The sequence below is a fragment of the Leopardus geoffroyi genome, chromosome X (genome assembly GCF_018350155.1).
Source record: "Leopardus geoffroyi isolate Oge1 chromosome X, O.geoffroyi_Oge1_pat1.0, whole genome shotgun sequence".
Taxonomy (NCBI): domain Eukaryota; kingdom Metazoa; phylum Chordata; class Mammalia; order Carnivora; family Felidae; genus Leopardus; species Leopardus geoffroyi.
In genome coordinates, this window is record NC_059343.1 from 39210147 (window position 1) to 39282235 (window position 72089).

Consider the following 72089-nt stretch of genomic DNA (forward strand, 5'->3'; position numbering starts at 1 on the left):
TCCCTTTTCATGATTCTGAATCCCTCCCTGTCTTATTTACTGAGTACTTATTTGGGGGCTCTCAATCTCACAGTCTAGAGAGTGAGTTTAAACCCCTCCTCCTGGCCTTGGTTTTTAAATGTTCCATGTGTATCATCTCTGTAATGACAACACACAGCAAAAGGACACGGACATGGATTTTTACAGCTAATTCAGCTTTTTTAAACTCACATTTAGAGACACATTTATGAAATTTCCAAATTCTGAGGCAAAAGAAAAAAAAAACCTACAAAGCTTTCAAAGAAAAGAAAAAGAAAAGGTGACTCAGAAAGGTTCCAAAGCCGACTAACATCATGCAACATCACATAGAATACAATGGAGCAGTGTCTTCAAAATTCTAAAAGTATTGTCAATCTTAAATTATATGAGAACAAAAGATATTTTAAGCGTACAAGAGCTCGGAAAGTTTGCCTCCCACACCTGTAGGAATTACTCAAGAGAATAGTTCAGCCAAAAATATAAGTAATCCAGGAAAGAATGCAGGAGATATAAGAAACAGTAGGGGGGCGCCTGGGTGGCGCAGTCGGTTAGGCGTCCGACTTCAGCCAGGTCACGATCTCGCGGTCCATGAGTTCGAGCCCCGCATCAGGCTCTGGGCTGATGGCTCAGAGCCTGGAGCCTGTTTCCGATTCTGTGTCTCCCTCTCTCTCTGCCCCTCCCCCGTTCATGCTCTGTCTCTCTCTGTCCCCAAAATGAATGAACGTTGAAAAAAAAAATTAAAAAAAAAAAAAAAAAAAAAAAAAAAAAAGAAACAGTAGGTGCTGGGGCACCTGGATGGCTCAGTCGGTTGAGCGTGTGACTTTGGCTCAGGTCATGATCTTACGGTTCATGAGTTCGAGCCCCACGTCGGGCTCTGTGCGGACAGCTCAGAGCCTGGAGCCTGCTTTGGATTCTGTGCCTCCCTCTCTCTCTCTCCCAAAAATAAACGTTAAAAATTTTTTTTTTAAAAAAGAAACACCAGATGCTGAGTCTCAGATTGGGGTGGGGGTGGGAGGATTTGAAGGAAAATGAAAAGGGGATTTATTACATCTTGAGGCTTGGAGACTTCTCTACTGAACGGTGACATTTTAGAAACATTTCTTTCCTTTTCGGTGGCTCTAATCCCTCTGCTTGAATCTACGTGGCATGATATTTCTATAAAATCGCATTGTGAATTCTGTTCATTTTTCCTTTTGAAGTGTGATTACTGATATATTCGGGTTGACTTTTACCATCTTGTTTTATGCTTCCTGTTTACTTTGTTTCTTCTGGGCTTCTTTCTTCTTCCTCTCCTGCCTTCGGACTGCATTGCTGATTGGTGTGCTTGAAATGCGATTTGTTCACGACTCACAGCCATGCGTTTAGGGATTGCTCTTAAAATTTCAATATGCCTGCCCACTCAACATGTGAGGTCCATCAATAGGTTCTGGAGCAAGACAAGAACTTGACATTATTGCCTGTCCACCCCCAAGCAGACATTGACTGTTGTTTTACACGTGCAATGCTTGCTTAGATTTACCTACTGTAGTGAAGATTGTCAGTGTCTCGCCTAGACCCCTTTTCAAAAAAAAATTCTTTTGATGTTTATTTATTTTTGAGAGAGAGAGAGAGAGAGAGAGAGAGAGAGAGTGGGAGAGGGGCAGAGAGAGAGGGAGACACCGAATCCGAAGCAGGCTCCAGGCTCTGAGCCGTCAGCACAGGGCCCGACGCGGGGCTCAAACCCACCAACCGCGAGATCGTGACCTGAGCAGAAGTCGGACGCTCAACCGACTGAGCCGCCCAGGCGCCCCTCACCTAGACCCCTTTAATTGAGGCAGTATACGTATTGCCCAGCTGGCGTATTAACTGCTGATGGCTGCACCATTCTTGGGAGGATTGTTCTGAGGAAGACAGTGCATCCCAGGCTGGGGGGTTACCATCCCAACCCCTAAGGACAGGCTGTAACCAGTACCTGGCCTATATGGGGATACAAAAAGGTGCTCTTGGAGCACCTGGGAGGCTCAGTCGGTTAAACATCCGACTCTCGATTTCGGCTCAGGTCAGGATCTCACGGTGCATGAGATCGAGCCCCACATCGGGCTCCGCACAGACAGCACAGGGCCTGCTTGGGATTCTCTCTCTCTCCCTCTCCCTCTGCCCTTCCCCTGCATTGTAAATAGATAAACAGAAAATAACCAAAAATTAAAAAAAAAAAAAAAAAAAAAGCCAGCTCCCTTGCCACAACAGAGGACAAGTCTGTGGTACCCGTATTAGTTTTCTATTGCTGCTATAACAAACGATCACACACATAGTGTCTGGAGCAACACAAATTTATTCCCTTACAGGTGTGAAAGTAAAAAGTCTAACATGGGTCTCACTGAACTAAAATCAAGGTGTCAGCAGGGCCGTGTATTCCTTGTTAGAGGCAGTAGGGGAGAATGTGTGTTCTTGCCTTGTCCAGCTTCAAGAGGCCGCCAGTATTCTTTGGCTCATGGCCCCCTTCCTCCCTCTTCAAAACCACAGCACAGCGCCAGTCTGATCATTCGTTCACAGTCACATCTCTTTCTCTCTTTCTTTGCCTCCCTCCTCCTATCTTAAGGACTCTTGTGATTACATTGGGCCCAGGATACACCAGAATAATCTCTTTGAGACTGGTTGATTAGCAACTCTGATCACATCTGCAACCTTCATTCCCCTTTGCCACATAACCCAATGTACTCACAGGTTCAGAGGATTAGGACGCGAACGTCTTTGGGAGGCCATTATTCTGCCAGCCACAGCATCCTTCGAGCTCCAGAGCTATTCGCAGGTCCAGGCTAAGGCTAGATTCCAGCTGGAGCCATACAAAGGGACTTATAGGAGGCTGTGTCCTTATTCAACAGTCAACACTATTTGTCGTAACAACATAGAAAACTTTATAGAAATCTGACAAGTCGCTACCACAAGGATGTAAAAAGGAAGGTGTTACAGAACTAAATCCACATCTACCATTCTAGGAAGTTCAAGTCAAGTCATTCATCATAATACAAAGTCTAAGAAATGTGGTTGTAGTAAAAACCAAGATGAACAACCAATAGAGTGGACACCTTCTCTGCGGAAAGAAGCACCAAATTGGAAAAAGGTAGATCAGAGAAGTGCTCCTTGTTTTAGAAGGCTGACTTGTAGACAAACACTGTCTGACTCTTAAACTATGCAATGTTTTGACGAAACAACTTAAAAAATTAACTCAGTAAGTGAGGCAAAGAAGTTCAAGAGAGTTCCTTAAACTAGCAAGAACCTAAAAAAAAAAAAAAAAAAAGAGGAAAGAGAAAGAAAAGAAGTAACCTATTACATTCCTATTCCTAGTTCTAAAAAAACCTTTTGCTAACTATAAATTAACACGTACTCACCGTAAGGACTTAAGGTGACGTAGAAATGTTGAAAATACAACGTGAAAATCCTATACATACACCACCACTCTCAGAGATCGCCTCTATGAACATCCATGTGCATATTTATGCTCCCAGGTAGTTTTTTTTGTTTTGTTTTGTTTTTTTAATTTTTTTTTTTCCCCAATGTTTATTTATTTTTGGGACAGAGAGAGACAGAGCATGAACGGGGGAGGGGCAGAGAGAGAGGGAGACACAGAATCGGAAACAGGCTCCAGGCTCTGAGCCATCAGCCCAGAGCCCGACGCGGGGCTCGAACTCACGGACTGCGAGATCGTGACCTGGCTGAAGTCGGACGCTCAACCGATTGCGCCACCCAGGCGCCCCTCCCAGGTAGTTTTTCAAAAAAGTTGGGATCACACTGTTTGTGACCTGATTATATCACTAACATACGGATCTTGCCAGGTCAATTGATACAGCTCTACATTCCTCTTAGTAATTGCACAGAATTCTGTCATTTGAATGTACCATTAAAAGTAATGACAATTTAACAAAACTCAGGAGGCCAGACAGTAGGAGGGAAGAGATAAGTTCATTTTCCTCATCTTTAGTGACAAGGAGTTAGCTAATATTATTCAAGTTGGTAAATAAGGGTAGAAAAAGTATGATATTTAAAGTAATAAAGGCATCTACTGGAAGGACAAAATATATTAGCCATCAAAAAAACCAAAGTGCATATACACAAAATTCCTTAAGTTTCAGAGTGGGCATTCAATATATACTAGCCAAACTTGGACAATAAAAATAAGTATAAATATAGTAAAAAGTATATCAAAAGGACTTTTAATAACGGTTGTCTCATAAAAGGGGATGAGGTTGGGCACTTATATCTGTCACCATAAATGTACCCGCTGTTTTAAAAAGATATTCATGATATGGAACGGAAAATAGCTATTTATAAAACAGTACATAAACTACACTCAACATTTATACAAAATACATACAATGTGTTCATGCACAGGTAGAAAAGACTCCAAAGGCCATGTACCAGAATATGGACAATAGTTATGTCTAAGTACATGATATTATAAACATTCTATATATATATATATATATGCACATGTATATATGTGCATGTATATATACATATACATATGTGTGTGCGTGTATATATATATACACACATACATATATATATACATGTGTATATATATATAATATATATATAATATATATATATATTATATATATATAATATATATATATATATTTTTAAGTAGGCTTCATGCCCAGTGCAGAGCCCAATGCTGGGCTTGAACTCACAACCTGAGCTGAGATCAAGAGTCGGACACTTAACTGACTGAGCCACCCAGGTGCCCCTCTATATATTCTTTATGCTGATGTAATTTTCTCTCATGAGCATATTTCATTTATATTGTATTTGAAATAAGAAAACACATTCAAAGTCGTCTTTTTGTGTGTGACGGGGGTGGGGAGCACTGGAAGAACATAAACTAAAAACCAGTCGAAATGTCCTTAAATATCTTCCAAAGCCTAGGCCACAAAATACCTATATCCCACACGGAGTTTAAACAAATTTTGCAAATAGTCTTTATGCCCTCAAACATTAAAAAAAAAAAATCCCCATTTTACACAAAGGCAGGCTATAGGCTTTTCATTCTAGCTAAGCCCCACCAAGTCATTTGTGATGGAGCCTCTGATTTACTGGACTGCCACCCAGAAAAAGGTTCCTATGGGTTAACGCCAACCCTCTGGGACAGTAACGGGCTTTCCACACACTAAGTCGCCCATTCCCAACATTAAATGAATACCTCCCTTGAGCAAAGCATTACACAGCGCGCGTCAACAAGTTAGAGATGAACACAGAGGCCTGCCTCAAGTAGCCTACAGCCTTATGGGGAGACGGTGCAGATATGAGGCAGAGAGTAAGGGGCACTAACACAGAAAAGACAGTATGGAGAGCCCAGATGGGATTTCACTTTGGTCTGTAAATATTTTCAAACACATCAACAGATACTTGGAAAGGTAGGGGAGAAAATGAAGGGCCATCTTTTTTCAGGTTTCATTCATGGTTGGACTCTGAAAGTAGTTATCCCTACCTATCCCTAAGTAGATAGCCCTATCCTTATTGGCCACTAATCTTATGCCACGTTCTCCAATATTATTATAGAACTTCTATAGGGGAATATCTCAGTCTCTATTTGAAGGCAGACATTTTTGTGCCCCCACTTTCCTAGTGTAGCATGCACAGAGCAGACACGGCAAATTTTCCAAAATGAACAAACTGAGCCAACTCTCAGAGCTCCCCACAGTAGGCTGCCCCATTGCATCAGATGAAAACATCACACGGATATGGCACACAGAAGTATAGCCAATATTCTACCTGATGTAGCAGATTTTCCCCTTGAATTCCACAGCAGTGGAAGGCTTGGCAAGGCCAAAAGAGAGAAAAGCTCAAGGACAAAACAGGTATTTATAAGCGAAATCACTTCATATTAAGAAAGGCTGGGGTGCCCGGGTGGTGCAGTTAAGCATCAGGCTTTAAAAAAAATTTTTTTTAATGTTTGAGAGAGAGAGAGAGAGAGAGAGAGAGAACATAAGCAGGGGGAGGGGCAGAGAGAGAGGGAGACACAGAAGCCAAAGCAGGTTCCAGGCTCTGAGCTGTCAGGACAGAGCCCCACGACGTGAGGCTCGAACTCACGAACAAACGTTGGACTCTTGATCTCGGCTCAGGTCACAGGATCTCACGGTTCGTGAGATCGAGCCCGGCTACGGGCCCTGTGCTGACAGCATGGAGCCTGCTTGGGATTCTCTCCCTCCCTCTCTCTCTCTGACTCTCCCCTACCTGTGCGTGCGTGTGCGTGTGCACGCACGTTATCTCTCTTGAAAGAAATACATAAACTTTCCAATCTGAAGCCCCCAATGCAGGCGGCTCTGCTGTTTTTCCAATTCCAACATAGGGTTCTATGAACAAAAGAATTAATACAGAAAGCTGTTCTGGGCAAAGGAGCCTCTGACGGAGTGTGATCGGGCTCGGAGAAACAAGTCAACTCGTCTAGTGCTCAACACGATGCTACCAAAACCTGAAAGTCTTAGCACTCACGTCTCAGATTAGATCAGAGAGAAACTTCTCTTTAAGTTCCGATTTCATAGTGACGCAGAAAATCAATGTTCTTCAAATAGTAAATTTACTTATTTAAAATAAGTAATTTAAAGTGATTTGTACCTCTTGGTGGAAGAAGGGGCCAAAATAATAATTAGGATTTTTAGAAATGAGAAAGGAGGTTCACTCAAGGTTAATAAAATGAATCAGGGACCCAACTACAGGCTCCCTCAAAATAATTAGCTCTGCCTGGGCCACCAGGATAAATAAATTAATTGAAAAAGCTTATATACAAGACATTTTTATAACTACAGACATCAAAAAAAAAAAAAAAAGGAGAAAGAGCTTCAGACATGACTATTTCCTTAGAAGAGCCTTCCTTGAAACTGTTTATTATAACTACTATAGAAGCAAAGTAAGAATCGCAGAAAACCACCACCTAAAAATTGGTATTAAATCTGTTTAATATCTTTAATAATTCTATCACTTCTACATCCTTCCACGAAAGGGCTTTACAGTTTTTTCCGTTTACTGCAAACGTACCTTTAAAAAGAAAAAAGCCAAGCTTGATGTTGAGGCTACGATACACAGGTTTAATTACTGGCAACTACACCACAAAGCAAAACGAGTACCATCTTACTGAAACGAAATGAGGATGGTGTTGTTTTTTCTCGAGCGGTCCGCATCCAAAGCCGGTATTTTATAGGCTAATTTAAAAACAAATGCAAATTTTCAAAAAATAAACGAAAGCCATGTTTTGCTCAGGAATACTACCGTACACATGCCATAGGGGTTGTTTTCACAGCCGATGCTGGTCTGCCAAACATCAATGGCCAAACACTAAGTCTTGAGTCTGGCAGTATGCACCCAGTTGTTTCTTGCTGCCCTGGACAATCTGCTGGGGTCTCGTGCTGACAGACCACCTTGTGGCCACCGTTCTCTTCTTAAAGGTGACTCCGCTGTGCTAGAACATTCATCTCCTTAGGATGCAAGGCCTAGCAAAAAGCCTCCCACAAATCCGCTGGATATCACAATGTTCTGTTTGATAAATTCTGTTGCCTGAAACAGAAGTTTAAACAAAAAAAGACTCTTAATTGTGCTACGACGTGGACGAACCTTGAAAACGCTACGCTAAGTGCAACAGACGGAAAAGGCAAAACGTTGCGTGATTCCGCTTAACGTGAATACTGAAACTCATCATGACAGGAAGTAGGACAGAGGCTACCAAGGGCTGGGGAGAGGGGTTCATTGTGGCAATTATTGCTTGATGCTTAGAGTTTCTGTTTGGGACGATGAAAAAGTTCTACACGTGGATTGTGGTAATATTTGCACAGAAGTGTGAATGTACTTAATGCTACTAGAATACATATACGTATATATATATTTCTTTAAGTAGGCTCCGTGCCGAGCGTGGAAACCAAAGCGGGACTTGAACTCGTGGCCTATATATATATAGGTATATTAAAACGGTCAATTTTATATTACGTATCTTTTGCCACGATAAGAAAAAGAAAAAAACATGACGCAAATTAAAAATTTAAAAAGCCACTCTTAACCACTGAATTTGGTGCCAAGTAACGTTTTCACGGCTGTTTTCCCCAATCCAATAAATATTTGGCAAAAACGCTTCTACACCTACTGCTGCGGGTGCCAACCACCACACAAGATGCCAGGACTGTCCATTACAATCTGAAGGAGCACAGAGTCCTGGCCAGACACAGTAAGCTTCTTGGCTACTGAGATAATAGGTGTATCAGCAGCAAAAATCTCACAGGGAACATGAAGCTATAGGGCAGACATAAATGAATGCAAGTTATTAGCACAGATTTAATAAATGCCCACAGCAGGCACAAAGATTTTTATTAACAGTCCACTTAGCCAGCAAGGAAAAAGGTACAAGGATCAAAAAAATATCACCCTGATAAAATGTTTAACCCAAATAAAACCAGGAAAGAGCAAAATAGACAAAGCCAGACTGTGGGATATTCTGCCTAGATGCTTCAAAAATGTCAGTGTCATGAAGGACGGGGGAGGGGGGGAACCCCCACAGATAAGGGGACCGTTGAAGACCAAAGGAGACTTCAGAGACACGACAACCAAACGCAATATGCAATTCTTGACTGGCGGAAAAATGTATAAAAGAGATTTTTGTGGAAAAATTTTAACACGGACTGCATACTAGGAAATATTACTTCATCCTGTTAAATAGGGTAATTGTAGAAGAGAACATCTATCTCTTAGAAGATATATGCTGAAGATTTGAGTGAAAAGTAATCATGTAGTAAATGATTATGCAAAAAAAAAAAAGTGTAAATCACACATACACACTCAGAGCTAAAGCAAATGTCGTAAAACGATTTGGTAAATAGGTGAAGGGTATGTGTCCTTCAACAAGGGGTATTTGAAAAGTCCTTCAACTCTTCAACTGGTCTGAAAGTTTTCAAAATAAAAAGTTGGAGGTATTAAGAGACCAGAACAAAAACGAAGGCAAGGAGTATTCAATTCAATTCTAAACAGACTAGAAGACGACAAAATACACATAAAAACATTAATAAAACTATTACTAAAATACACACACTTTCAAAACATCCCACCTCCTGAAAAAAAAACCAGGTAGTTTTAGTGGTACCACACCTTGCCTACACATGTACACATTTGTAAAACCGGAGGAAAACTTCTGGAAGAGTCATGTTATCAGTTTTTATATGCAGATCAAAGTAGGTAGGAGATGGGCAGGAAAAACTATGTTAACTACTACAAAAACAAAAACAAAAAAAGACTGATTTTTTTTTTTTTTTTTTTTTCCAGTCACCTCTACATCCAACGTGGGGCTGGAACTCATAACCCGGACGATCAAGAGTCACGTGCTCCTCCAACTGAACCAGCCAGGCGCCCTAATGATGACTGACTGAAATGGTGGCTTGATCCCAACAGTTTTACTTAACACTCCAGACATGACCAAAAACACCAACTTTTTAAAAGGCAATCACCAGTCGCATTTTCTGCTAAGCGAAACCCATGAAGAAAAAAAAAAAAAGGAGCCAAAAATGTATATCGTCTTACTTCCTCGATTATATTGTTGATTTCAGGTGCTGCCTTATTTGCTCGTTTCTTAATCTGTCTTTTCGCTTTGTTTACATCTTTTTCAACTCTCTTCCAGTCAATCTGCACATAGCCACTGTGACTGGCAATCTGCAAAAATATAATCAAAATGGTTAATTGTAAACCAACCAGGCTGTTGACAAATCTCTTACCCAGGAATATATGGACATTTAGATTTCAAGAAATCTATGAGGCTTAGAGGTAAGATATCACAATTTATTCATTTAATAAACACTGAGTGCCTACCCTGTGCCAAGCATTGTAACTATAGCCAAGAAGAAGAGAGACATAAATAAGTCCCCACGCTCAAAGAGCTCTGGGTCCACAAGGGAAAAAAGATATTGAGCATAATTAATTATTTAGATGTGATGAACACTACGTTAAGAAACATATACCACATGATGGGAAAAGATTCCACAATCTTTTTATTGTGGAATAAACTATATTATAACTGTACTATAATTCTATCATAACTTTTAGAATTTGAGAATTAGCTAAAAAGACACAGAAACTATCTAAATTATACAGCTAATAAAACAGTACCTTTTAATTAAATAGATGTTTAGTTACAAGGGATCAGAAGCCAATCAGTTATTAGGTCACTAAAGAAATCTAAAGTAGCTTGATAAAGGGTCTTTACTAACTCTGACTAAGAATACTTTCTGGTAATTGCTTTTGAAAGCGGAATACAAAAGAAATATGCTCTATACAGGTTTCATGCCATAATTCCTTTTAATAAAACCATAGCTAAATGCATATTAACTATAAGAAAACCCCGAATGTGGTACTACGGAGACACTACAAATAATCTGAACCATAACATAGTGTGTAAGCCAGTACCAGAAATTAGTCTCTTCAAATAATAAAATCAAGATATAAAGAATCACAAGAGCAGTAAACAATTAAGCCAGGTATACCATTATAAATCACTTCTATCAAGCTTATGCTTTCTTTGTAATCTTGTAAGGCATCACTTGACTTTGAACCATAAATAAAATATTTCAAATAACAAAAGTATGTGATTTTATATAAGTAGATCGCATGGGAATCTTAAGTTCCATTTTCACTGTGAATGACTCCATAGAAGAATTTCTTCATCTGCATTTCTTCCTGTATCGATTCACCTATTATCACTTCAAACTCCAGCCTCAGCAAAAGAGTGGTGATCAAATCAAATGGCAAGTGCGAGCTTTTCCTGGCAGCACCTGACACAGCAATTTGGGTCACAGGCGAGGAGGTGATGGTGAGCCTTAGGGACCCTCCCGTACATAGCAACTATAAACCCTGGTTAAAATACAAGCGCTCCAGAATTAGCAAAAGCAAGCAGACCTCAAAGGGAGTTGAAACTTGCAGGAAAGCAACAACGTAAGGTCAGTTGCCCATTTTTCGGGTTTTATCCTGAGGGCAGGTTGCACGTGCAGGGTGGCTAAACCTTTAACAGAAAACATGCCACCTTTCTGGCCCAAAGAACCAGATGACAGAGTCTACGACAATAACAACTGCCAGAAACGAGAGCGCTAGATAAGGGGAGTCCCAAATTTGACGTGTACACTCTACCCAAGTCCCGAACCACACATTCATAAGGCAGAGCCGTGCAATCTGGCCAAGGCTAACAGGACTGAATGGAGATTTGAGCTGCTACCCACCTCAGGTGAAACAGTCTGCCATTTGAGTCCAACCAAGTCAACTTTCTGCCAAAAGTGAAATATCAATACTCTTCGGAGGAATAAAACAGAATCCAGAGTTTCCAGAGCATAACATTCCCAATACCCAGGATAAACTCCAAACTTTCTTGATATAGGATAAAATAAGAAAATATGGCCTAGTCTCAAAAGAAAATTAACAGATGCCAACCTTAAGATGAACCAGATACTTGAGTTATCAGGACTTTAAACCAGCTATTAGAACAATGCTCAATGAGGTAAAGGAAACTGTGCTTGTAATCAATGAAAAGATAAGGAATCTCACCAGAGATACAGAAAATCTAAAAAGAGCCAAATGGAAATTCTAGAATTGGAAAATACAATATCTGAACTAAATTTATTGGCGAGGCTTGATGGCGGAAAAGTAGATGACAAAACAAAGAGTCAGTGTACGTGAAGCTAGATCACTAGAAATTCCACAATTTGAAAGACTGAATAAGGAAATGAACAAACCCTAGGACATTATCAAAAAGCCTAATATGCACATAATCACGGTCATAATCTCTCCCTATCTCTCTCTGCCCCTCCCTGCTCTACTCTCTCTCCCTCCCCCCTCTCAAAAGTAAATAAACATTTAAAAAATAAAGAAAAGAAGAGAAAAGAAAAGAAAAGAAAAGAAAAGAAAAGAAAAGAAAAGGTTAAAACCTTCCCAAACATGGTTAAACACATAAATTTACAGATTCAGGCTCAGTGACCTCCAGGTAATGATCTAACACAATTATGAAATAACAATACTCAGATGATGCATGGGTTGGAGGGGGGGCACAGAGGAACATAAAGCAGGCAAGTGTGTGAGACTGGGGGGAGGGGAACGGTGGGCAAGGAAAGTTCAATAAATGATAAATTCTCGTATTCCATAACAGGAAGCCACTAGTCAATACCTCAAACTGAAAGATCAAGAAATATTCAATTAACTTGTTTAGGAAAGAGGAAATAAGTACCTTGAGCATCGGCTAAGAGTTCAAGGAGTTGCCTCAAGGGAGGGAAAAATGGGGAGGGTAGGTAGTGAGGGAGATAGGGAATTACTCTAACCTATAACGAGTCTTGTACGTGTATTTGACCCTTTCAATTAGGGGCACACAAACAACTACAAAAAAATAAAAACTAAGTTTAAAAGATCTGCATACCACTGTCTATTTTAAGATGGCACTGTGATAAATAACTGGAGAACACTGAACACTGAGTTACTAGAAAAGCTTTAAGTTCTAACTTAACAAATTTCTTTTTCTTAAGGTTTCTTTCTTTTTGAGAGAGCGCTTGTGTGTGCACGAGGGAGGGGTGGGGTGGGGTGGGGTGCCGAGGAGCTAAAGTGTGCTCCATGCTGAGAGCAGCCAGCCCGACGTGGGGCTCGAACTCATGAACCATGAGATCATGACCTGAGCCCAAGTCGGACGCTCAACTGACTGAGCCACTCAGGTGCCCCTAAATATAAGTAAAGGTAATGAAAATATGGAAGCAGGCCTGAAGAACAATGGGCAATTAGGCTAAAAGTCATGTGTTACTCTGATTTCCTCTTTCAGTTTCTTCCTACTGAGCTTTCAAGGTGAGTCATATTTGTGGGAAAAGCTGGTTTGATGCAGACAGGTCCCACAGTCTTCTGCTTAGTGACTTCAAAGACTATGTAGATTAGGCACAGAGCCGGAGAAGGCAGCAATGGCAACATGTGAGCCTGAAGGGAGTCTATTGAGGGGACTGAAACAGACTTCTGAAAAACTGCCAGAGTGGACTGACATGTATTAATTCTCTTTATTCTGTGAACATTTTAGGAAAACTCTGCTTCAATTCGGTACCCTTTTCCCTTACACAGAAAAGACAACTGAGTTTTCAAAATAGCTGTCGAGTTAAATGTGTCTTGATTCTATATAAACACAAGTCAAAATCAGCTTAAGTACAATTGTCTTCTGTACCAAGGCTGGCATATTCATCCAAAGGCCTAAGTTTCGATATTAACCATATTCCTTTTTACCTCTTACCACAATAGGCAATTACTCCTAATAATGCCACTGATAGAAAGAAAATATATTTTTTTAAAGCTGTTTAGAAAAATAACATACACACACACACACATACATAGCTGTTTAGTAAACAACTCAAAATCTATGCTTAACACATACGAATTCAGTCCCTTTGCACTTCAGGCAATGACACTGGTTATTACATGATCAATGGCTTTGGTACTGAAGTCAGATGTTGGTTGCCATGAACATCTATCATTTTAAAAATCTGGTACGACGGTCCTCTATATCTTTAAAATTATTGCTAACATTCATTCCCAGAGATTTTCAGTTTTGGGATTTACTATATTTGATCTTCAGGGAATGGTATTTTTGGAAAAATATATGCCAAACAGACATGAATGCCAGACAATATCCTGATAAACATCCTCTAACTGCAAAGCATTTTTAAACCTTATGCTTAGAGGAACATGAACAAAAACTAAAATTTCAAATCCCCCTGCCTCAGAAATAGGATTACAGATGATTTTTTAAACCCTATTTTCCACTTTCTAGATTATTATGGTTTCCCAGTTTTAAAAAACAAGATAGAAATTGCTAACAGCAATTTCCTCTGGGAAGGAAAATTGCATGGCTAGAAAATGGGGAAAAGAAAGAGACCTTCTGAATTTTATCTGTCTGATTTTTAAATATACGTTTAAAACGGTCAAGATGAGGTTATATTATGGATGAAATGTTTATTTTGCTTCAAGGGAAATCTGGGTACGTCATAAAAAAAAATGAGGCACCTCAAACTTTGATAGTTGTCTTTTTAACTGGGATCTCTTTAGCTGGGATCAAACCATGGTTACGGAATGCAGACGTATTTAAACTGGTGTTTTTCATGACAGATGTCGGCTTTCAAAACTCATTTTAGTTCTTCCATAAACTGGTACCTAAAAGAAAAACCCCTCCACCCTCTATTAAAATGGACAGGAATGAAATGGCTGACCTTGACTTTCGCAGTCCCCGAGGGCTACATATGTAAGCAGAGGCAAAGACTGAGGCTTAGACATACCTGAAGAAGAAGAAAGCCACCGCCTACAGCGGTGGCTGCAAGCTTTCCGACCTTCTGGAACAAAAATCCCGCACACCTTGAATGAAAGAAATGACAAAAGATGAGACCAACCAGTGAGGTACTAAACTCTCTCCCTCTTCTCTTTTTCATTGCTTTCCTAATAAAATCTTAATGTCTTTCCATTTCTTTTGATCATATCCCTTACCGGCTCAGAACGCCTCAGTGTTTCCCTCGTTATATAGGCAAGTCAATAGTGCACAATCTAGCACGCCTGGCTGGCTCAGACGGTAGAGCACGCGACCCCTTATCTCAGGGTCGTGAGTTCGAGCCCCACGTTGGGCCTAGAGCTTACTTAAAAAGAAAAAAGTGTACGATCTAAATTGTGATAGGCTTCAAAATCAGGGATGGAGAGAAGAGGAGGGGAATTTAGAGGAAAAAAGATCGGCTACTGAAACAATGTTGAGTGCCCAAGGGCCTCATTGTGCTCTCCCTTCTATATTTGTAGAATTTGAAATTCCCCGTAAGAAAAGTGATTTTGTTTGTTTGTTTGTTACAATGCAGTCAAGACGTTCCATACACTTGGCCAACCCCCACTCTACCCAACCCTTCTGCGCCAATACCATTAGTTTCCAAACAGGTTATCACCAGTGCTCAAGCTATTCATCTCCCTGCTTCTAGGGGTTTCTGCCTAGCTCTGCTCATCTAAAGCTTTTCCACCCTTTAAGGTCCCACTTAAGTTCCACCTTCAGGACTACAGTTAAGCCCATATTTCTCACAGCTGCTTAACTTTTTTTTAAAATGCTTACTTATTTTTTAGAGAGAGAGAGAGAGAAAGAGAGACAGAGGGCGAGAAGGGGAGGAGCAGAGAGGGAGACACAGAATCCAAAGCAGGCGCCAGGCTCTGAGCTGCCAGCACAGAGCCCCATGTGGGGCGTGAACTCACAAACCATGAGATCATGACCTGAGCCGAAGTCGGACGCTTAACCGACTGAGCCACCCAGGCGCCCCTCTCATGGCTTCTTTACCTCCATCTATACCGATGTCTATCCATCTCTAGATTAAACCTATTTTGTCCCATCTATCCTGTAAGAATGTCAGTCCATACTTCTTTTCTGATTAATTCTCCCCTGTGGTGAGCATATTCATATTCCCTCAGTATTCCAGATCCATACTGTTGTAAAAGAAGCCCAGATTTCTAACTCTAGCCTTCTGAACTGGGTTGAAGAGTGCCCCTCTCCCCCCAAGCCTGAATTCACGTCCTTCCCAGAATCTCAGAACGTGACCTTTGGATTAAGGGTCACTGAGGATGTAATTCGTTAGGACGGGGCCGCGCTGCAATACAGTGGGTCCAAAATCCAGTATGACTTGATCCAACATGTCACAGAGACACGCAGAGGGAACACAGCCATGTGATGGTGCAGCCAGAGATCGGAGTGCTATGTCTACAAGCCCAGGAATGCCGGGGCGGCTGGCAACCAGCAACAGCTAGGAGAGAAGCTAGGAGATTTTTCCCTCTGAGCCTCCAAGAAGGAACCGACTCAGCTCACACCTTTCAGACTTCCAGCCTCCAGACCTGTGAAAGAATACATTTCTTGGATTTCTAAGCCACCTAGTCGCGGTACTTTGATACAATAGCTCTAGGAAACTAACATGCCGTCATAAATGGGCATTTTACATTTCCGGGGGCTTCTCTAGCACACAGAACCACATATTCGAACGTCCCAAGGCAAAAATCCTCTCTCCAACCAAATCCACTGTTGCTAAGGTCCCCCATCGGTAAGCGACAGCGCCGTTCTCTAGGATTCCCCCCTCGTGGTCATCTCAGACTCTGGCTTCTTCATCACCTTCGGGGGGGCCAGCTGATTGCCATTTCTATATACTCTATCTCCAGATCATTTGACTGTCTTCTTTCCATTCTCAAGGACATCACTGCCTTGCTTCCAGACCACACTAAGGGCGGGCCCTCTGGCTAGTTTTCACACCTCCCATCTCTCCTGGCAGACACCCACCCTGGTATTTCTTCTCATCATCCAAAACCTCTACCTGCCTACACCTGCATGTAATCTCCTTAGCCTCCCAGGCCACGTCCTGAACTGGTCTGAAACGTGAACTGCTTAGATTAATGCTTATTAACCATTCCTCCTTCATGCATGCCACAATAGTACGGCAGTTCTACACCTTAAGAAGAACTGCCAAAATGTACTATGCTGGATCCAAAGTCATTGCAACAAACCACCTGTGTAACATTAGAGTCCTACGAAACAGCTCCTGGGCCAACACTGCCTATAATCCAGACATATGTATTACTACGAAGACCGTGTCCCTCAGTAGGGGAGTTAGCAACACAGGCTCTGATAAAGGAGCAGAGGAGGCAAGCAGCAGCCAAGTCACAACTGCGTCCCAGGGACCGTGTCCCACAAGCACGTCTACCCTTTGCTAGATGGCATGAGCCGCTAAAATAAAGCTACTAACTCCCCCTGCTCTGTCTCTAGGATATCCAAGCAAACTTCTGCCAATTATGGGGCTTCTCACCGAGTCTGGCCTACGAGGAGAAAGCACACAATGATGTGATAATTCTATCGCTCCATTATTTTTTAGTCTCCTTTAAGACGGGGCTTTAGGCCCATACTCACATGAACCAATCACCCAAGGGCACCACACGGTGAGCTTAGCTGAGCAGAGGACCAGACTCTCCATTATCAGGGGTCGAGGTCCAAACCATCTGCGGAGAATCAACTGAATAACCAGGGCCCTGACCAGGCATCTCTCTTCTAATTGCAGGTCTTTTCGTTAGCAGCATTAATAAGTACACATGAATAAACACTGCAACTCTGCACCATGGAATCTTCACCATGCAGGTTTCTACCATGAAACGGCATTTACAAAACGGCATAAAGGAGTGAACCATTGTTTCAAGGTACATGTACATCACAAATCAAAAAAATGTAATACTTATCAAGTTTAAATAGGGAAATTTTTAATGTAAGATAAACTTAACTTAGAATCGAAGAAAACAACGATTACTCACAAACTAAGCACCCCCGCCAACTACAAAAATTGTCTACGGTCGTGAACATTTTCAAAATAAAGGGTCATACTTGTTTGACCCTTGTCATCTGGCTAATCTTTTATTCCAAGACGAATAAACTTGATCTTTAGTAGCAATTATGTAAGCATGAAGTCTAGAACATTCACTGGGTAGTTAGGTTAATGCTTATTAACTGCTCCTCCTTAATGCATTCCACAATATTATTACTGAGTAAGCAATCAGTCCTGTAATTCCAGCAAAGACCAGGTTCAATTGCAACTCTTCTTCAAAGTATTATAATAATCCAAATTAGCCCAGTGAACATCCACAGAACCATCGGTATCTTAATAATTTGCACTGAGAATTTTCCACGGCTCTCTACAGGGCTGACAGTCCTGGAGACCAGTCCCACTGAGGGAGTCCTCACAGGTTTTTCCAGTTGTTAGCCTTGAACAAGTCAAAATTATTTACATGTAATTAACCCTCCTATGTTTCTTCCTTTTTAGCCACTGTCACTGAATCCAATGCACTCTACATCTGTTAAATCTGAGGAGGTGGGAAAGTACATAAAGGATCAAAGGGCGGGACAGGAGGGAACAGCGGCACAAGTGGTGGGCATGGGGGAGCAGATCACCAAAACCACACACTGAGGCTCCTGAGTGTGTCCATCACACCCATCACATCACAGAGAAAAGCCTCAAGGCAGTGCTCTTCCGGGATTAGCAGTGTAAAGCCACTGAACGTGCACAGTAACTGGCCTGTTTACAAAAGGGCAGCAGCAGTGCGGCTGCCCACGAAACTTAATGAAAAAGATGTTGTTCTCACCAGCCAGTCACCCCACCCATTACAATCTGGGTGGCCACTGAGTACTTTTCAACCATAGGTCCGGAACTGTGGCCAAACACTCGATTCCACCAATGGTGTCTTCTTGCATAGTCAGTTAAATCCAACACCTCGTAAGACTCGTCATCGCTTTCATACTCTTCAAAATACAAAATGGAAAGAAAGAAATTTAGAGGCGACCAAAAGTCAGAAACGTCCCGTAGCTTTTTTTTTTTTTTTTTTTTTTAGCTGTTATAACTCAGTGCCAGGTTTGGCCAGCAGCTAAAAATGCCCAGATGGAAACATTAGTTTGTTACATCCCATCCCTTTCCAAAGAGCCTGGCATCTCCTTTCCAAAGGCCCAGGGACCGGCCTAGGGGCCCGAACCGGAGCCACGTCGGAGTTACACAGAAGTGAGGGGTCGCCCCCCTCCCGCCCCCACCAATGGCAGTAAGGTCAAGTCAGAGTTTCACAGCATGAAGGGTCACCCCCAAATCTCAGTAGGGTCAGGACCAGAGCTAGATCCAGTTTCATCAGTGGGAGGAATGGGGGTGGGGGTGGAGGGTGTGGGGGGGGTCCTCCCCTGGCCGGCCGAACCGGTTAGGGGCCCGGCAGGATGAAATCACTTCAGTCAAGGCCAAAGCAGCACGTTTGAAGATGGACATGAAGGACCAGAGGTGAAGGTAGGGCAGGAGGCGGGGCTGTGTTAGGGACAGGGGTCGCTCTCCGCAGTGAGGGGAGGGAGTCTAGTTCAACAGGGGTGCCTCCAAAAACCAGAGCCCCAGGAGCCCTGGGGCAGGGGCAAGAAGAGGCGCCCCCGGGAGCAAGGTCGAGAGCTGTGAGCCGCGTCTTAAGCTACTACTCCGGGCCCCGGCCGCTCACCTTGGGGAGGGGGGTTCCGGGTCGCCATGATACCGCCGGCGGCCAGCTCTGAAGGTGGTCCCCACCCGCCCGCCTGCCTCTCCCCACTACTTTAAGAGACGTTCTAGGCCCAGGTGAAAGTCTATGGTCCCTTTTTTCCTCCTCCCCCTCCGGGCGCGTTGTCCGGTCCCCGCCCCTCTTCTCAGCGCTGGGTCTTCCGCGCAAGCGCAAGGCTCAGCGGTGGGTGGGTTGAGGGAGGGAGGCTAGCCGCCGCGCGAGGGCTTGTGGGAGTTGTAGTGCGTTGCCCGTCGCAACCCTGGCTTCCCACCCCACCCCCACCCCTCCTAGAATTTCAGTAACTGAATTCCGTGATCTTGTTTTAAAGAGCCCCAGGGCTGGAGGAGAGGCGGCCTCGCCGGACGGCTTAAAGCGCCGTCCAGCTTGGCGTTCTCAACACTGCACGAGAATGCGAGCGCCTGAGAAAAAAAAAAGGCTTTTAAAAGGAGATAAGAGAAACCCTGTTTCAAACCCCACTTTTGTGAGGAGGCAAGGGCACATCAACAGATGGAAAATTTTTCTAACGTGCTGCTGCTGGGAACTGGAACCTGTTTATCCGCTCCCTGTCCACATGTTTCCTGCCAGGAACCCAAGGGAAGTAGAGGAAGGGCCTAGGGATTGACCCGACACGATATTCAAGAGGACATAGTTTTATAGCATCATTTTTATTACTTAAATCTGAGAGAGGAATGAGGTCAAGCTCTTCCCCCAGGAGCCCCACCGGATTCAGTAGAATGAAAAACCGTGTTGATTACCAAGCAGCTAACTCAGGTTCACATAACCCAGTCCCTAAACTTGTTTTGAATTTGCATTGCACCTGCTGTACAATTAAAAAAAAAAAAAAAAAAAAAAAAAGCCCTCCTCTTATTCGCTTTAATGGGAAAGCAAGGAATTCTGGTATAGGTCGTGTAGGAGCCCGGGGCCAGCTGCCCCCAAATATACTGCAATGGCATATTGACTATTTTGAATTGAAGCTCCCCGGATAACAACGATGAAAGGGTGCTCAGACCCTCCACTGTCCCCCTGAAAACAGGAAACAAATCTCCCATGTGAAAACTACCTTCCCTGTACTGAGAACTAAAAAGACATCCTTATCACCAGAGATAGGAACTTTAAAACCGAGAAAGCTGTGGAAACAAACCTTATTTTTTCCCCCCTAACCTACTAGCTCAGCCTGAATTCTGCCTAGAATTCGTTACTAACTAAAGCTCCCAAACATCTATTTTCCTTATCCTGTCAATTCCTCATGAAATTATTGTCTTTGTCTAAAATGTATCAAAACTGCCTACCTTGGTCATTTCTTGAGGGTCTCAATTTCATTATTGGACCTCTGTGCACACGTAATAAAACTGTTTGTTTGGGTTTTTTCCCCTCCTGTTCACCTGTCTCATAGGAATTTAATTCTTAAACCAGCTGGAAGCAGCCTAGGGGGAAAGAAGGAAATTTCTCCCTCCCATACGGTTGCATTACTTAAAATATTGACTTGCATAATTGCACTTAGCTTTTCAAACCCTGGTGCTTTATTTTTTCTTTAAAGGAAAATGAGCCCTTTTTTTTTTTTTTTTTTTAAAGTTTATTTATTTATTTTGAGAAAGAGAGAGAGAGAGGAGGGCAGGAAGGGCAGAGAGAGAATCCCAAGCAGGCTCCGCACTGACAGGGGCTCGAACTCACAAACCATAAGATCTTAAAATGAAGATGCCTAACCGACTGAGCCACCCAGGTGTCCCCAAATCCTGGTGCTTTAAATGCAAAGGTTGGTTCTCTAAAGTTCCTCAGCCTGTGGCCCCCCAAATTCAATTGTAAGACTGGCTGAAGACGTTAGCCTTCAAAGACAGTTACTTTGTGGAAGATTCCACTTTTCCGAACCAAAACAGCTTTAAGGCTTGCTTTCTTCAGAGGTCCTCTCTGAAATATTTTTCCAAAAGTTAACACATCTGAGTTCATACCTCCTTTCCTTCCTTGCTCCCTTTCTGTAGCCCAATCTCTCCTAATGAGGTGCTAACAAATGGAGATATAGCAAATGAGAGGCCCCTGGAAGAAGAGAATGGAGAGAAGAGAAAGGAAAATTAAAAATTGGAAGAGCAAAATGGAAGGTTGACTGGGCCAGTGATGGCCAAGGGACACTTTCACATAGTTCTAGCAACATCTGCCAACTACAGAAAGAAGCCATTTTCCTGTTAAGGCACTGCGGCATTTAGAATCAGATGTTTCTGGGGCGCCTGCGCGGCTCAGTCGGTCAAGGGTCTGACTTTCACTCAGGTCATGATCTCACGGTTTGTGAGTTCAAGCCCTGCGTCGGGCTCTGCCCTGACAGCTTGGAGCCTGCTTCAGATTCTGTGTCTCTGACTCTCCTCTGCTCTCTCTCCGTCTCTCAAAACTAAATAAACATTAAAAAAAGTAGAATCAAATGGTTATGGAGAAATTAAGGAGAAAACGGAAACAAAACACTGCCCTTAAAATGCCAAACAGTAGGGGTGCCTGGGTGGTTCAGTGGGTTGAACGTCTGACTCTTGACTTCCGGCTCAGATCCTGATCTCACAGTTAGTGGGTTCAAGCCTCGCATCAAGTTTGGAATTTCCATCTCCCTCTCTCCCTGCCCCTCCCCCGCCCCCGCCCCCAAATAAACAAACTTTAAAAAAAGATGCCAAAGAGTCGACCTTTGTATCCAAAATATCTAAAATATATCTGCAGGTAAATTAAAAGGCTATCATTTCTCCAAAGGCCTTGAGGGCTGAGAAGGAACTTTTTAATGTGTTTCCCTTCCTTCTTGCTTGTAGAAGATATTTTTCTAGTGGGAGTTTTTTCCTTGCCCCTAGCAAAAAAGCTGTCATTTTGTTGGTCAATGACAAATGGCTTAATGTGTGAGTTGTATACACAGACTTTTTAAAGGCACTATGATCCTCTTGATGGGCTCAAGGGGGTGGTTTTTTCCTTTTTTATTCCCGTTTTAAAGAGTGTATTATTATTATTATTATTATTATTTTAGTCTGCCCTAATAAACATTTTCATCGTGGACACTGATATCCTATCTACAACTATACCAAAACATAGTTCGGGTAGTTCCCAGCCTTTCAATGGAGTGTGTTCCAAAAGTGCATTAGCAATTTATTTGAAATTGAGAACATTTTCTTTTTTGAAAAAATGTATTTACTTATTTTGAGAGAGAGAGAGCGAGCAGGCAAGGGGCATAGAGAGGGGGAGACAGAGAATCCCTAGCAAGCTCCCCATGTGGTCCTCAAACCCATGAATCGTGAGATCATGACCGGAGCTGAAATCAAGAGTCAGACGCTTAACGAACCGAGCTATCCAGGCGCCCCGAGAACATTTTCTATTTAATCCATAATGAAGCCATGATGAAACCATTCCTTCCTGATCTCCGCATTTCTTCATTGCCTTTGGAAACCTCATTTATTAAAAACAATGTAGTCAGAATTGAGAAAAACAAAAAGCAGACGAAACAACCAACAGAAAAATAGTTAGCATTCCCTGGGCAATCTAATCTCCCCCATTGGCTGCAATGGTCACTCGCTACTCGATAGCTGCATTCCTTTAATTACATTTTCTTAATATTTACTTTTGAGAGAGACAGAGCACGAGCAGCGGAGGGGCAAAGAGAGACAGGGAGACACAGAATCCAAAGCAGGCTCCAGGCTCTGAGCTGTCAGCAGAGAGCCCCACGCGGGGCTCGAACCCACGGACCGTGAGATCATGACCTGAGCAACAATTGCCCATAACAAGATAAAGTCTAAACTTCTCAAGGCATACTGCGGGTGTGGGCAAACTTTTTCTGCAGATGGCCAGATAGTGAATATTTTAGGCTTTGCTAAGTCATGTGTCATCTTTGTTACATATACTCTTGTTACTTTGTAAACAATCCTTTAAAAATGTAAAACTCAGGGCGCCAGGGTGACTCAGTCAGTTACGCATCAGACTCTTGGTTTTGGCTCAGGTTATGATCTCACAGTTTATGAGTTCGAGCCCCGCGCCCCGCGTCTGGCTCTGCACTGCCAGCGTGGAGGCTGCTTGGGATTCTCTCTCTTCCTGTCTCTTTGCCCCTCTCCTGCTCATTCTCTCTCTCAAAATAAGTAAGTAAACTTGAAAAATGAAATAAAATAAAATAAAAATCTAAAAATCCGGCACCTGACTGGCTCAGTCCTTACGGAATGTGACTCTTGATCTCAGGGTCGTGAGTTTGAGCCCCATGTTGGACCTAGAGCTTCCTTTAAAAAAAAGGTAAAGTAAAATTAAAATGTAAAACTTAGGGCACCTGGATTGGCTCAGTCAGTTAAGCGTCTGACTTCGGCTCAGGTTTGACTTCTCACGGTTCGTGGGTTCGAGCCCCGCGTCGGGCTCAGAGCCTGGAGCCTGCTTCGGATTCTGTGTCTCCCTCTCTCTCTGCTCCTCCCCTGCTTAACCTCTGTCTCTCTCTCCCTCTCAAAAATGGATAAACATTAAAAAAAAATTTTTTTTTTATTTTTTTTTTTCAACGTTTATTTATTTTTGGGACAGAGAGAGACAGAGCATGAACGGGGGAGGCGCAGAGAGAGAGGGAGACACAGAATCGGAAGCAGGCTCCAGGCTCTGAGCCATCAGCCCAGAGCCCGACGCGGGGCTCGAACCCACGGACCGCGAGATCGTGACCTGAGCTGAAGTCGGACGCTTAACTGACTGAGCCACCCAGGCGCCCCTTGATTATACATTTTGAATGAACTTTGAGGTCAGCAAGATCCGGGGTCAGATGTCCTCTCTGTCCTTCCTAACTTCATCTTTGGCAAACGTTTTCAGCCTTCCTGAGCTTCAGGTTCCTCCTCTAAAAAAAATGAGAGAGATTATTTATTATGAAATTATTATGAAAATAAGATGATAAAATCAAGCGTGTAGAGAGCTTGATGCGTGGCACAGAATGAATATTTATTTTTTTAAAGTTTATATATGGAGGGGACGCCTGGGTGGCTCAGTCGGTTTGGTGTCTGACTTCAGCTCAGGTCATGATCTCACCGTCCGTGAGTTCAAGCCCTGTGTCAGGCTCTGTGCTGACAGCTCAGAGCCGGGAGCCTGCTTCAGATTCTGTGTCTCCCTCTCTCTCTCCCTCTCTGCCCCTCCCCTGCTTGTGCTCTCTGTCTCTCTCTCTCTCTCAAAAATAAATAAACATTAAAAAATATTAAAGTTTATGTATTTATTTTGAGAGAGAGGGAGAGAGAGCAGGGAAGGGCAGAGAGAGAGAGGGAGAGAGAGAATCCCAAGCATTGGCTCCCCTGCTGTCAGGACAGAGCCAGACTTGGGGCTCGATCCCACGAACTGCGAGATCATGACCTGAGTTAAAGTCAAGAGTCAGATGCTTAACCGACTGAGCCACCCAGGCGCTCCTCATTTTTTTTTTTAAGAGAACATTTATATATATATATATATATATATATATATATATATATATATATTTTTTTTTTTTTTTTTTTTTTTTTGAGAGAGAGAGAGAAAAAGAGAAAGAGAGTGAGTGGAGGAGGGGCAGAGAGACAGAGGGAGAGAGAGAATTTTTTTTTAATATTTATTTTTGAGAGAGAGAGAGACAGAGTGGGAGCGGGGAAGGAGCAGAGAGAGAGGGAGACACAGAATCCGAGGCAGGCTCCAGGCTCCGAACTGTTAGCACAGAGCCCAAAGCAGGGCTCGAACCCACAAACCGCGAGATCATGACCTGCGCCAAAATCAAGAGTCGGACGTTTGACCGACTGAGCGACCCAGGTACACTCTACGTTGAATGTTCATTAAAGGTTAGCTTTTATTAATCAGTCATTTATCATTCACTAAATATTTATTCGGGACTTACAAAGGGCTAGGTGATGTGCTAGGCATTGTCAGTGATAGTTCAATCAACAAGATGGGTAAGATTTTGGTCTTCGTGGACTTAACAACAAGAAGGTGAAACAGCTGCACACAAATTGTAATCAGTGTAAGCAAAGAAATACAAAGGGCACCAAGCCTGACATTATATAATCAACCATCTACTGGGAGGATAACGAATTAAATCCCACATTTAACTTAGACATGTCTTCTACGCTTTTTGGTCTTTCCTTAACTACAAAGTAAGTATTAGGTCTCTAAACTTTCTTCCGACTCACAACGGTATACGTAATAGCCCATAGACAATTCTGGTTTTCTCCACATTCCTACCCAAACTATCCATATTAGCGAGACTTTTAGCGCTACAAGGTACGTTCCTAATGTTCTGTTGGGGACTGAATTGGGCCCTCAAATTCATAGGTTGAAATCCTAACCCCCAATGTGACTATATTTGGAGATCGGGCTTTTAAGGATGCAACTGGGTTAAATGAGATCCTGAGGGCAGGGTCCTCATTCGATAGGACTGGTGTCCTTATAAGAAGGGAAAGACACTCATCTCCCAAGTCAGGAAAAGAGCTTTCACCAGAAGCCACGCCTGACACCACCTTGATCTTGGACTTCCAGCCTCTAGAACCGTGAGAAAATAAATGTCCATCGTGTACGTCACCCGGTCTCTGGCATTTTCTTATGGCAGGCTGGGCAGACTAATACCGTTCCTCAGCCACTACCCACTCCGTGGGTCTTGGGATCCCAAAGAACTTACCAGAAGTTCGAGTGACAGAAGTCCCATTCAGACTGGTTTGGCCTTGAAATCGAGACCCAAGTGGAGAGGACTCAGAAGCCAGCACTTCAGCCCCTAGCTTTGAAATTTAACCTTGAAGTCCAAGCGGTATTGGTCGGTGAAGCAGCCTTCCCGTGTGCAACTCAATTGAAGAGCTTTGCAGCTCTCTCTCCCGGAGCTTTCTCAGCTCTTCTTCCTGTTCAACGGCAAGGCTAACCCATTACAAGTGACCCTTGAACAACACAGGTTTGAACGATGTGGGTCCACTTACACACGGATATTTCTTCTGATACATACAGTACAGTAGTGGGAATGTATTTTCTCTTCCTTGTGCTTTTCTTACTAATATTTTCTTTTCTCCAGCTTGCTTAATGGTAAGAATACAGCCCAGGGGCGCCTGGGTGGCTCAGTCGGTTAAGCGTCCAACTTGGGCTCAGGTCATGATCTCACGGTTCCTGAGTTTGAGCCCCACGTCGGGCTGTCTGCTGTCAGCGCAGAGCCCGCTTCGGATCCTCTGTCCCCCCCCCCCGCCCCTCCCCTACTCGTGCTCTCTCTCTTTCTCTCTCTCTCTCTCAAAAATAAATAAACATAAAAAAAAATACATTATGTGGTACGCACAGCATATAACATCTGTGTTAATCAACCGTGTATGTTATCAGTAAGGCTTCTGGTCAACAGTAGGCTATCAGTAGTTAAGTTTGGGGGGAGTCAAGTTATACACAGATTTTCGACTGTGTGCGGGGAGGGGGGAGTCGGTGGCCCTAACCCACACGTTGTTCAAGTGCCAACTATAGTGTCTCCTAACCTTTCTGCTAATTTGACTTCAAGGCTATTACTGTTTGTTTTAAGCCACTAGGCCTTGATCGGTATCACCCTCACCCTATATCCAACCCTATAGATGTCCATCATTTGAATTCTCCAGAAGTGTTTTTTGCAGGGTGGGTCGGACACTTGTAGTCCTTAACACCCAGAAGACGCCTGGGCCATGATGCAAATACATCTAATCCTCCGGAGATTCGATCAGCATTCCAAGAGGGAGACAACTTGTGCAAAATTTATTCTGTAAGTGGTATCGTTTTGCCTCGATCCCAACACAATGGAACCCACTCACCCCACATTGGCGGGACTTAAAATGCTGTCGCGTGACGTTTCAGAGGCCTGATAACCAGTTGCTCATGAGCGAAGGATGCTGAAGTGGATATTGCACACACAAGCGTGTCAGAGGGTGAACAGGTACAAATTTTAGCAACGTGTGTTCAGTCTTAAAGATGCTCATGTCCTTTGCCTCAATAATCCCGCTTAATCATCCAAAAATCAGTGCCAAGGACTGCATAAAGAGCTCGTATGCTTAAAGATATTCATTACATGGCTGTCGCTTTGTTTTGTTTTGTTTGCATAGTGAAAAGGAATAGAAACAATAGAGGAAAATGGAAAGCGTCCAACAGTCAATGAATAGTTATGGAAATTAAGGAATGTTATGTTTAAAAAGACTGTAATAACAGGAAAGTGCTTCAGTGAAGAAAAAATTGCATGCCAAATTGTATTTATGCCTTTATTGCAAGTGATTTATTCAATTTCTGCTAAAAATGCATAGACTTGATAAACCAGAATGGATTACATTACAGACTCGATTCTGGCCCTTTGGCGTTTATCCCTGTTAGGCTGAACTAGTTTATAAGGCAGTGGTACTGGGCGGAAAAAATAAGCAAAGATAGCCAGGAAAACTCTAAAAAGGAAGAGCAGTGAGACAGGACGAGCCTGATCACATATGCAAATACAATTTTTTTAAAAAGGTACCAATTAAAACAGTTGTGAGACTGGTGTATGAACAGACAAAGGGACCAGAATAGAAAGTCCACAAATAAAAACAATACATACCAGATTGAGAATATGATAAAGGTGGCCTCCCAAATCAGGTAAATATGACCTTTATTTAAAAAACTGTTGTTGCGGGGCACCTGGGTAGCTCAGTCGGTTAAGCGACCAAGTCTTGATCTCAGCTCAGGTCATCGATGTCAGGGTCGTGAGTTCACGCCCTGCGTTGGGCTCCACGCTGGGTGTAGAGCCTACTTAAAAAAAACAACAACAGGGGCGCCTGGGTGGCGCAGTCGGTTAAGCGTCCGACTTCAGCCAGGTCACGATCTCGCGGTCTGTGAGTTCGAGCCCCGCGTCAGGCTCTGGGCTGATGGCTCAGAGCCTGGAGCCTGTTTCCGATTCTGTGTCTCCCTCTCTCTCTGCCCCTCCCCCGTTCATGCTCTGTCTCTCTCTGTCCCAAAAATAAATAAACGTTGAAAAAAAAAATTAAAAAAAAAAACAAACAAACAAAAAACCACTATTGCTGCAACAACCAAGGCTGGTATCTGACATGTGGAAAAAGATACAGCTGGATACATACCTTACAACATGTACTGGATGAACTCCAAATGGCAGCCTTTTGTGAATGACTCCGAAGATTCATAAATTTGACTCCATAAAGATGAAAACTTACACATAAAAAATAAGCACAGTCAGGGGCTCCTGGGTGACTCAGTCGTTTAAGTGTCTGACTTCGGCTCGGGTCACGATCTCACAGTTCGTGGGTTCGAGCCCCGAGTTGGGCTCTGCGCTGACAGCTCAGAGCCTGGAGCCTGCTTCCAATTCTGTGTCTCCCTCTCTCTCTGCTCCTCCCCCTACTCTTGACAGAGCCTGACGCGGGGCTCGATCTCACAACCGTGAGAGCATGACGTGAGCCAAAAGCAAGAGTCGGACACTGAAGCGACTTTACCACCCAGGCGCCCCTCAGAGCTCCATATCTCTGTGCGGCTAAATGATATTTCATTGGATACCTGGGTTGTTTCCACCTTTTGCGATGCTGCCTTGAACCTTGGTGTAGCAGCTTCTGTTCTAGCCCCTGCTCAGAATGCTGCCTCGTGTGTGACAACCTTCGGTTACGTACATACGTACATTTGCTTGTGGCTTGTACCTGTATACAGAGACACCGGAAGAATACATATGAAACTGTAGGGTAGCAAAAATCATTTTCTCTCTGTCCTTCTAAGTTCCTGGCTGAGACTCCCTGTAATAAAAGACAGATGAACAGGAGAAAAACAAACAGAAGTTTAATAAGATGGACACCTCCTGTATACATGGGAGAGTCCCAGGAAAACAGGAGTACTACCCCAAATGGCCCAAACCATTGCCTTAAATACCAAATAAACAAAATAAAGATGCTAGGGAGTGGGGCCGTCCAGTAAAGGAGGTTACCCGGAAAACCCCAGTAAACAAAGGTAAGGTTGTTACGCAGATTTAAGTCCCTGCCTTTTCCATTGAGCTTGTTGTGATTTAGTCATCCTTTTCTTCCCGGTACAGAGAGGGAGACACCCCTTACGAATGGAGATTTCCTTTATACATGTGAATTTCCCTTAAAAAAGGGTAAAATCCTGGGGCACCTGGGTGGCTCAGTCGGTTAGGCTTTCGACTCAGATTTCGGCTCAGGTCATGATCTCGTGGTTCATGAGTTCAAGCCCCGCATCTGGCTCTGTGCTGACAATGCGGACCCCGCTTGGGATTCTCTCTCTCTCTCTCTCTCTCCCCCTCCACCCCTCTCTCTGCCTCTCTCAAAATAAATCAATAAACTTAAAAGGAAAAAAAAGGGTAAAATCCACTCTATTTTCAGAGATTCTCCTGTGTGTACACCCCCTCAAAAATAATCAGCTCAAAAGAATCTGTGTGCCAAGTGGGATATTTTGGGGGAGCCTATTCTCCTCCTCTTCGTTCCCGTCTTTGAAACTTCTCCATGAAGTCTCACAGTCCAGAAGCTGAGTTCATACATCATTCCGTATCTCAGTGATCCAGTCTCCTAGTCCTGACGATAAGTCAAAGAGTTGTTTCAGGAGGTACTTAATAAGCAGCATTTCGGGGCGCCTGGGCGGCTCAGGCAAGATCGTGACTTGACCCAAAGACAGACGCTCAACCGACTGAGCCACCCAGGTGCCCCCAGGCTGTTTTTCCAAAAAAGTTTATTGGCTTTCTAAAATCAACCTTAGGGGTGTGCCTGGCTGGCTCAGTCAGGAGAGCCTGAGACTCTTGATCTTGGCGTTGTGAGTTTGAGTCCCACGTTGGGTGTGGAGATCACCTAAAAAGAAAACCTTTGGCAAAAAGCGTTAGTGCCTTAAAGCTGTCTGCTCATATCTGAGTCTCTGCACATCATTCTCAAATACAGCATTCAAGTCACAGTCGTGGTAATGTCACCCGTGTTTCCGATTGTGTCCTGTTACAAGGAGAACATGTTCTTATTGAACTTATGCAAAGGAGTATGTTGTCATGAAACTAAGAATACTCGATAAGAATTTCATAATTCGGGAGGAGTGAGGCAGGGAGAAAAAGATAAATATGTCAGTTCTGTTTACAAAGTCCTAACTTACCAAGTTGCTGCAAGTTATAGGTAGCTTAAGAGAGGTTTCCTCAAATCTGGACAAACAAAACCTCAAATAATGAGCAGTGGTACAAACAAAAAGTCATAAAAATTATAATCATCCCCATCTGTTCACTCAGCTCCGTATAATTGATTCCTGTTGATCTCAGCAATTTTCTGAGTCCATCAGTGTTTCCATCAGAGTCCTGTGAGTTCTCACCTAGGTCAACAGTGTGATCTGAAAGTTATCAGAAACCTGTACTTGGCAGAGTTCTTTCCAAGGAATCTCTTTGAAGATGAAGCACTTTTACAGAAGCATCAGAGTCTGACAAGAAAGTTTGGTCTTTTCTCTAACATACAACATTTTAAGATACTAGCTAGAATTGTGGGGCGCCTGGGTGGCTCAGTCAGTTAAGCATCCAACTCTTGATTTCGGCTCATGGTTTGGGAGTTCGAGCCCCACATTCGGGCTCTCTGCTGACAGTGCGGAGCCTGCTTGGGATTCTCTCTGCATTTCTCTCTCTCTCTTTCAAAATAAATTAAAAAACTTAAAAAAAAAATACCTAGAAATGCAACATGACATGATACAGGGACTCACTAGATTTTTAGGAATTTCATACAATTTCTAGAAACAACTACATTAAGAACATCATAATGCTTTTTATGTAACTTAACAAATAAGCATAATTAGTTTAATATCCCCCTTTTTATAAAGCAGGAGCACAAATTCTTTTGCCATATCCCAGGAACCCTCTGGAAAATCCCAAAGTCAAGGTCAAAACACTTCACTTAGAATTTGATTTGGGGAAATTTGTCCAAAACATCGAAAGGCTAGGTCACTTGACTAAAAAGGATCACAGATCATTATGAAACAATGCTTAGTTATCTACTGAGCCAAAGTAACAATAAAACAATTTCAAAGGCAAAATAGAAGGTTACATACTTTTGAAAAAAAAACTTAGTTCGTTGAGTATTAAGAAGACTCAGTTTTCTTAAGTAATCAAAGACCCAAAGATAAAGGCATCATGAAGTACAGGAAATTATTTTGCTTTCTAGGCAGGTTACCTAAAAGGTAAAGAAAAACCCTTAGCAATCTCTTACCAAAAGCAGACCAATAGTCCAAGAAAATTTGACTTCACAAGATTCTCTCTCTGTCAATTCCCAAATTTCTATATCTATTTAGTTTGTCCTTTATTCTCCTCTTTCTCATTCTGAAATAGTCATTCTACTTTAGGACAAAATTACTTTCTTTTCTCTGAACAAAAATGTATCCCCATTCCTATTACCTTTTCTTACCAAAAACACATCTACTTTCCTTATATACACAGTTGTTTCTCTTATATTTCTAGTAAGTTTCTTTAAGAGTTTTTTTTTTTAATGTTTATTCATTTTTAACAAAGAAAGCATGAGTGCAGGAGGGGCAGAGAGAGAAAGACAGAGGATCTAAAGCAGGCTCTTCACGGACAGCACAGAGCCCGATGCAGGGCTTGAACTCACACACCATGAGACCATGACCTAAGCTGAAGTTGGCTGCTCAACCGACTGAGCCACCCAGGTGCCCCAATATTCATCATTTAACTTAACTTAATACAACTTCAAGGTTTCAAATTACCTAAAAGATTTAGAAGCTATTTTTTTAAAAAAATTCTTGATGTTTATTTATTTTTGAGAGAGACAGAGACAGAGTGTGAGCAGGGGAGGGGCAGAGAGAAAGGGAGACAGAATCCGGAGCAGGCTCCAATAAAAGTTGTATGGCTGCATTATATTAAATGCTGATAGCTCTGAAGGCATGCCTCTTTTAATTAAACCGACAACCTTAAACTAGCTTTTATTTGCTGACGATTATCCCTGATCACGCGAACTTGAAAAAAACATTTGGGTTAGTTTCTATATTTTTTTTTAAATTTTTTTTTTAACCTTTATTTATTTTTGAGACAGAGAGAGACAGAGCATGAACAGGGGAGGGTCAGAGAGAGAGGGAGACACAGAATCTGAAACAGGCTCCAGGCTCTGAGCCACCAGCACAGAGCCCGACGCGGGGCTTGAACTCACGAACCGCGAGATCATGACCTGAGCCGAAGTCGGACGCTTAACCGACTGAGCCACCCAGGCGCCCCTAGTTTCTATATTTTTGAGAGTTTTAGGCGTATTTAATTTATATAAGTGGTTCTTTTTCTTTAAGCCAATTTAATAGAGCTCTTTACAAATTGACTTCGGCAATGACATCCAGAGGTAGAAAAATCACATGTCTATAACATACAGATGGATGCAAACAGAGATCTTATAGCTTTCATTTAAAAATGTTAGCCATGAGGGGCTCCTGGGTGGCTCAGTCGGTTGAGCGTCCGACTATGGCTCGGGTCATGATCTCACGGTTCGCGGGTTTGAGCCCCACGTCGGGCTCTGTGCTGACATCTCGGAGCCTGGAGCCTGCTTTGGATTCTGTGTCTCCCTCTCTCTCTGCACCGCCCCCCCCCCCCCCCCCACACACACACTTGTGCTCTGTCTCTCAAAAAAAAAAGAAAGAAATGGTAAAAAAATTAAAAACAAATAAATAAAAATATTAGGCATGAGACAGGTATGATAATACAGCAGTCACTCATTTATAAAAGGACAGTTGGATCCAAATTGGGTTTCTGACAGATGGAATAAATGAAGGCTACCTGAGGTGGCTAAAGGTTTTTACTAACAATTATTAGTAAAAGAAGACTTTGAAGGGTTTTCATTCCCTACTTTCTGAGTAGACTTTTTTTTTTTTTTTTTTTGTCCTTCTGTTAAGAATTACCGCCCTGGGGCGCCTGGGTGGCGCAGTCGGTTAAGCGTCTGACTTCAGCCAGGTCATGATCTCGCGGTCCGTGAGTTCGAGCCCCGCGTCAGGCTCTGGGCTGATGGCTCAGAGCCTGGAGCCTGTTTCTGATTCTGTGTCTCCCTCTCTCTCTGCCCCTCCCCCGTTCATGCTCTGTCTCTCTCTGTCCCAAAAAAATAAATAAACATTGAAAAAAAAAAAAAAAAGAATTACCGCCCTGAAATTTGCATTTCAGAGAAATGACTCTGGGTTCCGAGAAAAGACCAGGTAAACCTTTATATCTCCAAGGCACAGAGAAAGGACACAAGTTTCCCCTCAAAGGACTTTTGTTTCTAAGTTCAGATTCTTTTTTTACAATATTCACAGGCCTTCTGAAATGAATAGGGGAGGCTTGGGGATTGGTAAAACGGATAGATGAGCTTTGAATTGCTTCTAGAGTTGCCCTCTTGTTCTTGTAAAGACTCCATTTGTAAGACAAGGACATTGTTTTTTTGTTTTTTTTTTTTTTTTTTTTTTTTTTTCAATGTTTATTTATTTTTGGGACAGAGAGAGACAGAGCATGAACGGGGGAGGGGCAGAGAGAGAGGGAGACACAGAATCGGAAACAGGCTCCAGGCTCCGAGCCATCAGCCCAGAGCCTGATGCGGGGCTCGAACTCCCGGACCGAGAGATCGTGACCTGGCTGAAGTCGGACGCTTAACCGACTGCGCCACCCAGGCGCCCCAAGGACATTGTTTTTAATTCCTCAAAGAATTGGCTTGCAACCTGAATGTTATGAAGGGGCTGATCCAAATACATTATCTTCAATTTGCTCCTTTACATCAACGAGAAGATTTCCAACCAAGATGGGAATCAAAAATTACTATCTCAGGGGAGAAGGCCTAAAAAGAAACTCATATCAAACCCTGAATATCAGCTTCCAATACAGCCAACTTCTGACCAAAACTACTTTATAAAAAACAAATTTATTTTGTTAGAGAGAGAAAGAGAATCTCAAGCAGGTTCCATGCTCAGCTTCGGAGCCCGATTTGGGGCTCGATCCCACAACCCTGGGATCATGACCCGAGTTGAAATCAAGAGGTAGATAGATGTTCAACCAACTCAGTCACCTGGGCGCCCCTGACCAGAACTACTTAAAAAAATAAAAAATCCTTTCAAATATTTTATCAGATTTCAGCTGGGACAAACAGTAGATATCTCTGGTGGTATTAAACAGCCTTCCCCCTCGCCCACCCCCCTTTTGCTTTTAAACCTAAGTCATACCTATCAAATGTCCCAAAACCAAAACCAATAAGCCTTTTATGGTTTACCCATGGATGCAAGAGGGGTCCCCAAAAAGGGTGCAGAAGATACTACCCTCCGAAAGAAATACTCGGATAACTCCCCTGAGAGCTAGCAATGGGTGGTAAAATGCTACCTGCAGATAGGGCACATCCCGTGTAACTTGTCTGGCCATATGTTTGGTGCCCCCAACCTTACAGTTTAAAACCAAAAACATCCATGCCCTGGGCAGTAGAAAGCCACGCTAAGTTCTCAGAACAGAGGACGAGCTAAACAGGAAAGCAATAACTATCCTTGGGAGGGAAAGGATCCGTAACCAATGGGTACCTCCAGACCAAACTTTAATCAGGGTCACAATCTAAAGACCTAAGAACTAAGTCTTAGAAACGTTTCTCTCTTAGGAATCTGAATTTGGAAAGGGAAGGACAATGTGAAATTTTTCCCTTTCTCTCCAGATTGGGTACTACAGACAGAGACCTGACTTTGGTAAGAACTCTTAACCTTCACTGGCTTCTGCCAGTTTTCCAGAGTTCTTCAGGCTCTAGAGCAGGTAGGGTATCTCAGCAGGACCCATCTGGATCGCCAAAACTGTATGGGGGGAGGAATAATTTTTCTCTAGCCTTCTAGGTTCTTGAGTGAGACCCACCCTCCCCCCATAATAAAATGATGCAGGCTGACTGGATCCGAGGACCCAGAGGGTCCTTGGCTTCGTGAAGGATGGAAAGCAAACCCAAACTGAGAGGAAGTGAGAGCAGAGTTTATTGAAAATAGACAGAGGGAGCATAGATACAACCAGAGCGTGTCTGGAAGAGGAGAGGACAGGAGAGGAAAGGAGGGGAGGGCAGGGGAGGGGAGGGGAAGGGAAGAGACAGGAAGGGAGCCCTCTCTTCGCTTGGGGCCTGACATTTTTATTGAGTATGGTGGTCTGGCCTGCGTGTCTTCTCAGTAATGCAGAAACAAAGAAGAGTGTTCAGGTGTCCCCCATAAGTCCCTTATGCCCTGGAACCAGAGGTCTTGATGAGAGGTCTTTGCAAAAAGGTCCCCACCCAATCACTCCTTAGATGACATCTATTGTGCTGGGAGACTCCAAAGAAATCATTAAATCCTCGACCTTGACGACCTTTACGAGAACATTCGTTATCCGTTCTATAAGGTGTTTGGAAGGGGGGGGGGGTAGGAAGCAGGAAAAAGAGCGACTAAAGCAGTTTCTCACGGGGTCCCTTTGGCTTCCCTGTTTCAAAAAGAGAGATTAATAAGAGAAAAACAAGCAGAAGTTTAATAACATGTATACCTCCTGTATGCGTGGAAGAGACCCAGGAAAGCAGTAATACTTCCCCGAATGGCCCAAACCATGACTTTAAATACCACCTTCAGCAAAAGCCAAAAGCCAGATGTGAGCTGGGGAAGCCAGTCATGCAGGATTATCAAGAAACACACAGTTAACAAGGGTGAGTTTGTCGTGCAGATTTAAGTTAGGTGCCTTTCCCCACAGAGTTTCTTGTGGTCTAAGCGTCACCTTTCCTTCCTGGTGTGGGTGGGGGGTGGGGGGAGACATTCTTACAAATGGAGATTTCCTTTACAGATGTACGTTTCCCGTGTGAAAGGGCACATTTTACTCTGTTTTCAGACAGTCCCCTGTGTGTGCAGCTTCTCAATAATGATCCTTATGCCAAAGAGGCGTGTTCCAAAATAATTCTTGAACACCAATGGAAGTGGCTGAGGCTGAGGAGGGAACAGAGCGGGTAGATTCGGGGATTAAGACTTCTCATTCCGGGGGCACCTGGGTGGTTCATCTGGGACAGCGTCCGACTCTTGATTTCGGCTCAGGTCACGATCTCAGGGTTGTGGGATCGAGCCCTGCATCGGGCTCTGCGCTGACAGTGCGGAGCCTGCTTGGGATTCTCTCTCCGGCTCCTTCCGCCCCTCCCCCACTCATGCGCTCTGTTTCTCTCTCTCTCAAAATAAAGAAATAAAACATCAAAGAAAAAAAGATTTCTTCTTCAGCCCACCTTTTTATATTATTTTTATTTTCGACCCTCTTAAATGTATTGCCTAAGCAAAAAATCCAAATCTTGTGACATTCTTAAGTTACTGACAGCAAGGGACCCATCAATAAGGTAGAAACCTACATATGGGAGGGTGGAGGCACAAAGTAGACATGAGTAGCAACTGACCCACTCCCCAGTTAATGAGCTATTTCTGCAAGCTCAGCTTGGGTGAAGAATAATTTAGCTACTTAATTTATCCATTCAACAATGTGTATTAAGTTTTTCCTTTATGCAAAAGACAGGAATGTCAAATGATACTGATGATTTTTACCTCTGATGTGTATTTGAAAATAATGATTCCTTTTTATTAACATTTATTTATTGATTTTTGAGAGAGAGAGATGGACAGTGCGTGTATGCACGCATGTGTGAGTGGAGGAGGGGCAGAGAGAGAGGGAGAGAGAGAATTCCAAGCAGGCTCCGTGTCATCAGCACAGAGCCCTACTCGGGGCTCGAACCTACCAACCATGAGATCATGACCTGAGCCGAAATCAAGAGTCAGATCCTTAACAGACTGAGCCACCCAGATGCCCCAAAATAATGATTCTTGTAAACAGCACTAGCATTGTTAAAAGTATTATCGTGCTCTTTTTCAAGTTGTAGTATTCTGGGCTAGAAAATAAAACAACCTTCATAGGAAGAGAACAGTGATTGAAGAGAGCCGATTGCCCAAGGAAACAAATGAAATACAAAACAAAGCTGAATTTCTCTGGTTCTGTCAGGAGTAGATATCATTGCTGGAGAAATGAAATTTGCACTGCCTCATACCTTCTTCCAAAACGTAGAGATCTAATGGCCCAGGCCCAGAAAACGTTCCTGTAACCAGTAAACCCCAGAGGAAGAGAGAAATCATTCATTTTTCCAAGAAAGACACTGAAGGAATAACACAAGGTTAGTAATTGTCACTCAATAATTTGAAAAAAGGGGGGAAAAAAAAACCCAGTACTCAGAGCAATAAACACATTACTAATTAAAAGTATACAGACAACACAATTCTTTAGGTGAGTCAGAGATGGTGAAGGAAATAACCCTCCATCAGATACAAATGCTTAGAGTCACAGACAAAATTCACTGCAGCATCTGGCTTATCAGGGGCTATCCAAAGTTTGTTCGTGGTTCCCAGGAAAACTCTTTCTGTGGCTTTATCTTTTCCGGCTAGTTTTTCTACCACTCAACACACATGGTCAGTGCAGTCAGCCCTGAGTTATGTCAGGACACGGGAAGGCCGCCAACGGCCCCATCCCCCAATGTATATCTTCCTACCCATACGCAGATTTCACAATTACATTTCTCACTCCAGAATATCTAGCGCATTCTGACAGTTCGTGGAACGGTGACAATTGAGGCTGCTTTGAGAGTAGATTTCTGTAGGAAAATATTTTTTAATGTTTATTTTTTTTGAGAGAGAGAGAGTGCACAAGCATGGGAAGGGCAGAGAGAGAGGGAGACACAGAATCCAAACCATGCTCCAGGCTCCGATGGGTTCGGGGGTTGAACCCATGAACAATGAGATCATGACCTGAGCCGAAGTCGGATGCTTAACCAACTGAGCCACCCAGGTGCCCAGGGAGTAGATTTCTTGCAAAACTTTTGAGACCCTATATTCAATGGAGAAACCTCCAGAACATCCAGCCACTAAACACAAACATACAAGACAAAACAAATAAAAAAGACTAGTCTTTCCTGCCCTCTGCTGTGCCATAATCACCTGGGGGTATCTCCAGGGCCAGGTGCTAAATGAGATGTTGCCCCACTCAGGCAGGCGGCCAACTCACTTTTTCTGGATTCAAACCCTTTCCCAAATTGGGGTGTGTGTGTGTGTGTGTGTGTGTGTGTGTGTGTGTGTTTCAGCCATCGTCACTGGCAATTAGAAGGACAAATCTTAAGAAGGAAGTTTGCCCAAAGACTGATAGATCCTCAGGTCTTTTTCACTTCTACATGCATCCGAACATTTCACAAACGGAGGTGGGGGGAGAGGAGGTGGGAGGAGGGAGGTGAGCTGTGCGGGCTTATTCTCACAGTTGAAGAAGTCATCTTGGAGAAAACGTTGATCTCTCCATTCTACAACGTGCAATTAGCAGAGTTCATATCCACCCTCTCATATTCAATTATTCTAGCACTGGATGAATTTTAAAAACCATTGCAAGCATTAAAAAAAGTCTGACTTAGTGCAATTATGTTTTACTTTCATTTAAGAGAGTAGTCAGCAGCTTGGCTTTTTTTTTTTTTTTTTTTTTTTTTTAAAGTAAGCTCTTTGCCCCACGTGGAGCTTGAACTCATGACCCCGAGATCAAGCGTCGCCTACCAGCCAGGCGCCCCAAGCAGCTTGTTTTGAACAGATATTCTACTTTAGTGGAGGGGCAGCTTCATAATAAAATGAGAAAGATAAACATATTCATCCACTGATTTCAAAAAGCAACTTGAAAGTTGTTGTAAAGCCACTCTGAAGCAACGTACGGCATTTGAATAACCAGGCGGAGTAATTGTATGGGATTTTTATCTTATCTATGATTTTCTCTATTTTTCCAAATTTTCTGTGACATAACTTCAAAAAGAATTTTTTTTTCAGTAGGCTCCACACTGACCCCGAGATCAAGAGCCAGATGCTTAACCGATTGAGCCACCCAGGCACCCCTTAAAACATTTTTTTAAGCCAAATTTTACATGCCTATACTTTAATAGTGATTGCTGCAGAGAACAACAGTCCCCCAAGTCCACAAGCCCGTATCTTCAGAGGCGAAAAGTGTCTTTTTTAAAAAAATGTAATTTAAGGGGGGGGGGGGGTTGGTGCCTGGGTGGCTCAGTCGGTTAAGCGTTCAGCTCTTGGTTTCAGCTCAGGTCATGATGTCACAGTTCCTGAGATCGAGCCCCGCGTCAGGCTCCGCACTGACAATGCAGAGTCTGCTGGGGATTCTCTCTCTCCCTCTCTCTTTGCCCCTCCCCCCCAATAAATAATAAATAAATAAATATTTTAAAAAATGTAATTTAATTGTTAAAAATCTTTTTAATTTCAGTGTAGTCGATGCACAATGTTCCGTTAGTTCCAGGTGTACGACATAGTGATTCAACACGTCTGTACCTCGTGTTATGCTCGCTCCACAATATAGCTGCCATCTGTCACCCTCCTGCTGAGGCCATGTTTTATGTATGACTGGTATACCGAAAAAGGATGTTCTTTGTTTTACGAGTTAAAGAACAAAAAAATTCACACTGGCCACTTTGGAAATGTAATGACCTCATCTGGACACTGTGTTACTCGAAGACGGGGAATTTGAGAGATTTTTGGCTGGCCAGCCATCTAGCACATTGCTGGCACTCCGTAAGTAGTTGTCGAACGATTAAACGCAGGCCCTCAAGTGCCAAGTTCAGTCTGTTCAAGACCTTGATTAGTTGACTGAGGTAGGCTATGTGAACAAGCCATTTGAAGTCATCAAAATGGTCTTCAGTAACATTATCAGTGTGTCAAAGACCTTTTTTCGGGTAATCACATTCATTGTTTCCCAAACTGCCGTGACCACCTTTCCCCTCACCAGGGAACACACTTCAGTACAAAAAAACAGCCTTCTGATTTTCGATTACTGCTCATTTCTTCACACAGGATGCTGGGGAAAAAAAAAAAAAAAAGAAAGAAAAACACGATTTAATTTCGTGCGGAGCTCTCGCGTTTCTTGCAACACACAACGTCAGGTGGTTCGCTCGTTTCCCGTGGATTATTTTCTGGAAATACAGCAGGGTGTGAACCGGCGTCAAGTTGAACCCGCTCCAGGTACACCTCTCACTTTGCCAGGCTACGTCGTGGCTCATCAAATAACCACGAGCAAACAAAAACAGCCCTCCTCCTATAGCATGACTTCTCAGTTATAACCCACACAATCTGCCAGCCAGCCCTTCCTTTTCGTATATGTGCGACACATTTGCTAAGCGCTGAGTCATACTTGCAAAATATCAACCTAGTGCGTGATATATATATATATATATATATATATATATATGCCAATAGCAGATCTGCTTTTTCTTTGAGCATAATATATAGCATCAATTTTGAGTTTGCATTTCCAAGCTTTCAGAACTCATGTGATTTATGTTTGTGTTGGCCACGAGGACAGCTTTGAATCGTGCCTCTTCAGGTTTCTCTCTTCTCTGTCTTTAGGTATAAGATTGCTAATTTACATAACGGGAAGCCTCATCCCGTGCTTGTTTTGAATACAAACAATAAATTTACCAGGGAGGCCGGTCTGTTTGATTTGAAAATGCCAGAATTGTCAAGGCCTTTGTCCCACTCTTTAACAAAATTCCGTAACTGACTACGCCCCGGGGGCGGGGGGGGGGGGGGGTGGAGTTAAACAGATGAGTCCAACATCATCCCATTGTCTGCTATTTTTCATTATGCTCTCGATTCAAACTTTTCTTTTTCATCTGTTTGTCAGAAACCATCACTAGTGGGTTCACTTGTATGAGCATTTCCAGATTCACGGGAAAAATTCAACTGGAGCCTGTTGATTATGGCATTATTGTAAGTTGGAGCATTTATATCACCATTTTCATCACTATTTTTCAATGAACCACTTGTGAGTCACTGACCCATTTATGTCAATTGTGCATGCAACATAACAACACAACAGTAACCACGAAAAAATGCAAATTTAACCCACGTGCTCAATAGTCCGGAAACAATGTGAGATAATATTAGCCAAGGCCAAGAACATTGTTAACTTAATGTTGGCAATGATGAAGCAGCTAAAATGGGGCTTGCAGAAGATGTTTAGCCAGAGATACACAGCTTCTCGAACTGAGGGGAAGCATGCGTGCAGCCAAGGCTGAGGGGTAGAAGGCGGGCTTTGCCCACACCACTGGTTGATGGGGGAATGAGCACATTATGAGCACGTTAAAAGGACTCGGACCCGGGGCGCCTGGGTGGCGCAGTCGGTTAAGCGTCCGACTTCAGCCAGGTCACGATCTCGCGGTCCGGGAGTTCGAGCCCCGCGTCGGGCTCTGGGCTGATGGCTCAGAGCCTGGAGCCTGTTTCCGATTCTGTGTCTCCCTCTCTCTCTGCCCCTCCCCCGTTCATGCTCTGTCTCTCTCTGTCCCAAAAATAAATAAATGTTGAAAAAAAAAAAAAAAAAAAAAAGGACTCGGACCCTTTGGCTACCTGCTCTTTGGGTTAAGGTTTGGACTCTCGGTTTCGGCTCAGGTCAAGATCCCAGGGTGTGGGATCGAGCCCTGCCTCGGGCTCCGTGTTGAGCATGGATCCCACTTAAGATTTTCTCTCTCTCTCTCTGTCTCTCTCCCTCTGTCCCTTTCCTGTGCTTGCACTCTCTCTGTGTGTCTGGCGGGGAGCGGGGGAAGGCAATGCTCATTAAAAAAAAGAGACCTCGGGGCGCCTGGGTGGCGCAGTCGGTTAAGCGTCCGACTTCAGCCAGGTCACGATCTCGCGGTCCGGGAGTTCGAGCCCCGCGTCGGGCTCTGGGCTGATGGCTCAGAGCCTGGAGCCTGTTTCCGATTCTGTGTCTCCCTCTCTCTCTGCCCCTCCCCCGTTCATGCTCTGTCTCTCTCTGTCCCAAAAATAAATAAACGTTGAAAAAAAAATTAAAAAAAAAAAAAAAAAAAAAAGAGACCTCTGTGGAAATGATAATTAATCTTCTATTTCAAATTTGACAAAAGTGGATGGATGAAATGGTCTCGTTGCTTTCTCTTCCGAAGCCGACACGCCATCCATAGGCACGCTGCAGTACCCCCCAAGCTCTTGTTCTCCGGGGATCTTCAGGGGCCCACGGTGCACACTTTCGAAGCATTGTACTGTCGTGTTTTCATTGGTACTTTTCTCATTTTGCTTTTCTTCTTCTTCTTCTTCTTTTTTTTTCTTTTTCTGCCTAAGGTCGACAATACAGATCATAGAAAAGATGCCTGGGAGACGGTGGAGAAGGTTTCGGAAGGTCCTCTTTGAGGGAAAGGAGGAAATTAGGGGACAGCATGTCAAGGTGAGGCAGGGAAACTGAAGGGACCCCATGAAAAAAAACCGCTGCTTTTACCTTTGTTCCTTTTCCTGCTTCTGTCCTTGCCAGGACCCGCGTCCCTCGCCTTACGCACGTCTTAATGTATGTCCTCCTTGTAAAGGTCGAGGAGCTAATGATGTCTTTGGACCCTTCTGCGTCACCATTGACTCCAAACGCCTTGCCAGCAAGGTCGTCCTTGTTCAACCACTTTGCGATGCCTGAGAGGACACGTCCGCCAGACCACTGTCCCGAATAAAAACTCCAGGCCCCCAAGCAAAGAAAAGACTCATTCTGCTTTCCCCTTCTGACTCTTTTGGACACTGATCTGTATCCGCTCTCTCGACATCTTTAGTCAGCTCTGCTCTCACTTCCCGTGGGCTTGTGCTTGATTTCCATCCCGCATGGGGCCGAGGATCCTCTTGGCTGGCCTTGCGGGAACCCTCGGGTTCCTCAGACCTGGCCTGCCTGCACCAAAGGGGCTGTGGAGCGGAGTTGCAGAAAGAAAGCTTGTGGCGGGCTCCCGTGCCCTCCCATTTCCCGTAGTCACAAGCCACAGCGGAACCTCAGAGTTAGTTCGGTTTCATCTCCTTTTACAGATGAAGAACCTGAGTTCCAGTGGGTTTTGTTTTAATTTTTAAGTTTTGTTTTTTTTAATTTTAAGTTTTGTTATTTATTTACTTATTTGAGAGAGAGCGTGCACGTGCGGGGCATGGGCGAGCAGGGGAGGGGCAGAGGGAGAGAGGACCTTCTTTTTTTTTTTTTTTTTTTAGATATTTACGTCTTTTCAGAAGAGCGCAAGTGGGCAAGGAGCAGACGGGGGGGGGGGGCGGGGGGGGGGGACAGAGGATCCAAAGTGGGCTCTGAGCTGATGGGCTGACAGCAGCGAGCCCGACGTTGGGCTCGAACTCACCAACTGTGAGATCGTGACCTGAGCCAAAGTCAGACACTCAGCGGACTGAGCCACCCAGGTGCCCCAGGAGAGAGAATCTTAAGCAGGCTCCATGCCCGGTGCAGAGCCCGACATAGGGCTCGATCTCACGAGTGTGAGATCATGACCTGAGCCGAAACCAAGAGTCGGAAGCTTAACCTACTGAGCCACCCAGGCGCCGCAAAGTGGATTCTTTAAAGTCCTAATGTAAATATGGTACGCTTTTACCTTAGTGGCCCTGAATGAATCACACTTCCTGGTATCTGGGCCCAAGTAGCCAGTCCCCTCTTACATTTACTCTACATCTGACCGTGTGGCTTGCTTTGACAACTGGACATCAGCAGATGTGACCCAAGCAGAGGCTTAGGAAGTCTTAGTGCATGGGGCTTGCTCTCTTGGAACCCTGACACCCCTGGGCTGAATCACGTAGAGGTCGGTTTTAGACAATAAGCTTGACCAATGGAAAGTTGAGCAAGGCAGAAGGGGCCCAGAGGCCACCAGTCTGAACGCAAACAGCGACCCACCCGGAAGTAGCCATAGGCCCTAACTGGCCAATTACAACAGTTCCTAAGATTACCAGAAAAGGCAAAATTCCGTACATCCCCATACTCCCTCACTCCGCCCTATAGCTGTGGCCCCTCACCACCAACTTGTGGCAGACAGTCTCTCCTTTGCTTACCTTTGTTCTGCCTTGGGGGAATTCTTCCACTACCCATGCCACCAGCCCCCACCAATTGGGACACCCCATATTTGGTGGCTCCCCCATCTGATCGGAGCCCCCCCCCCCACAAATCACCAAGCCGTGGAGAAGTCCCAATGAAAGGCCTCATGGGGGGAAGCCCAGGGGCCCCAGTCCACAGCCTGTATCAAGGGCCCAACGTGTAAAGGACGCCATCTTGGATATTTACAGCCCCAGGTGAGCCTCGAACAGAACAACGGGTCAGCCAACCCACTGAATGAGAAGAGATACTAAATCATTGCTGTCTCAATCTACTAAATTTTGGGTGATTTGCTTCCCATCAACAGGTAACTGATACAGCGAATCACTGCCATAGCAAAGACAAGACCCAACGTCACTTCAGGGAGCACAGACTTTGAATTCAGACAACCCTGGGTTCCACCAGAATTTCTTTTCACTTGCCTAGCCATATGGCCTTGGGTAAGGTCCTGAAATTTTCTCAGCCTCAGATTTGTCTCCCATAAAATGGGAATAATCATAGCTGCCTCATGGCGCTGTCTGGAGCATCTAAAGAGTTTGCCAGCTTACGTGTGCAGCGGAGGAAAAACAAAAGCACCTCAGGGATGAGTGACGCAAAGGGATAGTTAGAACATGGGCTTCCAGCGCATTGTAACAAAGAACAAAAAAATTTGTAGACAAGTGACGAGACAGAGGAAAAGAGTTTTAAGGCTCCCAGGGCTGCAAACTGTGGGATGGTAAATAGATGGGAGAAACCAATAGAGGATAAAGATCCTTCCTGGCAGGTTTGTTATGTAGATTCCTCTCAGCGCAGCCTCTGGGCTGATAAGTCTCCATTGCAGGTAATTAATTAGAGCCTGAGCCTGCTTTTAGGCAAATGGGGAGCAGGGCAGAGACCTTGTTTTTTGGCATCTGTTATTTCTCAATTGTCTTCAGTTCAAAAGAATCCTTATGGCCAAGCGGCGTATTTTCAGGGAGGTGTATTCTTTTATTTCATCTTATTATTATTATATTTTATTTTATTTTTTAATTTCCATCCAAGTTAGTTAGCATACAGTGCAGCAATAATGTCAGGAGTAGATTCCTTCATGCCCCTCACCCATTGAGCCCGCCCCCCCCTCCCGCAACCCAGGGAGGCGAATTCTGATCCCCTACACATGTACCATGCTTAGAACAGTGCCTGGCACATAGTAAGCATCTGATTCCTATCTGTGAATATTATTAGTATTAAGGTATTTCTATTGATAATCACCATCGGAAGGTACATGGCACACAAATAATCCTCGATAAATACTTGGTAGCTCTCAGTACTTGTCTTCTGAACTTTTATGGTACCTTTCTTCTTTCATATATATAAAATTTTATTTGTAAGTGGGGCTCCATGCCCAACATGGGGCTTGAACTCACGGCCCTGAGATCAAGAGTCCCACGTTCTACTGAGCCGGCCGGGCACCCCAGCATTCTTGTTTCTATCTCTCCTGCAGCTGTTATTATGTTGCCATTATGTATACACATCCTCTGCTTGCTAGATTATAAAGTTCTTCAGGGTGTAGGCTCTCCATATTGATGTGTTAAGTGACTACACGTTTGTAAAACATTACACCTTCTGGGGCGCCTGGGTGGCTCAGTCCATTAAGCATCCGACTTCAGCTCAGGTCATGATCTCACCGTTTGTGAGTTCAAACCCCCGGTTGGGTTCTGTGCTGACAGCTCTGAGCCTGGAGCCTGCTTTGGATTCTGCGTCTCCTTCTGTCTGTCTATCCTTCCCCCCTCTTCTCTTTCTGCCCCTCCTCCCTGTTCCTCCCCTCCTTATGCTCTGTCTCTCTCAAAAATAAATATTTTTAAAAACCCATGACAGTTTCTGTGATGAAAGACTATTAGACCGTGAGAAAATATTATCTTTAACAGCAGCCTTCCCTATGAGAGAGAGTATAGTAGGTGCTGGCCTTCCTATAATGCAATACAAACTACTGTACTTAGTTAAGTAGATGTCCATTGAAACTAACAGCAGGTACATCCAATAGATTCCTTCCTTTATCAGAGAATTAGAAACTTATTAAATAATTATTTCCCCTTCTGGCAGCAGAGCCATATGCTAATTATTTATAATGTGGTTTGATGCTTTCTCTATTTCTCTGTCTAATCCAATTTATAAGAAATACCTCAAATATGGCGGCATGCCACTTGTGATCTCCGGGTTGTGAGTTCGAGCCCCACGTTGAGTGGAACGATTACTTAAAATCTTTAAAAAAAAAAAAAAAAGAAATACTTCAAATTCAAATATGCATAGGCAAAAATTTGTTTCTCTTATCTGCAAAAAAATTATATTAACCTACTAATGAGGAAAAGTCGAAAAACAATAGAATTTTAAATCAGAACCAACATTGCGTGTCACTTTGTTTTGCTTTTAACGCAAGGAAGATGTTTGGTGTTTTCCAGTAAACGCAGACTGCATAGTGACAACAGATGTAATAAACAACAGAAAATACAAAGGTCCATTTTGTCACCGTGAATTTAAGCTTGTAAACAAATTAAAAGAATATTGTATCTGGCTCCTGAGAAGGCAATAGTAACACTTTGCTTATTAGGATCAAGAATTTCATTCGTACCCAAAGGAAAAATGAAATTAAGACTCCGGTACAGTGACACCATTCGTATAAAATGGATTCTACACTTTATGCCAACGCGTGTATAAATGCACACATAGCTATAACCACAACCACAAAGAGCAGCTGCGAGACTGGGGAGTCCAGAGCTTGGAAGGAATTATAAAAACCCATCCAAAATAAAGGTTGCTCTACGGGGCTCACCTACTGAAAGATGGATTCATTTAACAATACAGCAACGAGAAACAAAACAAAACAAAACAAAACAGACATGGCCCCTGCCCTGGGGGGATTAGAGGCTGCAAAATGCAAGCAGCGATGTCTCACGTGTTATTAATGAACTATGTCAGAAAATTAAATGAGACCATCTACCACTGTAAAAGATCACTTCCTACACAGCAGTGGCTCATCATGTAAGACTGCTTTTTTTTTTTTTTACGAACCTACATAAAAGGTTTATATTTTCTATTAGACACACTCCTCCTTTTCCATTTTTATGAGATTTGATTACGTGGCTGCCGTTCAAGTCCCTTCTTGTGTGTGTTTGTTTGTTTGTTTGTTTTAAGTAAAAGAAGTCAGTCTTTACGGATAAAGGTTAAGGTCTATGTTTCTCACCCAGTCATGGCTCATAGGTTCTAGGATGTGCCATTCTGGGATGGGCCCCCATGCACCCCGGATCCTGTGGATGCCTCTGCCCTTAAGAGTAGGTGGGACCTGTGATCTGCGTCCTCACTCATAGCAAATGGCAGACAGGATAGGTTGACACTCGTGTGGTTCCACTATGTTATAGAACTCTACCTTGCCAGCCGACTCTCTCCCCAAGTCTTTCTCTCCCACTGCTGGCTTTGAAGAAGCAAGCGGCCGCGAATCCTACAGCACCAAGGAATTAAATGTTCCAGCACCATGTGAGCGTGGAAAGGAATGCTTCCATAGCCAACGCTCCAGTTAAGACCCTTGTCCACACTTTCACTGTAGCTTGTAAGACTTGGAACAGAGGACCCAGCTCAGCCATGCCCAGACTCCTGCCCCACGGACACCGCGAGATAATAAACGGAGATCGTTTTAAGCCACGAAGTCTGTGGGCATAACGTTATGTAGCGATAAATAACACACCTGTCTAATCCTGTCTTCTGCCACTCCAGGTGGCAGCCCCAGGAGGAATTTGGGATATGTCCTTGTCCCCGTTTAAATAACTTGCCCACGTACATACGTTCCCGGCGTACGATGTATGCTATTTGCTACAGACTGAATGTGAAGACACAGCCAGAGAGCATCCACGAACCAGGAAGTGGGTTCTCACCAGACGCCAAACCTACTGGTACCCTGATCGGGGACTCCCCCGCTTCCGGAACCGTAAGAAAAAAAATTTTCTGGTTCGTAAGCTACCCAGCCTACGATATCGGCAGCCCAAGTAGACTAAGACCTGATTGTTTTATGAATTGTTAGATTTACATAAATGGTATCACCCTGTACGCAGCGTGCAACGGGCATTTTTCTCTCAATATTGTATTTTTCAGATACACCTGTATACTTCATCGTACAAGTACACTTTACTCATCCGTCCATTCTATTATTGATGGGCATTTACTTGGGGTATGTCTCTCTTCTCGACTTTGCATTCAGTGATGTCGGTTGCCCAGAATCAGCCACAGTTTATCTACACCAGAGAAATCGGCAAATGCTAGAAAACAGGCCTTGAGGGAAGAGTTTCTTTAGGTTATAGTCCTAGAAGTCAAATTTTTGAATCTTAGGACACTGACATTTTTTTGATATTTATTTATTTATTTATTTACTTATTTATTTACTTATTTAGAGAGAACACGTGGGGGAGGGGCAGAGGGAGAGGGAGAGAGAGAATCCCAGGCAGGCTCTGTGCTCAACGCTCAGTGCGTAGGGCACAGAGCCCTACCTGGGGCTCGATCTCACCACAATGAGATCCTGACCTGAGCCGAAATCAAGAGCTGGACGCTTAACTGACTCAGCTGCCCCCGGGCAGCCCAGGAGGTTGACATTTTAAATTTTACTCTATGTTGTTGAAGTGGCCCGGAATAAGTTTGTACCAGGTTCCTCTCCCACCACCAGTGCGGAAGTTCATTTTTTTTCCAAATTCTCACCGACACTGGGTACTTATTTTTGTCAAACTGGTGGGCTTGAAATGGTATCATTGTTTGGTTGTTGTTTGTTGTTAACAGCCTTATTGGGATATCATTGAAATGTGATAGATTGCATATGTTTTGTGCACAAATTGATACGTTTTAATATGAATATCTGCCACCAACCCATCAGTATAGCGTGACAAGCAATAATCCACAAATCTATCATCCCTGGAAGTTTTCTGGTGCTCTTTTGTTAGCTACCATTTCTCACTCCCTGTCCTAAGCTGCACCCAGTCATTGATCTGCTTAATATCACTATAAATTATTTTGCATTTTCTAGAATTTATATAAGTGGAATTATACACTATGTACTTTTTTTTTTTTTTTTTTGTCTAGCTTCTTTCAACTCCCCATAGTAATTACAAGTCTCCTTCACGTTGTTGGTTGCAGTTCATTTACTTTTATTGCCAACTAATAGTCCATTGTATGGATATATACTACAATTTCTTTATCTGTATTCGTATTCATGGATAGTTGGGTTGTCACCAGCTTTTGGCTTTTAGAAATAAAGCTTCTATGTACAAGGTTTTATGTGGACATAGCTTTCATTTCTCTTGGGTAAATGCCCAAAAGTGATGTGACTGAATCATACAGTAGGCCTAGAGTTAATTTTGCAAGAAATTACCAAACTGTTTTCCAAAGTATAAGTCAACATTGCCCCCGCCCTGCCCCCCAGCCATGTAGGAGAATTATAGTTGTTTCTCATACTTGTCAATACTTAGTATGGTCAGCTTTCCTTCCTCCCTCCCTCCCTTCCTTCCTTCCTTCTTTCCTGCCTTCCTTCCTTCCTTCCTTTACATTTTAGACATCATAATATGTGTATAGTGATTGCATTTTTCTAATGACTAATGATTTTGTACATCTTTTCGTGTGTTTCTTTGCCGTCTGTGTATCTTCTTATTTGTTTATTTATTTTGAGGGTGAAGGGCAGAGAGACAGAATCCCAAGCAGGCTCCACGCCGAGCACGGGGCTTGACAAGGGGCTCGGTCCCACGGTCCACGAGATCATGACCTGAGCCGAAATCAAGAGTTGGATGTTTGACCAACTGAGCCACCCAGGTGCCCTGAAAGACTTTTCTTAGTTGTGTAACTTTGAAAGATAATTAACTGTTTAAAGCAAAAATAAAAACAACATGTTGTGGGGCTTATAACATGGAAAAGGAAGATATATGACAACAATAACACAAAGGCGTGTGCAGGAGGAAGAGAGGTATAATGTAAGGTTCTAATACTATACGTGAAGTGATATACTGAAGGTATTGAAGGCAGGCTGTGATAAGTTGAATGAGGTTTCCAATTTTAGCTCATATAAGAAATGTACAACCTTGTGTATTTCCCCTTGTAGCTATGAATGAAGACCTCTTAGGTTTCTATCAATGAAGGGAAATGACTAAGTGGTTGTACTCACGGTTTTATTTGCCTATTATATCATGACCTTACTTGATGTTGTCGCACTGTGTAACTCTCATCAACTTCATGGTTATAAATATAATGTTTTATTTTATTTTACATATTAAGCATCTTTGTATACCCTTTCATATGTTTATTGATCGCTCAGGTTTCCTCTTTTTTATTTTTATTTCCTTGGATTTATAGGAATTCTTTGTGTATCTGTATACTGATCTTCAGTCAGTGATATAGATGGTAAATAGCTTTTTCTTAGTCTTTGAGTTTTTTCCCTTTCGTTTATGGGTCCTTTTGTTTTTAATTTTTTTTTAATGTTTACCTATTTTTTGAGAGAGAAAGAGAGGTGCCCCTCCCCTGCTCATGCTACTGGTGGTGGGCCCTTTTAAATAGATTTCTAAACATTTTAATGCAGTCAAATTTATCGATCTTTTCTTTGATGGTTTCTATTTGTTTTCATGTCTTGCTGAAGATACCCTACATTTTCTTTTGAAAGTTTAAAGGTTTTCTTCTCACATTTAACCCTCTAATTCACCTGGAACTCCTTTGTTTAAGTATCAGTTTTTTTATTTCCGGTCACCCCAGGATCAGGCCAGCCTTTCACTGTTGATTTCTAATGTTATCTCTGCTATATATCAAATTTCCATAGTTGTTTGGATCTGTTCCTAAAATTTCCACTATGTTCAATCTATCTATAAACTATGAGTACACTGGTTTATTTTACTATAGCTTTGTAATAAGCCTTACTATTTAGTAGGGCAAACCTATTTCCTTATTCTTCAGGAGATTTGGGGTATTATATAACATTTCTTTGTATTGCAGACAGAATCATTTATTCTTTTTTTTTTTTTTTGCCTTTAAAATTTTGTTTTAATTTAAATTTTAGTTAACATACAGTGCAATATTGGTTTCGGGAGTAGAATTCAGTGATTCATCACTTACATACAACCCCCAGCGCTCAGCATAACAAGTGCCCTCCTTAATACCCATCACCCATCTAGCCCATCCCCCACCCACCTCCCTCCATCCACTCTCAGTTTATTCTCTATCCTTAAGAGTCTCTTGTGGTTTGTTTCCTTCTTTCCTCTGTTTTCCCACTTGCCATACGTCCGTCTGTTTTGTTTCTTAAATTCCACATATGAGTGAAATCGTATGATATTTATCTTTCTCTGATTGACTTATTTCGCTTGGCATAATACATTCTAGCTCTATCCATGTCATTGCAAATGGCAAGATTTCATTCTTTTTGATGGCTGAGTAATATTCTATTTTGTGTATATGTGTGTGTGTGTGTGTGTGTGTGTGTGTGTGTATACCACATCTTCTTTATCCATTCATCAGTCAATGGACATTTGGGCTCTCGCCATACTTTGGCTATTGTTGATAATGCTGCTATAAACATTGGGGTGCATGCAGCCCTTCGAATCTGTATTTTTGTATCCTTTGGGTAAATACCTAATAGTGCAAACTATTTTTAGTTTGATTTATTCTTTTTATTGTAACTTTTTAAAATAGTCAATGAGCACTGCTTTGCTTAAAAAGCAACAATCCGTCCTCACCACACTTAGAAAAGTGTCTAAATTTCTTATCCTGACCCACAAGGCCCTCTGTCATCTGTCCCAAGTAACTGCCATCTCGTACCTCTATTTGTTCATATGAGTTTGAGAATTGGATTGTCAAGTTCCAAGAAAATTCATGTTTCGTTTTTGTTTGCCATTGTATCGCGTTTGTAGATCTCATCTATTCTGTAATGCCATAGGTTGTAAGACACAGCATTATTTTATGTGCCACTAGGAAAGAAAAATTGCTATCCATTAAGCTACTATATAATTTTTTTTTATCACTTAGGCTTCTTATTTTATACATACTGCTAAAGGTCCTTTAGACTTATTTAGATATATGTTATTATCATATATCTTTTCTTGTGTATCCATTAAAACGAAAACCTAAGTGAAATGAATTGGTTGAGATGTCCCGAAAACTTGTTGACATTCGGAGTCTGACTTTTCCAAATCACTGTGTTTTTCCACATAATAATAGCCTCTGTGCCACGAAGGACATTGGTAATGCGGCATTTCTTATAAGAATAGTCCATTTGCTGCTGTCTCTGAAATGTTCCCAGCCACAGTACCGAAACATAATTCAGCTTCTGCTACTTGTGAGTATCTTATTTTCTTAGGTCCTTGACTGTTCCTTGCAAGAAAATATGCAGTTTCAGTCATTCTTCTCATAAAAGAGATTTGCTTCCTTGATATCAAATTTATGCCCTCTGCTCTGTCTCTGTGCCTTTCTGCACACACAATAAATTCTCATTTTAATGCTAAATCATAAAATTACCATTTTAAGACATTTTAAACAGTCATTAAACTCAACACACGTGGTCCAGAAATGCACATAACTCAATTGAAGTGATAAGAATATGAACAGCGATGGCCAAAAGTTTGCCTATGTTTAAGCAATGACAGCGATATCACAATCTATCCCGGGGGACAAGATGTAAGAAACCATTGGTTGTAAGACATATCCCAATCTTAGAGATGCTTTTAAAAAGTATGTTTCTGAGAGGAGCCAAGATGGCGGAACAGCATGGAAGCTTTTTGTGTGTCTTGCGTCCATGAAAAAGTATGTTTATAATGGACGAACAAAGGTGTTTATAGTAGAACTGTTACCTTAAAAAACTGGAGTTGTAGAATTCTTGAATATTATGAGTGAAGATTTAACATGCATTTCCTTTTTTTGTGTTTTAATAATGTTTAGGGTTTTTTCTTATAATTTTTTTTCTATTATAAATGTTATATTTTATATAACTGCATTGTATAATTGACTAATGCATTTAGGAATGTTACTATTGTTTTACGCATGGGTCTTGTATTCAGCAATGCTACTGAGCTTTCGTACTAATTCTATGGCTTTCCTTCGATTTTTATGTCTACACAAATCATGCTGTCTACTAACAACAGTACTAGGTCTTTCCTTTGGCAATCTGTGCTTCGTAATCACTCCCCTTTTCTTATTTCATTGGTTAAGATACTGTCAAAAAATAAAATTCAACTGAGTAAACTTGAAGGTCTGATGGGCTTTATTCAGCGATTCGGGAATAGAGATGCTCCCAGGGGTTGTACAAAATAGAAGGTTTTTATAGGAAGGAGATTGGGGCAAGGAGTTATTAGCAAAAAAATCAGAAAGGATTGTTTCCAGCCCGATCTTCCTCTTTTGTGAGGGAAGGGACCACAGGGCTTTTAATCGTGCAGATGACCTCCCCAGTGCCAATCAGGAAATTTCAGATCGGCTCTTATAGGGTCACATTCCTAGGAGAAGTTGCAACTGTTATCAAGTCTTGGTTTGCTGTTGTGGGGGACAAACAACTTCAATTTGGGCTTGTTTTTTTTTTTTTCTTTTTTAACAACACTAATACAGTTTGGAATAGATATAGTTATAGAAGGCATACTTCTTTTGTTTAAAAAGTTAATGCTGCTTAAATTTTACCATTAAACAGGAAGTTTGCTCCAGATTTTTTCCAGTTAAAGCCATTCCCTTATAATCTCCATTTGCTGCAAATTTTAATCCTGAATTAGTGCTGAATTTTATCATGTGCCTTTTCTGTCTACTAACACGTACGTATAGTTATTGTAATCCATTCTGTTAATGTGGTGAAGGCTGTGATAAAATTTTCCGATGGAAAAACATCCTTGCATTCCTGACATAAACCGTACCTATGTTATTTTTTAGGCAAAGTTGCAGTTAAATTGCCATTATTTTATTTAGAATTTCTGAATTCACAATCAGATGTAAGATGAGTCTATAGTTTTTCTTTTTTTTTTTTTAATGTTTATTTTTGAGGGAGAGAGAGAGAGAAAGACTGAGCGTGAGCAGGGGAGGAACAGAGAGAGAGAGTGAGACAAGGAATCTGAAGCAGGTTCCAGGGGGAGCTGTCAGCACAGAGCTGGATGTGGGGCTCAAACTCAGGAATGGAACTGTGAGATCATGACCTGAGCCCAGGTCTACCGCTTAACCGACTGACCCACCCAGGTGCCCCTATGGTTTTTCTTATACCTCACAAAATAGATTAGGTAACTCTCTTTTTCTATTCTCTGATACGGCGTGCATGAAATGAATTTTAGGGAATTCATAAAACTCACTTGTAAAACGATCTTAAACTGAAACTTTGGTGGAAGCAGGTCTATTTTATTACCAACTGAATTACTGTTTATGGTTGGTAAGTAGTCTGCTTGTTTTCTATTTCTTCTTGAATCACCTTTGGACATATATGTATGCCATTTTTTAACCCCCCCCCCCCCGTTTTTTACCCGTTTTATATGTTTTTAATTACCCATTTTATATGTTCTTTAACTTATTGACAAAAATTTGTTAACAGTATTATCTAGTTATTTTAAAATGTTTACAGTCACTTCATAATTACTTTCCTTCCTAATGTTCTTTCATTCATTTTTTCCGCCACCAGTCTTGCCAAAGAGTTGTCTTTTATTAATTTGGGAAGAAAATTTTCCGTAAGTGTTCTGCATGAAAATACTGTCTTTCCACGCCCCAGAATCAATTTTGCTATTTTCAGTATCTTTATTGATTGTTTCCTAATTTAAAAAGTAATGCCTGAAAAAAATAAAATTAAATAAAAAGTAATACCTGCTCTACATTAAAAATTTTCACAAGTAATTGATGTGTTGCATGTAGCAAGTGACCTATTTGCTTATTTATTATTAGCTTTAAAATATGATCTTACAGGGGCGCCTGGCTGGCTCAGTCAGTGGAACATCCAACTCTTGATCTGGGGGTCGTAAGTTCGAGCCCCACGTTGAGTGTAGAGATTACTTAAAAAAATAATAAGTAAAATAAAGTATGATCTTACAGCACATACTGTCTTATTACTTGCTATTATCTTGTGCGATGTCTACTTTTCCAAACAAAGGCATCTTACTTGGAGCCAGGAAATTATTAACCTTGACGATAGCAGTGTAAACCTAAACAGAATTAATGAACCTGTTCTTATTTTGGCTACAGACGTGAACCTCCTACCTGCCATATACACTACATTCAGGATGAATCTTGCGTGTAAAAATGTGACTCTGCTGTTCTTAGCTTGCAAGCATGTATCTGAAAAGCAAAACCAACCCAACCCATCTTTTTTCTCCGATTGGCTTAATACCGGTTCACATTTCACCCTTAAATATCTTGGCTTTGAATGTAATCAACATCGTTTTTAACGTACGCCTCCTCTTTGTTTTCTTCCTTTTTTTAATCTTCGAAATATTTGGGTTTCTGTTTTTTGGTTTTAGAGCCCCAGGCTACTCTCCATGGACATCTGTCTTAACCTTCTCCAGAGCAAGGATTTCAGCTCTTCCTATTTGTGACTTTCAAGCCTCAGGCACAAAGCCTGGACCAGGACACCGTGACACGGACAGCACCGTGACAGACAATGACATTACTGATCGCCACCACTCGTTGCGCATGTGTCCTATCCTAGGCATCCCGCCACACGTTTTGTGTGCAGTCTCCAAATTCGTTGAGCCAATAATGACTTAAAAAAAAAAAAATCAAGCTCTCTTGAAGCGAAAGTACGATGAGGTATCACCTCTTAGAGTGGACGGGATCGTAAAGACAAGAGATAACGGATTGGTGAGGTTGTGGAGAAGAGGGAACACTTGGGCAGCCACTAGGGAAAATAGTATGAAGGTTCTCCAAAACGTTAAAAAATATGGATACAAATATGATCCAGCGGGCACCTGGGTGGCTCAGTGGGTTGAGTGTCCGACTTCGGCTCCGGTCATAATCTCCTGGTTCGTGAGTTGGAGCCCCGCCACGCTGACGGCTCTGAGCCTGCTTGGGATGGTCTCTTCCCCTCTCTCTGTCTCTGCCCCTCCTCCCACTTGCACTCTCTCACTTTCAGAATGAATAAATAAAATAATTAAAATTAAAAGCCCTTGAAAAAGGATTTGAGGGCGCCTGGGTGGCTCAGTCGGTTAATCGTCTGGCTCCTGGTCACCATCTCACAATTGGTGAGTCAGAGCCCCCCACTGGGCTCCGTGCTGACAGCGCCTTGCCTGCTTGGGATTCTCTCTCTTTCCCTCTCTCTCGGCTCCTCCCCTGCTCGTGCTCTCTCTCTCTCTCTCTCTCTCAAAATAAATAAATAAAGGTTAAAAAAAAAGAAAAAGAAAAAGTCGTTGCCCACTTGTGTTCACAATAGGCAAGAGGTGGAACCAACCAGGTGTCCACTGATACATGAATGGATAAAGGGTGTTTCAAAATTCAGCATTTACTTTCAAATCGTGATAGGGTAAAAAAGGAGTGAATCAGATCATGTACAATCTTCAAGTACCTTGGATGGTGATTTTTTTTTTTTAACTGAGTTATAATTGACATGTAATATTATATGCTTATTCGGCGTGCAACATAATGGTGAGATATTTGTATGTACTGCAAAATGATCACCACAGTTAGTCTACTTAACATCCAGGGTGATGGTTTAGAAAGGAAAATCCAGGGATGCCTGGGTGGCTCAGCTGGTTACGCGTCCGACTTTGGATTTCGGCTCAGGTCATGATCTCACAGTTCATGAGTTCAAGCCCTGCGTCAGGCTCTGCACCCACAGCGTGGAGCCTGCTTGGGATTTTCTTTCTCTCTCTCTCTCTCTGCACCTCCCCGTGCATGCTCTCTCTCTTTCTCAAAAATAAAAATAAAATAAAATAAAGCAGTTGGCATAGAATGTGTGAGCTGTGTTGAGGAAATCAAAATATGTTCCTCTACCAAGACCTCAGTCTCATTGAGTTTATATTAACTTCTCCCCATGGGCTGCAAAAAAATTCTTGCTTTCTCCTTCCCTCGATGAACTTTTTATGTTTATTTATTTTTGAGAGAGAGGGAGAGAGAGAGAGTGAGCAGGGGAGGGGCAGAGAGAGAGGGAGACACAGAATCCGAAACAGGCTCCAGGCTCTGAGCCGTCAGCACAGAGCCCGACGCGGGGCTCGAACTCACAAACCGCGAGATCATGACCTGAGCCGAAGTCGGACGCTTACCCGACTGAGCCACCCAGGCGCCCCCCTCGATGAACTTTTTAAAATCATTTTTCTTTCCTGTCCTAAGGGTCCCTGTAGCTAGACTTTTCTGAACAGTTTTAACCGTAGTGGAAGAGAGAAAGGGGCACCTGGCAGGCTCAGTCAGTCAAGTGTCTGTTCAGCTCAGGTCATGATCTCACGGTCCCTGAGTTCGAGCCCCACATCCAGCTCCCTGCTGTCAGCACAGAGCCTGCTTTGGATCCTCTGTCCCCCTCTTGCTCTGTACCTACCCCACTCTCACTTGTGCACTCTCTCTCAAAAATAAAGGAACCCTAAAGAAAAAAAAGGGAACAAATTCATATGGAATTGTAGTGGGTTGACTAATGTTCACCCAGGGATAAGGGATATCAAGCCCTGATCCCTGAGATATGTCGATGTTACTTCATTTGGAAAAAGGATCTTTGCAGATGTGACTCTGTTAAGGCTCTTGAAACGAGGCGATAGCCCTGGATTATCAGGGTGGACCCTCAACGCCATCACCTATGCGTCCTCATGAGTGAGAACCGACGGGAGATGACCCAGCCATGGAGCGGAAGGTGACGTGAACAGGAAAACAGAGCTTGGGGCGATGTGATCACAAACCCAGGAAGGCTGGCACCCACCAGGAGCTGGAAGAAGCAAAGAACAGATTCTTCCCTGGAGCTTCCCAAGGGAACACAGCTCTGCCAACTTTCAGTCTTGAAAAACTGATAAAGCTATTGTCAGAGAGCGAGAATGTTCTGTCCCCTTCAAGGTCCTTCTAACTGGACTAAGAATCAAATTCGTGTGAGACAGATAAGCAGGAGAAAAAAAATCACATTATTGTTTATTTACTTATTTTTTTTTTGAGGGAAAAAGAGGTAGAGAGTGAGCAGGGGAGGGGCAGAGAGAGAGGGGGACGGAAGACAAAGCAGGCTTCACGCCGGCAGCACAGAGCCCCTTGTGGGGCTCGAACCCATGAACCTGAGCCGAAACCAAGAGTCGGACGCTGAACTGGCTGAGCCACCCAGGCGCCCCAGAGAAAATCAAATTTAATAGCGTAGGTGGGGGGCGGGGGGGACCCATACAGACATAGACATTCCAAAGACAGGCAAAATGAGGTATGTAGTTCATCCTAAACTGAGGAGAAGGGCATAGGAGTCTGGGTCGCCAAAGGGAAAGAAGGCAACCTTCGAGAAAGAGAAAAATGAAAAGGAGTAAATGGCAAACGCGTGCTTGCCGGGCCACTTACAAACAATGGGGCCAGGAGACGACTTTGATCACAGCTAGTGCATATCACAAATGTAGTTATCGGTGGTGATAGCGCTCTTCCTGGGGCAGGCCCTCTGCCTAAATTTTTTTGAGAGAGTTGAGGGGGGAGGTAAAGAGCTTTTCCCGAATCTGCCGGGTTTTGATGGCTTTTAAAAAAAAAAATATTTTTTATGTTTTATATTTGAGAGAGAGAGAGAGAGCAAGAGTAGGGGAGGGGCAGAGAGAGAGAAAGAGAGGGAGACACCGAATCCGAAGCAGGCTCCAGGCCCTGAGCTGTCAGCCCAGAGCCCGACGCGGGGCTCGAACTCACGAACCGCGAGATCTTGCCCCAGCGAAGTGGGACGCTCAACCGACTGGGCCACCCAGGCGCCCCAGAAAAAAGCTCTTTAAGGAAAACACACTAGGGCTTTGAATCCATTGGTATCCACAAACCAAAGACATGGGTGAGTAATGAAGACCGTGGAACTAGCTTTCAGTCCTGAAGTATTGAGTCCATTAAAGCCGGCCCATGTGGCCTCTGGCCTCACCTTATTGTTCTGGAATAGGATCCCCAACTTAGGCAAGAGCCCTACCCCTTCACAGATCGCAGGAGGTCAGAGATGAATGAGGCCTAGGGTTGCCCGATTTAGCAAATAAACATACAGGACACCCAGTTAAATTTGAATTTCAGGGGCGCCTCGGTCGGTTAAGCGTCCAGCTCTTGGTTTCGGCTCAGGTCATGATCTCACGGTTTCTGAGTTCGGGCCCCATATCGGGCCCCGCCACTGGCAGTGCAGAGCCTGCTGGGGATTCTCTCTCTCTCTCTCTCTGCTGCTCACTTTCTCTTAAGATAAATAAACTTAAACAAGGTTTTTTGACCTTCAGATAAACAGTAATTTATTGTCTGTCCAATGCAATATTTGAAACATGTTTATGCTAAAAATAATTTATCTGAAATTCAAGTTGAGCAGGATGTTCTCGCAGGCAGCCTAGCAACCCTAATCAGGAACAACCTCTGCTCTCGCAGACCTCACACTCTGGCTGGGAGATAAAAATAAATGCGCTAATTACTGAGTCTCCAGTAGGGTATCGTCCAAATAATCAGGGCCAATGGCGCCAGACCGAGTCACTGCGGAATCTATTTAGGATTGCAGTGATTAAGAAGGTGGCATCGTCTTCTTGTTGCAGAAGGAATCTCAGAATTGAGATTCCGGAAAGGGAAAAGGAAAATGGGTGAAGAGTGGACAGGCGCAACACGTGGCTTTCCAGTGGTGGTGAGAATCGTTGTAGGGAAAAGGAGCAGGAGGGGAGGCCGGTACTCCTCCGGGCCAGGAAGTGAAAGGAATCGAACTCGCGGACTCTCAGCAAAGGATTTCCCAGGGGATCATCACTTCCCCCCAGTGTGGAGGGGGGGTGGTAGGGGAAATAGCGATCAGAAATCTTGCACCTTAGTTTCCACTTGGTATGGAGATTCTGCCTTAGAGACAAAGAGCCTTGTCTGGGCTCTACACGTGTGGGTTTGGAAGTAGGCAAGGTTGAGGGGGCTGGGCCTGGATGCTTCTATCGTTAAACAGGGAGCCTGGAGCCCCTCATCTGAGTCCTCACACTTAGGGGAAATAAATGAGGGCAGGGTCGCGTGAGGCTGTAAGTCTGCTGTGCAAGCGTGTGCGGCCGACAGACTATGAGACCCAAGGGCTTCTCATCCACTGTGAGCAGAAAGCTATGTGTCGCCACCTTACTCCCTTAGATCACAAAAAGTGTATTTAACCGAAGATGAGTTAGTAAGCTATGACTCTTGACTGAGTATGGAGAATGGTGTCATGGGGCTTCCTTCATCAAAAAAAGCAGAGTGGGGGCGCCTGGGTGGCTCAGTTGGTCGAATGTCCAGACTCTGGCTCAGGTCACGATCTCATGGTTCGTGAGTTCGAGGCCCGCATCGGGCTTTCTGCTACCAGCCCAGAGCTCTGTCCCCCCTCCCTCTGCCCCTCCCCTGCTCACATACACTCTCTCTCTCTCAAAAATGAACAAACATTTTTTTTTTTTTTTTTAAAAAGGACTTAGACAAAAAAAACAGAGCGTTCTAGAGGGGAGGCTGATAATTCTTCAGTGCCAGGCTAAGTGTGTTTATGTTCGTCCTCCTTCAATAAAAAGTACTTTGAAGATCAGCCCAAAGTTCCAAGCTTATAATTTATGGTAATATTGAGTCAACTCCTGAATGCCATACATCATTGTCAGATTATGGTTTCTCACTTCGGCACCTACATTTTCTGGATGCCCATCCAGCCAGATGCATATAAATCTTCATTTCCCATTGGGACGATCCCAGGAACATTCAGCACTAATGTATCATTTGTTCATGTCTTCTGCTAAAATTTGTTTAAGATGAGTAGGTGTTTGGAGCTGTCGTTATGGTAGCCATATGTGGGAGTGTTTTTATTCCCTCAAGAGTTCAGAAAAGGGCATATCCCAAGAAGTTCTAATTGCACATCCAAGTACAATATAAAATCAAAACAGTATGTGAAACCCTAGCCAGGCCAAATATCTATTTTATTCCACCTATTTCCAACATTAAGTTCAGGGCTGAAAAGCAAAGCAAACACCACAAAGCAGAAACTAACTTTATTATACAGCCAGACGTTGTATAATCTGGTGCCTGAGAAAACGTTTTTCAGCATAATAATCAATCTCTAAGTCTGATCAAACTGTAGTCTATACTAGTATAGCAGTCGGACTCCAAAATCACATGATTTCCCTTCCGTGCAGCCAAAAAATAGAAGTCAGTCTTTGCACTGAGAAGTGTTTACTGCCCTTTGGTTTCATAACTGGTTTTATCTTTGAAGCTGCTTATAAACGTGCATAACAATTTCCCCCAAAGTAAAGGCTCCATTTAAACGCAAGATATTAAAAAGCATTTTCCTCCTGACGTTGGAGAACTTATGTTTTTCAAAACTAGAGGCCCGTCCCTTTGAGGAATTTTCCAACCAGATTTTTCTCTGATTCGTCCTGTAGTTATTCCCTTTCAAAACATTTATCCTTTACCCTTTCAAAAGAAATGATGCATCTGCTGTTTTGAAAATATTTCAAGGTCTTCGTGGGAATACACATATTCTGCTCTCAAATCTTGAAATGACTGGAGTTCTGGGATACATACTGGAGTTGCTTTCTTCTGAAGATCGCGAACGCTTTAATTTCCTCAACTTTTAGAGGTTTTCAGTTCTCACGGTCCTGGGTTTCTGCACATCATATTCTCCCTCTCAAAGTATCCCACTGTGATGTTGCCCAGTCGGGGTCAGGGGTGAGAAGTATCTTCCATATTGAATTCTTGTCTTAAGAACTTTGAAACGCCAAGGCTAAGGTTCCTCAGGCCTGATTAAAAGCCCAGAAGGCGTGGGGTGGAGACAGAAGTCTTTACGATAGGGTGTCGTCCATCATTGCGCTTTTTCTGCCATTCCTGTCCTGAAAAAGATGAAAGTCTAAAGCTCCAATCACGATGCCTGCTTGTGGATCTAATTTAGACGGATTAAAGGTTTCCCAAGGAGCTTGCTCAAGAATAAGCAGATCTGTGTCTTTGGGACATGTGTTGCTTCTTAGTGTCCCTTGCGTGGCTTCCCAATGGGTTTATTTAACCAATTCCCTATTGGTGGACGTGTGGGTTGCTCCTAAACTTTTGTTTGTTCGAACAATGCGTGATAAATAATCGGGTGCGTATGTTATTTCAAATCTGTCGGGTGTAAGTCACAACTGATTCCTCGAGGTGGGATTGCCAGGGCAATTTGTAAATGCATTTGCATTTTTGGCAGATATTCCGATATATATATGCATATATATTTTTTAACACCGTAAGCCTCACATAAAAATCTTGGGTATGATTTCTGCGTAAGTGTTCTCCCCCTCCCCCCACCCCCACATAGTGATGCTAGAGCTCTCTGGCTACTCAGGGATATGACGTTGGTGTCACCTCTGGGAAGGACAGGCAGGCATGACCCCCAGGGTGATGTAGACAACATCTGTTTCACTCCTCTTCCGTTACTCTTCCTCTGTCCGCATCTGGTACGGACTGAGTGTTTGTGTTGCCCTAAAGTTCATATACTGAGACCAAATCCCCAATGTGACGGTTTTCGGAGGTGGGGACGTTGGGTGGAGCCCTCATGAATGGGATTGGTGCCCTTATAAAATTTTTCTTAATCTTTATTTATTTTTGAAAGAGAGAGAGAGAGAGAGGGACAGAGTGCGAGCGGGGGAGGGACAGAGAGAGAGGGAGACAGAATCCCAAGCAGGCTCCAGGCTCTGAGCTGTCAGCACGGAGCCCCACGCCGGGCTCGAACCCACAAACCGCAAGATCATAACCTGAGCTGAAAGTCGGAAGCTTAACCAACTAAGCCGCCCAGGCGCCCCTCAGTGAGCGCCCTTATGAAAGAGAACCCACACAGGATACAATGAGAAAATATCTGTCTGCCCCCTGGAAGAGAGCTCTCATCAGAACCTAAGCATTATGGCATCCTGATTTTGGACATACAGCCTCCAGAACTATGAGAAATAAATTTCTGTTGCTTATAAGCCCCTAGTTGATGGTCCCTTGGAAGTTTCCCAACACCTGCCTCCCAGGGAACCCTGGCGATGGCCCATCTATCCCTGTCCTCTCCCTGGTATCTTGGAACGATCCTCGAATCCTCAAAAAGCATCTCTCACTTCCCTCACTGAAGCCCTGTTTGAAGATCTAGAAATAATCCACCACGTCGTCCATTAGCGAATGGGGATTTCAGTTCAACACTCAAGGATCAACCATGGTGGTTGACAAGTCACTGCTCTGTAGGGAGCCTTTGCTTACCCTCCATCACGCCCCTTGACGGCAAGATGCTGAGGGCTTCCCTCCCAGTCTTCTCTAACCACGCACCCAGATAAAAGACGCATCACTTGCTTTTTACTCTTCACTCATACGGAGAAAACCCCTAGAATGTCAAGTCCGATAATAGAAATATGGCCCGGTGCCTGGTGGAAGGTGATCTCCGTGCTCATTTTTGAATAAATGAACCATAATCCCACAAGAAGACTATTCTTCAGTGAGTTGACCTTATGAAGAGTTTAGATTGGATGACTGGTTAATCAGGAAGTGGATAAATTCATTCCCTTTTCTTTGCTGTCTCCCCTTCCTCCCAACTCCACTGGCAAAGGAAGTCCTGAGACAAAGTTGATAGGGCTTCCCTAGGGTACACTCCCATGGATCTAGCAAACTATTACACTTAGAAGTGGCCAGCTTGGGGCACCTGGGTGGCTCGGTCGGTTGAGCATCCAACTCTTGGTTTAGGCTCAGGTCGCGATCTCGTAGTTCACGGGTTCAAGTCTCGCGTTGGGCTCTGTGCTGACGGTGTGGAGGCTGCTTGGGATTCTCTCTCCCTTTCTCTCTGCCCCTCCACCATTCGTGCTCTCCTTCTAAATGAATAAATAAACTTAAAAAAAAGAAAGAAGTGGCCAGCTTGATAAGACACCCTTGTATTGACTCTCTGTCCTTCTCCTCTTAATTCCCACAATGAGGTAACAGCATGTATGACCTCTGTCTCTGACTCTGCTTTTTGGGGAGATCAAGCTAAGATATGTAAAGAAAAAGGAGTGATAGGAGCCATAGTAAACCGGAATCTCTGATTCTAACTGAGAAGGGCTCACAGGAAGAAAGAAGTCAGACATTGGTAAGCAATGACTCAGAGAAGGCTGTAGTTCGGGAAGGCTCCTTCAACCAGGACCCTCAACAATCCTCGTGTGTTAAAAACAGAAGGAAAAATCCTTTTGCATAGTAAATAGCCATGGACATAGTCAGAAGAAATAAAAATAACAACAGAAAAAATATTTTCAAATTATATATTGCAAAAGCTCTTAACAATTGAGAAGAAAAAAATCCCAGTAGAAAAATCAGTAAAAGACATGATGAGAAGGTTCACAGAAAAAGAAAAGAATCTCAAACATATAAAAAAATGTTCAACTTCACTCATAATAAGAGTGTATTTATACGTTTCAACTATACTGAAATACCATCTCTTGTTTATCAGATTCGCAAAAATTCACGATTGAAAATGCACTCTGTTGGGGCACCTGGGTGACTCAGTCAGTTAAGCATGATCCTGTGCTTTGTGAGTTTGAGCCCTATGTTGGGCTCTGTGCTGACAGCTCAGAGCTTGGAGCCTGCGTCGGATTCTGTGTCTCTGTCTCTCTCTGCCCCTCCTCTGCTCGTGTTCTGTCTCTCCCGCTCTCTTTCAAAAATGAACATTAAAAACTTAAAAACAAAAAAAGAGAAAATGCACCCTGTTGATGACCTTGTGGGGAAATAGGCAGTCTTATTCATTGCTGGTGGGAATACAAAATGTTACAGTCCCTATGAAGGGCATTTGGCAATATCTAGCAAAAAAATGCACATTTATGTACAGTTTGACCCAGCAATCTCACTTCTAAGAATCAAATGTAAATTACACCTAAACAGATTTGAAATAGCATATGCACAAGGTTATTTGCTGAGCATTATTTGAAAAGACAAAAGTTTGGGAGTAATCCCAAAATATCCATCAATACGCCATTGTACAGCCATACAAGGGATACTAGGCAGTCATTACAAAAAGAGGAAGAAGAAGAAGAAGAAGAAGAAAGAAAGATAGAGGAAAAGAAAGAAACAGAAGGAGCAGGATCTCTGTATGAATTTACCATGACCACCTTAACAAATTAGGACAAATGTAGTGGCTTAAAGCAACAGAAATGTATTCTGTCACAGTTCTGGAGGTCAGAAGTCCAAGATCAAGGTGTTGGCAGGGTTCGTTCCTTCTGAAGGCTCTGAGGAAGAATCCATTCCATGCCTCTCTCCCAGCTTCTGGTGACTACTAACAATCCTTGACATTCCTTGGCTTGTGGCTGGATTACTCCAATCTTTGCCTTCACGCGGCCTCGTTCTCCATATCTCAAATCTCCCTCTCCTTTCTCTTAGAAGGACATCAGTCATTGGATTTAGGACCCACCCGAGTGCAAGGTGATCTCATCTTGAGACGTTTACCATACATCTCCAAGACCCTTATTCCTAGTAAGGACACATTCTGAGGTTCCAGGTAGACATATCTTATGGGGGATGCAATTCAACCCACTACAATCTCCATGTAATGATATGGGTTAATTTCCAGAATATATCATCAAGTTAAAAAAAAACAAAACAAAAACATTGGGGCGCCTGGGTGGCGCAGTCGGTTAAGCGTCCGACTTCAGCCAGGTCACGATCTCGCGGTCCGTGAGTTCGAGCCCCGCGTCGGGCTCTGGGCTGATGGCTCAGAGCCTGGAGCCTGCTTCCGATTCTGTGTCTCCCTCTCTCTCTGCCCCTCCCCCGTTCATGCTCTGTCTCTCTCTGTCCCCCCCAAAATAAATAAACGTTGAAAAAAACAAAAACAAAAACAACAAAGTGCCGGGGCACTGGGTGGCTCTGTTGGTTAAGCATCTGGCTTCAGCTTAGGTCATGATCTCACAGTTTGTAAGTTCGAGCCCCTCGTCGGGCTCTGCACGCATCAGGAACTGAGATTTTTTTAGTGTAAGAGAAAAGAGATACAAGTGAAAATACTTTCAGTTTACATTTTTTCCCAGCTCTATTGAGATATGATTAACATACAACATCGTGTGACTTTAATCAGCAACCTTCAAGCATTGCCAACAATAGTTACTGTGCTCGGGGCACCTGGCTGGCTCAGGTGGCAACTCTTGATCTCCGGGTTGCGAGTTCCAGCCCCACGTGGGGTGTGGAGATTACTTCAAATTAAAATCTTCAACGTTTATTTATTTTTGGGACAGAGAGAGACAGAGCATGAACGGGGGAGGGGCAGAGAGAGAGGGAGACACAGAATCGGAAACAGGCTCCAGGCTCTGAGCCATCAGCCCAGAGCCCGACGCGGGGCTCGAACTCACGGACCGCGAGATCGTGACCTGGCTGAAGTCGGACGCTTAACCAACTGCGCCACCCAGGCGCCCCTCAAATTAAAATCTTAAAACAAACAAAAAAACCCAAGAGTCACTGTGCTGTATATTAGATGCTCAGAACTTTTTCATTTTCTAACTGGAAGGTCGCACGCTTTGACGACTATTCCTCTCTTTCCCCCACTCCCCAGCCCCTGGTAACCACCACTTAACTCCCTGTTTCTATGAGTTTGTGTTTTTTTCTGTTTTTTTCTGTTTGTTTGTTTTTTTAGATTCTACATATTAGTGAGATCATACAGTGTCTGTCTTTCTCTGTCTGACTTATTTCACCTAGCGTAATACCCTTAAGTTTCATCCATATTATTGCAATTTGCGAGGTTTCCTTCTTTTTTATGGTCAAATGACCTTCTTGTGTGTGTGTGTGTGTATCTTACTTTCTTTATCCATTCACCAATGGATGAATACTTAGGTTGTTTCTATGTCTTGACTACCGTGAACAACACTGCAATCAACATGGGGTGGCAGATATCTTTCAAGATAGTGATTTTATTTCCCTTGGATTTATACCCAGAAGTGGGACTGCTGGGTCATATGGTAGTTTTAGTTTTAATTTGTGGTGGAATCTCAGTATTGCTTTCTGTCGTGGCTTGATTTTACATTTCAATTAGAAATATCAATTTAAGGGGCAACTGGGTCGTCCAGTTGGTTAAGTGTCCAACTTCATCTCAAGTCACGATCTCATGGTTTGTGGGTTCAAGCACCACATGGGGCTCTGCTCTGGCAGTGTGGACCCTGCTTGAGATTCTCTCTCTCTCTCTCTCTCTCTCTCCCTCTGCCTCTCCCCTGCTTGTGCTTTCTTCTCTCAAAATGAATAAACTTAAAAACAAAAAAAGAAATATCAATTTAACACAACCTCAGGAAATCAATGAAAGCAAAAGCTGGTTCTTTGAACAGATCAATAAAATTGAATTTTTCCATTTTATCTATGTTAAAACATTTCTTGGCACAGAACTGTTTATTGTATCCCTTTACTAGCCTTTTAATGTCTGTAGAATCTCTAGCGATAAACCTTCCTTCATTCCTGATATCAGTATTTTGTGTCTTTTCTCTTTTTTTCTTGATCGGTCTGGTGCATTTTTTTTTTTTTTTTTTTTTTTTTTTTTTTTGGTGCCAGAAGCAAGATGCTCAAAGAATAATGGAGACACGTGGAAACGATAAAGGAACTAGGTTGAAGAGGTTTCCACTGATTAAGCTGGACGCAATTTAAGAATAAGGAATGGACATAACTGAAAAAAATATATATAGGGAAAAAACACACACCAAAAGAGCTCCAAATTAAGCAAAGTCTTCTTTTGCAGCCTTACAGGTGATTATTATACATACTCTTAACTCTGAAAATTGGTAATTAAAGGGGAAAATCTAAGCACGTGTTTTACCCTTTCAGTAAAAGTTGTATTTCATGGGTAATAAAAATAGTCCCCACTGTAAGGGAAAGCCCCTTATTTAAAAAAAAAATTTTTTTTTTAACGTTTATTTATTTTTGAGACAGAGAGAGACAGAGCATGAATGGGGGAGGGTCAGAGAGTGAGACACAGAATCCGAAACGGGCTCCAGGCTCTGAGCGGTCAGCACAGAGCCCGTCGCGGGGCTCGAACTCACGGACGGCGAGATCGTGACCTGAGCTGAAGTCGGACGCTTAACCGACTGAGCCACCCAGATGCCCCTATTTAAAAAAAAAAAAAAATGTTAATTTATTTATTTTGAGAGAGAGAGAGCGCGTACAAGCAGGGGAGGGGCAGAGAGAGAGGGAGAGACAGAACAGAATCCCAAGCAGGCTCCATGCTGTTAGTGCAGAGCCCGATGCAGGCCTCAAACCCACGAACCACAAGATCATGACCTGAGCTGAGATCAAGAGTTGGATGCCCAACCGACTGAGCCCCCCAGGCGCCCTGGAGAGCTCTTCATTTTTGCAGAATGTTTGGCAATAAATGGAGAAAAAAATGCTAAAATTAGAACAATCACCATTTTGCTCTCCTCACTGAAATAAATTGATTGACACCAAAATCATCAATGAATACCGAAACCCTTCTTCACCAAATGAATACCAAAACCATCATATCTCCATTGCCTCATGGAAAACTGGATATGCCCAAGGCATCGTAGAAAACTTGCTAGTTGAAAAATAGAAAAAAGAAAGGTTAGTTTTATAATGGAGAGATCTAGAATGTAGGGAAAAATTATGAAAGACTGTGCTGTACGGGTTATCTGGGCCTTTCCTTGTCTTTGAGCTCTTTTACAACTCTTCAAGATGTAGGGATGTGAGAATGATACGAATAATTCTTACCCGTAGAAGCAGAAACTGTCTGGTAGAGATGCGGATGATTACTGCCCTATGGATATTGACCATCTTAAGCCAATTCATTTCCACATTTATTCAGCCCATGTATGCGTCAGCGTTTTAGATTTTCCTTCGAATCACTTATAACATCTTACTGATTTCCTCATTAATTAGGGGGTTTGAGCGTCCTGAGTTTGTCGTTTTCAAAAATTGTCCTTTTAACAAGCAGACACCGTCTTCGTTCAGTGGACAAAGTTAATATCGTTAATAATGGACGCTTAAAAAAACGGGCCTTCGGATGTGATATATATGAAGCACACACCATCGCCTATGTTCTTGAAAAGAATGCTTAACCTGAATCTAGTCAAATCTTTCTATTTAACTTCGTCTTGGCAGATTCACTGTGGGAAGAGAAACAGTTTAAATGATACAAAAGGGAAATAAAATCTACAAAGTCAGAATGTGAGACATAGAAAATATTTGATCATTCTCATTCGAAAGTCAATGTCATGAAATAAAACAAAGGTCTAAATTAAAAAAAAAAGACTGAACCAACATAATTACGAAAGGCAATGATCTTTGATTGGATTTTGACTAAAAAATAGTGAGAAAAGGCAATCTTTAAGCAATGGGAGGCATTGGTAAAATAAATAGGTATTAGTTTATTTATTTTTGAGAGAGAGAGAGAGAGAAAGACAGAGTGTGAGAGGCAGAGGGGCAGAGAGAGAGAGAGGGAGACACAGAATCTGAAGCAGGCTCCAGGCTCTGAGGTGTCAGCACAGAGCCCACGTGGGGCTTGAACCGGTGAACCGTGAGATCAGGACCTGAGCCAAAGTTGGACGCTTAGCCAACTAAGCCACCCAGGAGCCCCTAAATTTTTTTATTTTTAAAAAGATTTTTTTTTAATGTTTACTTATTTATTTATTTATTTATTATTTTTTTTATTTAAAAAAAATTTTTTTTTTTTCAACGTTTATTTATTTTTGGGACAGAGAGAGACAGAGCATGAACGGGGGAGGGGCAGAGAGAGAGGGAGACACAGAATCGGAAACAGGCTCCAGGCTCTGAGCCATCAGCCCAGAGGCTCCAGGCTCTGAGCCATCAGCCCAGAGCCCGACGCGGGGCTCGAACCCACGGATCGCGAGATCGTGACCTGGCTGAAGTCGGACGCCCAACCGACTGCGCCACCCAGGCGCCCTACTTATTTATTTTGAGAGAGAGAACGTGAACAGGGGAGGGGCAGAGAAAGAGGGAGAAAGAATCCCAAGCAGCCTCCACGCTGCTGCTCCACTCGGGGCTCGAACTCAGGAACCATGAGGTCATGACGTGAGCCTAAATCAAGAGTCGGACACTTAACTGACTGAGCCACCCAGGAGCCACACTAATTATTGTTCATTTTCTTAAGTTTATAATACTAGGGTTGTTTCATAGGAGGATGTGACTTATTTGGAGATAAATGCTAGAGTTCTTAGGAGCGAAGTATCATGATATCCATACTTTAAACTAGTTCAGAAATAAAGCAAACAGGGCAATAGGCTAACAAGTGTTAAAACCAGTTAGTATGAATAAGACTGTTCAATTTCCTATCGATAGGGAAAAATCTGTTATAGGATGGCCGCCAGGACTGATAGGGAAATTCCAGACCCTGCCTGAAGACTCCCCTTCCAGATTCTTCTTCCCACCCTGCTTGCCACCACCAAATTACCACTAATGAGGAATGCGGAAGTAACAGACTATAAATTGTCCCCTGCACGTATGCTCAGGACTCAGACCTCTGGAGAATGATCTCCTCTGAGCCTACCAGTGTAAAATAAACCTCCAGCCTTCCAAGATCTCCGAGTGCCTCTTGGTTCTTCTGCCGGGTGGTCCAGGCCAGTTTCCGTAACACTGTTCTTTCTATTTTGCGATTGCGGGGTCGAAAAAAATAACTTTCAGTCTACTCTCCTAGGTTCTTGGCTGAGACACTTAGCCCCCTATTTGCAATAAAAGACAGGTTAACGGGAGAAAAACAAACAGACCTTTCATGACACGTGTACCAGCTGGATACATGGGAGAGACCCAGGAAAACTGAGTTGCCACCCTAAATACCGTCTCCATAGACAGACAAAAGAAGATGCGGGCCCGCCCAAGGAGCCAGTTATGGGGGGTGACCAGGAAAAGGACAAGTAAACAAGGGTCTGGTTATCATGCAGATTTAAGTCACTGCCTTCTCCACCGATGAGAGCTGCTAGAGATTCAGTCATCCTCCTCTTCCTGGTAAGCAAGGGAGACACCTTTACAAATGGAGATTTCCCTTAAAAACGTAAGTGTATCTTACAGGAGAGTAACTCCTACTAGGTTTTCGGAGCTTTTCCTGTGTCTGCTGTTTCTTAAGAATAATCAGCTCAAGGGGCGCCTGGGTGGCTCGGTCGGATAAGCGCCAGGCTTCAGCTCGGGTCACGATCTCACGGTTTGTGGGTTCAAGCCTCGCGTCGGGCTCTGTGCTGACAGCTCGGAGCCTGGAGCCCGCTTCGGATTCTGTGTCTCCCCCTCTCTCTCTGCCCTTGCCCTGCTTGCACTCTGTCTCTCTCTCTCTCTCAAAAAATAAATAAACATTAAAAAGAAGAAGAAGAAGAAGAAGAATCAGCTCAAGAGGCACCTGGGTGGCTCAGTCGGTTAAGCATCTGACTCTTGATTTCAGCTCAGGTTGTGATTTCACGGTTCCATGAGATGGATCCCCGAGTCAGGCTCTGCACTGACAGAGTGGAGCCTGCTTGGGATTCTCTCTCTCCCTTCTCTCTGCCCCTTCCCAGTGCACGTGCTCTCTCTCTCTCTCAAAATAAATGAATAAACATTAAAAAATTGTTACAAAAAATAACCAGCTCAAGATAATCCTTATACCAAGGAAGCGTATTTTGAGGTGACAAATTGCGCTCCCCTTCATTGTATGCTTGAAATGCATCATGATAAAAATGAGAATAAAAGAAATCCTTATGTAGGGAGGCACCATGGACATCTCACTGAAAACAATGAGTTGGGAAGGCAACTTCATTCAAGTTTGCTTTCCTTTTTGTCATTCATCCTTCATAATATCCCAATTTCATCATGGTACTTTAACGAAATTAACGGTGCTCAATTCATAATGGTATAATTGTTTGTGGGCCATTTCATTAGTAACTTTTAAGGGATAATCCCATCTAACAGGAACCCGGTGACACCAGTGGTAATAGTGGGTGGTCTATTAATCATGAGTACGAAGTAATTAATTAAAATAGTCTATTAAATTAGATAAGACGTGCGTGTATAAAAAGGCTCAAATGGGCTGCTCCCCAGATTCATATAAGCCATCTAGGTCCCAGGGCATGAGGATTTGGACTCCTGGGGCATAAATCAACCCTGTAATTTTACGAGTGAGAAATACAGGCAAAGGAGATCAAGTCTTCGAGCTTGTGGCAGGGTTGAGATGAGAAACGAAATATGGCAAATCCTTGGATCGAGAGTAACTTGTTCGGCGAGTGTTCGGCAAGGCGAGCAAACGTTTCTAATAAATTTTGACTTGATA

At 43.1% G+C, this 72089-nt stretch overlaps 1 protein-coding gene across 1 annotated transcript; it reads right to left on the bottom strand.

Annotated features, from left to right (window-relative positions):
- Positions 1–6935: 6935 nt before the first annotated feature.
- Positions 6936–19235, bottom strand: FUNDC1 (FUN14 domain containing 1). Its single transcript, XM_045471453.1, has 5 exons — positions 19039–19235; positions 18160–18316; positions 14307–14382; positions 9553–9681; positions 6936–7548 (listed from the first exon to the last, which is right to left on the bottom strand). Exons 1-5 carry the CDS (start codon positions 19064–19066, stop codon positions 7471–7473), a joined length of 468 nt encoding a protein of 155 aa, XP_045327409.1. The 5' UTR covers positions 19067–19235; the 3' UTR covers positions 6936–7470.
- Between the last annotated feature and the right edge of the window lie 52854 nt (positions 19236–72089).

Bases quoted from the DNA above. Each gene is read 5' to 3' on its own strand.
- FUNDC1 (XM_045471453.1), bottom strand. From the start codon at position 19,066: ATGGCGACCCGGAACCCCCCTCCCCAAG. The intron at 9,682-14,306 runs GTATGTCTAAGC...ATATTTTTGCAG, and splicing joins GTGGCTTTCTTCTTCTTCAG to ATTGCCAGTCACAGTGGCTA. The intron at 7,549-9,552 runs GTAAGACGATAT...CTTCTGTTTCAG, and splicing joins TCAACAATATAATCGAGGAA to GCAACAGAATTTATCAAACA.